We start from the raw sequence: 72089 nt of genomic DNA on the forward strand, positions 1-72089 counted from the left end.
GGGAGCCGGGCGTCTCTCGCGTCTGCGCCGCCGGGAGCCGGGCGTCTCTCGCGTCTGCGCCGCCGGGAGCCGGGCGTCTCTCGCGTCTTAGTGGGAGACTTTAATACCCAACTCACACATGTGGATAGATCAACTAAACAGAAAATTAACAAGGAAACACAAACTTTAAATGATACAATAGACCAGTTAGACCTAGTAGATCTCTATAGGACATTTCACCCCCAAAAAATGAAGTTCAACTTTTTCTCAAGTGAACACGGAACCTTTTCCAGCATAGTTCACATCCTGGGCCATAAATCTAGCCTTAGTAAATTCAGAAAAATTGAGATCATTCCAAGCATCTTTTCTGACCACAATGCAGTAAGATTAGATCTCAATTATAGGAGAAAAATGATTAAAAATGCCAACATACGGAGGCTGAACAACACGCTGCTGAATAATGAACAAATCGTAGAAGAAATCAAAAGAGAAATCAAAATATGCATAGAAGTGAATGAAAATGAAAACACAACAAACCCAAAACCTCTGGGAAACTGTAAAAGCAGTGTTAAGGGGAAGATTCATAGCAATGTAGGCACACCTCAAGAAACAAGAAAAAAGTCAACTAAATAACTTAACTCTACATCTAAAGAAACTAGAAAAAGAAGAAATGAAGAATCCCAGGGTAAGTAGAAGGAAAGAAATCTTAAAAATTAGGGCAGAAATAAATGCAAAAGAAACAAAAGAGACCATAGCAAAAATCAGCAAACCCAAAAGATGGTTCTTTGAGAAGGTAAACAAAATTGACAAACCACTAGCCAGACTCATCAAGAAACAAAGGGAGAAGAACCAAATCAATAAAATTAGAAATGAAAATGGAGAGATCAAAACTGAAAACACAGAAATACAAAGGATTATTAGAGAAAACTATCAACAATTATATGGCAATAAAATGAATAACTTGGAAGAAATGGACAAATTCTTAGAAAAGTACAACTTTCCAAAACTGAACCAGGAAGAAATAGAAAATCTTAACAGACTTATCACAAGCATGGAACTAGAGACTGTAATCAGAAATCTTCCAGCAAACAAAAGCCCAGGTCCAGACGGCTTCACAGCCGAATTCTACCAAAAATTTAGAGAAGAGCTAACACCTATTCTACTCAAACTCTTTCAGAAAACTGCTGAGGAAGGGAAACTTCCAAACTTATTCTATGAGGCCACCATCACCCTAATCCCCAAACCTGGTAAAGATCCCACAAAAAAAGAAAACTACAGGCCAATATCACTGATGAACATAGATTCAAAAATCCTTAACAAAATTCTAGCAATCAGAATCCAACAACACATTAAGAAGATTATACATCATGACCAAGTGGGCTTTATCCCAGGAATGCAAGGCTACTTCAATATCCGCAAATCAATCAACGTAATACATCACATTAACAAACTGAAAAATAAAAATCATATGATTATCTCAATAGATGCAGAGAAAACCTTCGACAAAATTCAACATCCATTTATGATAAAAATCCTCCAAAATGTGGGAATAGAAGGGACATATCTCAACATAATAAAAGCTATATATGACAAACGCACAGCAAACATTATCCTCAATGGTGAAAAACTGAAAGCATTTCCCCTAAAGTCAGGAACAAGACAAGGGTGCCCACTCTCACCACTACTATTCAACATAGTTCTGGAAGTTTTGGCTACAGTATTCAGAGCAGAAAAAGACATAAAAGGAATACAAATTGGAAAAGAAGAAATAAAACGTTCACTGTTCGCTGATGACATGCAGAAAACTAATAGAGCTAATCAATGAATACAATAAAGTTGCAGGATATAAAATCAACACACAGAAATCCCTTGCATTCCTATACACTAATAATGAGAAAATAGAAAGAGAAATTAAGGAAACTATTCCATTCACTGTTGCAACGAAAGGAATTAAATACTTGGGAATATATCTATTTAAGGAAACAAAAGACTTGTACATAGAAAACTATGAAACACTAGTGAAAGTAATCAAAGAGGACACTAATAGATGGAGAAATATACTGTGTTCGTGGATTGGAAGAATGAATATTGTAAAAATGAGTATACTACTCAAAGTAATTTATACATTCAATGCAATCCCTATCAAGCTACCAACGATATTTTTCACAGAACTAGAACAAATAATCTCACAATTTGTATGGAAATGCAAAAAACCTCGAATAGCCAAAGCAAATCTTGAGGAAGAAAAATGGAACTGGCGGAATCAACATGCTGGACTTCGGGCTCTACTACAAAGGCACAGTCATCAAGACAGTATGGTACTGGCATAAAGACAGAAATATAGATCAATGGAACAAAACAGAAAGCCCAGAGATAAACCCACGTACCTATGGACACCTTGTCTTTGACAAAGGAAGCAAGAATATAAAATGGAGAAAAGACAGTCTCTTTAACAAGTGGTGCTGGGAAAACTGGTCAGCCACTTGAAAAAGAATGAAACTAGAACACTTCCTAACACCATACATCAAAAGAAACTCAAAATGGATTAGAGAGCTAAATGTAAGACCAGAAACTATAAAACTCCTAGAGGAGAATGTAGGAAAAACACTCTCTGACATAAATCACAGCAGGATCCTCCAAGACCCACCTCTCAGAATATTGGAAATAAAAGCAAAAATAAACAAATGGGACCTAATTAAAATCAAAAGCTTCTGCACAGCAAAGGAAACTATAAGCAAGGTGAAAAGACAGCCTTCAGAATGGGAGAAAATAATAGCAAATGAAGCAACTGATAAAAGATTAATCTCCAAAATATACAAGCAGCTCCTGCAGCTCAATTCCAGAAAAATAAATGACCCAATCAAAAAATGGGCCAAAGAACTAAACAGACATTTCTCCAAAGAAGACACAAAGATGGCTAACAAACACATGAAAAAATGCTCAACATCCCTCATAATCAGAGAAATGCAAATCAAATCCAAAATGAGATACCATTTCACACCAGTCAGAGTGGCTGCTATCCAAAAGTCTACATGCAATAAATGCTGGAGAGGGTGTGGAGAGAAGGGAACCCTCTTACACTGTTGGTGGGAATGAAAACTAGTACAGCCACTATGGAGAACAGTGTGGAGGTTCCTCAAAAAACTGGAAATAGAACTGCCATATGATCCAGCCATTGCACTCCTGGGCGTACACACCGAGGAAACCAGAATTGAAAGAGATACATGTACTCCAATGTCATTGCAGCACTATTTATAATAGCCAGGACATGGTAGCAACCTAAATGTCCAACTGCAGAAGAATGGATAAGAAAGCTTTGGTACATATACACAATAGAGTATTTCACAGCCATTAAAAAGAATGCATTTGAATCAGTTCTAATGAGGTGGATGAAACTAGAGCCTATTATACAGAATGAAGTAAGCCAGAAAGAAAAACACATATATCTATGGAATTTAGAATGATGCAAATGATAACCCTGTATATGAGACAGCAAAATAGACACAGATGTATAGAACAGTCTTTGGGACTCTGTGGGAGAGGGTGAGGGTGAGATGGCTTGGGAGAATGGCCTTGAAACATGTATATTATCATATGTGAAATGAATCACCAGTTCAGGGTCGATACATGTTACAGGATGCTCAGGGCTGGAATGCGGGGATGACCCAGAGTGAGGATAAGGGGAGGAGTGAGGTGGGAGGGGGGTTCGGGGGGGAACTCATGTACACCTGGGGCGGATTCATGTCAATGTATGGCAAAACCAACCAATAAAATATCGTAAAATAATTAGCCTCCAATGGAAAAAAAAAAGCAGAGACATTATTTTGCCAACCAAGGTCCGTCTAGTCAAGGCTATGGTTTTTCCAGTGTCATGTATGGATGTGAGAGTTGGACTATGAAGAAAGCTGATCGCTGAAGAATTGATGCTTTTGAACTGTGGTGCTGGAGAAGACTCTTGAGAATCCCTTGGACTGCAAGGCGATCCAACCAGTCCATTCAAAGGAAATCAATCCTGGGTGTTCATTGGAAGGACTGATGCTAAAGCTGAAACTCCAGTACTTTGGCCACCTCATGCGACGAATTGACTCGCTGGAAATGACTGATGCTGGGAGGGATTGAGGGCGGGAGGAGAAGGGGACGACAGAGGATGAGATGGCTGGATGGCATCACCGACTCGATGGAGGTGAGTTTGCATGAACTCTGGGAGTTGGTGATGGACAGGGAGGCCTGGTGTGCTGCAATTCATGGGGTCGCAAAGAGTCGAACATGACTGAGCGACTGAACTGAACTGAGCAGATGGCTGGTCCATGTTGAGGTTTGACTGAAAAGAACAAAATTCTAGACAGCAATACCCTTCAATAAAAAAATGACATTCAAAAATTTCAAAAATAAAAGAAATGAAAACCCTACCCTAGGGAGACTATGGGAAGGTGGTGAGAACTCTGGTAGGAAGTGCAACAGGAGAAATCAGAGGGAGCGCTTGGTTTTCCATTTTCAACCAGGTGGTCAGGTTGGCTTTGTTGTGAAGCAGAGACTGATTGAAGACTTGAGGGAGGTTTGGGAGGGTGAGGAGACCAGTGTGGCTGGAGCAGAGTGGGTGAAGATGAGAGCAGCAGGACAGGGGACCGAGAGCTGTCAGGGACTGGATGTGGAGGCCTCAGGGGACATGCTGAGGGCTTGTGCTCAGAGTGAAATATGAGGTGGTAGAGGGTGGCTGTGGGTTGGGTTGTGTCCCCCCGAAAATGATGTTGAAGCCCCGTCCTGTGGAGCCTATGAATGACTTGATTTGGAAATAGGGTTTTTCAGATGTAAATAGTTCAGTTAAGATGAGGACACACTGCATTATGGTGGCTCTAATCTGATGACTGATACATTTATAAGGAAGCCATGTGAACATACACAGAGAGAGGCCATGTGAAGACACAGAAAGAGTTGGAATGAAGTGTCTACAAGGCAGAGAAGTCCAAGCACTGCAGGCCACCACCAGAACCTTTGAAAGAGGCCTGGAACAAACACTCCCTCAGTGCCATCAGAATCAGTCAGCCCTTCTCTCAGACTCCTGGACTCCTGAACTGTGAGAGAATAAATTTCTCTTGTCTGAAGGCATCTCCTGTGTGGTACTTTATGATGGAAGCCCTAGGAAATTCACACAATTATCAACAGAGTATTGATATCATCTGAATGGTAATTTTGATTGGTGAAGTCTGGGTTCATATTGTTCTTTTTGTTTTTCATGCTTATCAATAATGACTTCATACATGAAAGACTTGCCTACTGAAAGGTCACAAAGCACTCATCTGAATCATTCACTTTTTATCCTTTTAGCTTTTGCCTATAGAGCTCTGAGCATTTGAAGGTAAACTTTGTGAATGACGGAAGGTAATTACACAAGGAAATGGAGGTTTGTTTTTCCCCATATGGATATTCCACAACCATTTGTTCAACAAAAGGGTATCTTCCCTCCATTGAATTATCTAGACTCCTCTACCAAATATCCATTGAACACATACACATGTCTGGAAATATTTCTGGATTATCAGTCCCGTCCCATGGATCCACAGCTACAGTACTGGACATGTATAGTAAGCTATGAAACTAGGCTGTGATAATCTTTTTATTTGTGCATAGTCAGAATTATTCAGGCTATCATTGGGCTTCATTTATCACATAAATTTCAATATCAGCTCATCACGGAATTCTCTGGTTGTCCAGTGATTGAGAATCTACCTGCCAATGCAGGGACCATGGGTTCAATCCCTGTTCCGGGAAGATCCCACAAGCTGAAAGGCCACTAAGCCTGAGCACCACAACAGCTGAGCCTGTGCTCTAGAGCCCAGCAGCTTCAACTACTGAAGCTGAAGAGCCTACAGCCTGTGCTCTGCACCAAGAGAAGTCACCGCAATGAGAAGCTTATTTGCTGCAACTAGAGCATAACCCCCACTCACCACAACTAGAAAAAAAAACCGACGGGTGCAGCAGAAAAGACCCTGTGAAGCCAAAATTACATAAACAGACAAACAAATGAATCTTCTAAAAATGAACCTGCCTCACAATGTGGGGGACATCACTTTGTCTCTTGTCAGGGAACTAAGATCCTACATGCAGTGGAGCAACTATTGAGCCTGTGCATCACTACTAGAGTGTTCATCTGTACACTGCACAAAAGATCCCCTGTGACACAATAAAGTTTCCTCATTCCCCAAAGAACCGATGGGATGAAGTAAAGAAAGAAAGTGTTTAAGAAATCAGCTCATCAATTTCTACCAAAATCTTTGCTGGCATTTTGATGGACTCTGTGGATGAGTTTGGGGGAAATTGAGCCCTGAACAATATCAGTTCTTCTCATCAGACATGATTGATGAACATGCATGTGATACATCTCTGCATTTTTAGGTCTTATTCAATTTCTTCCATGGCAGTATGTGACAAATTTTCTTAAATGTACCCTAATGTTTCATCAAGGGCAAAGAACTCTGTGTGTCTAGATCCAACTAGGCAAAGGGGTATTGGAAAAGGAAGATAGGAAGGCAGAGAAGATGCTTGCTGGACCACGTAGGGCTTTTCAGTCAACGGAAAGGCTGTGGGTTCAACTCTGACTGAGAGGGAGCCCATTGGAGGGGTTGGAACTGAATAATTACAGGACCTGAAAGGTTTCAAAACAACCTAGCAGCTTCAGCCATCCATGTGTGGAGTCAAAGTAGCCAAATGATTCCAAGTTTGCTGGCTGAGGAAGGCAGAATCTAACGAGATTCCCATCCCCATGGTGAACTGACTTCACCTTTCGGAGCCAGGTTGGGGAGCACTGTTTAGAAGGGGTTGTACTCATTGCCCCTTCTCCAGCTTTTGCCCAGGTTTCCATCTGCCAGTTGTAAACACTCCCTCCCTCTTTGGAGATTTACCCACAAAAACTCTCATTTGTCTCCTTTTCTTCCAAATGGCTTGGCGGTTTCTTACCTTAGAGCCAATTCCTTAGCAAGAAAAGTAGGTAATAAACAAAACTGTGGTACCTCAATTCAATAATAGTGAAGACTTTGCTATTTCAAGTGAAAAAAGAAACAAATCAATACAAAATAAACACCTTGGTTTAAGCCAAGGGGAGAATTTTTGGGTCTGTGTAACTACAAGGTACAAAGGTAACTTCTGTCTTCAGGCAAGGCAAGAGAAAGGAGAGGGAGTGCTTGGAGGAGTGGTTTTCCATTTTCAACTGGGTGGTCGGGATCGGCTTCGTTGTGAAGCACAGACTGAGTGAGGACTTGAAGGTAGTTTGGCAGGGTGAGGAGACCAGTGTGGCTGGAATCGAGTGGGAGAGCAGCACAACAGGGGGCCAAAATCTGACAGGGACTGGATGTGGAGGCCTTAGGAGACATGCTGAGGGCTTGTGCTCAGAGTGAAGTGGAAGATGGTGGAGGGTGGCTGTGGGTTGGATTGTGTCCCCCCAAAAATGATGTTGAAGTCCCAACCCCTGGGGCCTGTGGATGTGACTTGATTGGGAAATAAGGTTTTGCAGATATAATTATAGTTAAGATGAGGTCACACTCTGTTATAGTGCCCCTAATCCAATGACTGGTATGTTTATAAGAAAGCCATGTGAACACACAGAGAGAGGCTGTGTGAAGACACAGGAAGAGTTGGAGTGAAGTGTCTACAAGGCAGAGAAAGCCAGGCACTGCAGGCCACCACCAGAACCTACAAGAGAGGCCTGGAACTGACTGTTCCCTCGGTGCCATCAGAGAATCAGCCCTGCCAACATCACAGTCTCAGACTCCTGGCCTCCTGAACTGTGAGAGAATAAACTTCTCTTGTCTGAAGGCATTCTCTTTTGTGGTATTTTCTGATGGAAGCCCTAGGAAACTCATACAATTTTCAACAGAGTAGTGATAATCTGACTGATATTTTTGATTGGTGAAGTCTGGGTTCATATTTTTCTTTTTGTTCTTCATGCTTATTGGTATTGACTTCATACATGAAAGATTTGCCTACTAAAACGTCACAAAGTTCTCATCTGAGGCCTTAACTTTTTGTCCTTTTAGTTTTTGCCTGTAGAACTCTGAGCATTTGAATGTAAACGTCTTTGTGAATGATGGAAGGTAAGTATATAAAGAAATGCAGGTTTGTTTTTCCCCATATGAATATTCCACAACCATTTGTTCAACAAAAGACTATCCTCCCTCCATTGAATAATCTAAACTCCTCTACTGTATATTCATTGACCACACACGTCTGGAAATGCTTCTGGATTGTCAGTCGTGTCCCATGGATCCACAGCTCCAGTACTAGAAATGTAGAGTAAGCCATGAAATTAGTCTGGGTTAGTCCTTTTATTTGTGCATAGTCACAATTCTTCAGGCTATCATTAGGTTTCTGTTCCCACATAAATTTCAATATCGGCTCATCAGGGACTTCTCTGGTTGTCCAGTGGTTGAGACTCTACCTACCAATGCAGGGAACACGGGTTCAATTCCTGCTCTGGGAATATCCCACAGCCGAACACCACAACATCGGAGCCTGTGCTATAGAGCCTTCTAGCTGCAACTACTGAAGCTGGAGAGCCTAGAGCCTGTGTTCTGCAACAAGAGAAGTCACCGCACTGAGAAGCTTATCTGCTGCAATTAGAGTGTAGCCCCCCATCACCACAACTAGAAAAACCCGAAGGGTGCAGCAGGAAGTCCTCGCCCAGCCAAAATTACATCAACAAACAAAGGAATCTTGTGAAAAAAGAATCTGCCTCACAATTCGAGGGATATTGCTCAGATCTCTGGTTGGGGAACTAAGATCCTACATGCAGTGGAGCAACTACTGAGCCTGGGCATCATGATTAGAGTGTCTGTGCACTGAAACAAAAGATCCCGAGTAACACAATGAAGTTTCAACATTCCGAAAATAAGACCCAATGGGGCAAAAGAAAGAAATAACATATTAGTTTAAGAAATCAGCTCATCAATTTCTACAAAAATATTTGCTGGCATTTTGATGGACTCCATAGATGAGTTTGGGGGAAATTGAGCCCTGAACAATATCAATTCTTCTCCTCAGACACGATTGAAGAACATGCATGTGTTATATCTCTGCACTTTTAGGTTTTCTCCAATTTCTCCCATGGTTTTCACACGCAAATTTGTGTGTGACAAATTTTCTTAAATGTACCATAATGTTTCCTAAAGGGCAAGGAACCCTGTATGTCTGGATCCAACTAGGCAAATGGGTACTGGAAAGGGAAGTTATGAAGCCACAGACGATGCAAGCTGGACCATGTAGGACTTTTCAGGTCACAGAAAGGCTGTGGCTTCAACTCTGACTGAGAGGGAGCCCATTGGAGGGTTTGAGATGGAATAATCACAGGACCTGACAGGTTTTAAAGCAACCTAGCAGCTTCCACATCCATGTATGGAGTTAAAGTAGCTGGATGATTCCAAGTTTGCTGGCTGAGGAAGGGAGAATCAGATGAGAGTCCCATCCCCCTTTAGAACTGACTTCACCTTTCAGAGCCAGGTTGGGAAGCACTATTTAGAAAGGACTTTACCCACTGCCCTTTCTCCAGCTTTTGCCCGTTCATCTGTTCATCCATCTGCCTGTTGTAAACACTCCCCTCCCTCTTTGGCGATTTTCCCACAAAAGCTCTCATTTGTCTCATTTTCTACCATATGTCTTGGTGGTTTCTTAGCTAAGAGCCAATCCCTTAGCAACAGAGTCAAGTAATACATAAAACTGTGGTACCCCAATTCAATAATAGTGAAGACTTTGCTATTGCAAGTGAAAAAAGGAACAAACCAAGAAAAAATAACCACTTTGGTTTAAGCCAAAAGGATAATTTCTGGGTCTGTGTAACTACAAGGTACAGAGGTAGTTTCTGTCTTCAGGCAAGGCTGGATCCAACATTTGGTTCCCTGACATCTGCCTTTGCACTCCAGCTCCCCGTCTGTCCCTTGCCATCCTGCCTCCCCTACAGCTCCCAAAGTGTCACCAGTTGGATGATATCACCACAGGTGGAGGAAACAAGTGCTCCCATTGTCCAGGTTGGGCCATATGCCCACTCCTGTAATCAGAGGTGAAGTCAACTCTATCATAATCATAATGGGTGAGAGAAAAGGAAAGGGGTTATTTCCCAGGGTGACAGGAGGATACCAGAACGAAGACAAGTAAAATGGATGCCAGGTGTCAAAACCCATAGATGTCCTCCATGTCGGTATAGATTTTCATCAGACTCAAAATCAATATCTAATTTTCTTTTTAAAGTGAGATAGGAAAAATTCTTCATTAATGCTAGCATGGGCCCTGCTACTGACCCTCCCATCAGCTTCCGTCCCCTGACTCTGGGGGCCCATATCCACTTCTTGGGGGTGTCCTCTTCCCAATGCTGTGTTTCTTCCAACACAATTGTGTAACTTCCCAATTAAAGTTTCTAAGGAAGTATTTTTTTTTCAATGAGGAAATGGAGCAGACTTTTATTTTCCAAAGCAACATCATTTCAAAAGTCATGATTGTTTATGAAGATAGTTAAACAACATGGAAATCTAAATGCTGAAATGTTTTTCCCTAATGTCCAGTGATAACATTGACAGTTGAAGGGGGTGGCACTTATTCTGGGTTGTTATACTCAGCATTGCCTGGCATGTTCATTGGGTTGGAAAGTCCTGAAAGACAAGAATATGCCAGACCCAGAATTCTGCAATTTGCTTTCATCTCTTTCCATGTTAGTTCCCACCTATCTGGTTTGCTCTCTGATTGCCATATGTTATTCCAGCAGGTTGGAATTACCATGATTTACTCAACTTTCCCCCCTGATTTACATTCTACCAGTTTTTCACAATGACAAACAATGCAGGATTAATACTGTGGTCGATTCTGCCTTGATCACATATACAAGAATTTTCCTATGATAGATTCCCAAAACTGGATTAAAGTAAATGAGCATTTTAAAATGTAAATAAAAGTGCCAATCAAATGTCCAGAAAGATTTTACGATCACTCTGATACTGTATAAAAATCTTTGTTTTTGCTTCCCTGGCAGTCCAGTGGTTACGAATCTGCCTGCCAATGCAGGGCACATGGGTTCCATCCTTGGGCCAGGAGGATCCCACATGCCCAGTGCAACTAAGCCCGAGTGCAACAACTAACGAGCTCACCATGATCTACTGTCCATACTCCTTGACAAGAGAAGCCTCTGCAATGAGAAGCCTGAGCACAGCAGTTAGAGAGTATCCCCAACTGGCTGCAAGCAAGAAAAACTGCACACAGTTAACAAGTCACAGCACAGCAAAAAATAAACAAATAATTTTCATAAATAAAAATTTTAAAAAGTGTGCTTTTTTCCAGCTATAGCTTTCTCAGGCATTGAAGATTTCAGTTAATTAAGTTCATCTTACACTTAGATCTGCTCTGGTCCTAAAGAGCCAATCTTAAAAAGTAAGAGCCAAAAGGATCAAACTGTTTCCAAGCATCTTAACAGGATTCTGGAAGAAAACTCAAGAATAAGTTTAAGAATAGAAAAATATCAAGCATGCAAGGGAAATTTGATAATGCTTGGCATCCAATGTAAATTTACCAGGAAGCAAAGAAGCAGGAAACTGAAATCCATTATAATAAAAATCAGTGTGTTGTTGTTCAGTCGCTCAGTCCAGTGTAACTCTTTGGGACCCCACGGAATGTTTCTCACCAGTCTTCCCTGTCCTTCACTGTCTCCCAGAACTTGCTGAAACTCATGTTCCTTAGGACGTGATGCCATCCAACCAGCTTGTATGCTGTCATTCCTTTCTTCTCCTGCCTTAAATCTCTCCCAGCTTCTGGGTCTTAGGCAAAGAGTTGGCTCTTCCATCAGGTGGCCAAAATGTTGGAGCTTTCATTTTAACATAAATCAGTTAAAATGCATCAATTGGAAAGGAAGAAATAAATGTGCATTTATTTACAGAACAAATGATTGTCTATGTAGGAAGTTCAATGGGATCTACAAAAGAGCTATTACAATTAATTAATGAGTTTAGCATGGTTTCAGGATACAAGGATACTCCTGAGAGTGCCTTGGACTGCAAGATCAAACCAGTCAATCCTAAAGGAAATCAGTCCTGAATTTACATTGGAAGGACTGATGCTGAAGCTGAAGCTTCAGCACTTTGGCCAGCAGATGAGTAAAGCTGACTCACTGGAAAAGTTCCTGAAGTTGGGAGAGATTGAAGGCCAAAGGAGAATGGGAGGACAGAGGATGAAATGGTTTGACAGCATAATCCACTCAATGGACATGAACTTCAGCAAACTCCAGGAGACAGCAGGGATACAGAGCCTCGTTTGCTACTGTCCATGGGGTTACAAAGAGTTGGACACTAGTTAAAGACTGAATGATAACAACAACATTCTGGTGTTATATCTTAATATATAAATATAACTATAAAACTGACAAAATATTCCAAAATCAATACTGAGTGGCAGTACACAACTTTCTTATTCTCCCACTTCTTACATTGTCTTCATTTACATTGTACTCCTTGAATATCTGATTCTCACAACCTCCCCTTCAACTGGAAGATGAATGCAGTATTAGGAATTGAACAAGATAAAACTAGTCAGAGACAGCAGAGTAAGTAGCTCAGTTTTATTTTCTGCAGTTAACAATCACCAAACAAACTATGTGGACCTTGAGCCCTCAAGCAGCAGCACAGGCACAAGATGAAGCCCCATCAAAGTACTGCAGAAAGCAATGCTCTCGGGAAGGACTCTTGATGCTAGGGCACATAGGCTAGGTTTAACCCCCTCTTCCATGCTGAGGCTTAGCAAAAACTGGGGGCACAGACTGCTGCAAAGGGCCACATCACCGGGGAAAGATGCTCCAGACAGAAGGCAACCAATGTCTGGAGCAGGGCATGGTCTACAGCAGTCAATCAGCTAAAAGGGAGGGAAAATGAAATTCAAGTTCCTGCTGAGGAGGAAGAGGAGCATGTCCTCCCTCTGTCCCTGCACACCGACAAGCCCAGAGCACTACACTTCTCCTCTAGCCTTAACACTCCATACCACTCACCAATCCCTCCCTCGCTCTGGCCCCCTTTAGAACTGACAGAATCAACATGCGGCCACTAACATAGAGCTCCCTCCAAACTGGCCATCGCAGTTGAGTATGTTGAGTCAGGAAGTGGCTAGCATTGTCCGTCTCCTCGTGCAATGAGAAAGGCACAGTGAGGCTGCTGGTGGAGATACGGTTAAGGCACCACTCACACTAGTCATTTTGCCTGTACGTCAGGCTCCCTGCTCAACGGGACCAGCCTTCTCCCACGAGGCCGCCGCTGGACACCCTGGAAATCACCGCCCCTGGGTCCCTTCAGGTTGCTTTGCTTCAACACCATCCTCTGGCAGCCAAACCACCCCTGACCCATACCCTCCAGGCCCCCAGAGTATCCTCCTCTTACATTTTAGGCCCCACTGCCTGCAACCCCCCAAACCTCCCCTAGCCCACACCCCCCCAGGGGCTCCTGGAATAGGGTACCACTGAAGGGGTCGGTTACTCAGAACTCTGGCTCCGGGTGAAGTGTCTCCACAAGGTCCTGGTGCTTGGGGTGCCCCCGGGATCTGCAGAATGACACAGGCTGCGCCACCTGACTTTCCTGCAGGGCTAGGGCCTCTGGGATCAGCCAGGGACTCCAGGACTGATGGCGTCACCAGAGCCATCTGCATCGCCAGGGCCATCGAGGCCACCAGCACCACCCGGCACACATTGGCCCCTACGTGCTTTGCCTGCTTCAAAGGCCACAGCACCTGTGTCTTCACCTAAGCCACCTCTCTGGCCTGATCCCTAGACACACCCCTACCCTCACCCCATATAATGGGAACAAGGTGGGAACAAGCTTACCCCGCCTTGGTGAGTGAGGAAGCAAGGGAACCTGTTCTTGCTCCCTCCTATTGCAGCAGGGGCATCAATAAAACCTTGCCTGAATTTGTCTGGCCTCTAGTCAATTTCTATTGATTAATGAGTCCAAGAACCCTGGTCAGTAACTTACATATCCACTCACTTCCACTTATAGAAATGTTGAACCTGTTTGTTTTCAGCCTTCCAATGCCAATCACTGTGGGGAAACAGAGTACAGAGGTACGATGAAATTTTCTTCTGGTCTCATCAGAAGGCAATGGCACCCCACTCCAGTACTCTTGCCTGGAAAAGCCCATGGACGGAGGAGCCTGGTGGACTGCAGTCCATGGGGTCGCTAAGAGTTGGACACGACTGAGCAAATTCACTTTCACTTTTCACCTTCACGCAATGGAGGAGGAAATGGCAACCAACTCCAGTATTCATGCCTGGAGAATCCCAGGGATGGGGGGGCCTGGTGGACTGCCGTCTATGGGATCACAAAGAGTTGGACATGACTGAAGCAACTTAGCAGCGGCAGCAGCATCACAGGTAGGCAGACTAGAATTTTCTGTTAAGATTACCCCAAATCTAAGCCCTACACTTTGTTGACCTCTTTATCAAAATTGCCTTTGGATAATTAAGAGAAAAGTTGGCCCTCATTACACAAATCTATTAAAAGCTTATGCCTTTCAATCTCAAATCTTGCCCATGAAACCTTTCCTGAGCGAATACAAACCTTTGGACTAAGACCTGTTTGCTGCCCCATCTACTTCAGCCTTTATTTGAGGTGCCTCCTTATGTCTTTCTCCACAACATTATGCCTTTGCTGAATCATAACTACAGCAAAATAATTATTATGGAGTTGATATGACGGGCCTAGAAGAAGGAGGCTGGAACAAAGCCTTTTGAAGGACTATTATTCCCCATTGTAACAGGTTTTATTGCTATTAAGAATTAGCACACAATGGTTTCTACAACTGGATGAATTACATGAATGCTAATGTCAACATCAGACATCATTTAGAAGAGATAAGGAGAAGCATTTTCTATTTCTTTTTTTTTCTTTTTTTAAACCTCTTTATTGAGGCATATTTTATATGTTATAAAATTCACCCAATCCAAGTATACAATTCAGTGGTGTTTAATATACTAAGTGGTGCAACTATCTCATGCATCAATTTTAGGACTTTTTTTTTAATGACCATGATATGATTCCTTATGCTTATTTACCTTTTTTTTTGTCCCCACTGCCAACCTCAGTTAACTACTTATCTACTTGTATCTTCTCTTTTCTTCCTGTCTCCCTAAATTCCCCTTTTCAAGACATCGTAGAAACGAAATCATACAGTATGTAGTCCTATGTGTCTGGGTTAGTGAACTCCGGGAGTTGATGATGGACAGGGAGGCCTGGCGTGCTGTGATTCTTGGGGTCTCAAAGAGTCGGGCACGACTGAGCGACTGAACTGAATGATTTTGAGATTTATTCATGTTGTTGCTTGTATCAGAACTTCATTCCTTTTTAGGATTGAATAATATTTAATTGTATGGATATGCCACATTTTATTTATTCATTTATCAACTGATGAACATTTGGGGTTGTTTCTACTTATGGGCTATTATGAATAATGCTGCTATCAACATTTCTATACAAGTTTTTACTTGGACATATGCTTCAAATGTCTTCGCTATACACCTAAGGAAGGAATGGCATAGCTGGATCATAATTCCTATGTACACTGTTTCACAAAGTAGCTGTACCTTTTTATATTCCCACTAGCAATATATGAGGGCTATTCAGTTCTTTATATCTTCACCAATATTTGTTATTGTCTGGCTTATTTATTAGGGTCATTATAGTGGCATCTTCTTGGGATTTTAATTTGTATTTCCCTAATAACTTTGGAAGGACTTATGCTAAAGCTGAAACTCCAATACTTTGGCCACCTCATGCAACGAGTTGACTCACTGGAAAAGAGTCTGATGCTAGGAGGGATTGGGGGTACGAGGAGATGGGGACGACAGAGAATGAGATGGCTGGATGGCATCACTGACTCGATGGACATGAGTTTGAGTGAACTCCGGGAGTTGGTGATGGACAGGGAGGCCTGGCGTGCTGTGGTTCATGGGGTGGCAAAGACTTGGACACGACTGAGCGACTGAACTGAACTGAACTGAACTGAATGACTTATGATAGAGAACTTTTTGTGTGCTCGTGCAACAAGTTTATGAGTCTTTCTTGAAGTTGATTAGTGTAATGGTTAAGAATTTTAATTTAAATTTAATCAAACATATTTTAAAGCTCAGTGCTTCCTCTTATCATCTGTAAATGAACATCCTGACCATCCTGAGCTGCAGACTTCTTTCCCATAAAAAGAGGAGAGCAGTATGTGGATTCTAATGCTGTGGAGGATTAAATGCTATAATATGTATAAGATGGCTAGCTGATTGGAAAAAATTACAAAAATTACATGAATGCTAATGTCAACATCAGACATAATTTAGAAGAGATATGGAGAAGCATTTTCTGTTTCTAAATGTCAAAGCCATTACTCATCCATCAGGTAATAATTTTTCAATTTTCTTTTCACAAATATAGTACCTTGTCAGGGCTACTGAAGTCATAATTGATTTCACAGCTATGAAACCATGGAAAGCCAAAGGACCTTCATTATAAGACAGGACTTGAAAATCTAAATAAGATACCACTTCTCTCAAGAACCACGAGATCAATACATGACTGCAGCAGATGGAGCTGAACCTTGCATTTACTACATAATCTTGGCTTTGGAAGAGTGCCAGATGGCAGTGAAGTAGGTCTTAAGTGACCATCAAGGGCTCAAATAGGTTGCTTAGTAAAAAAACATGGTGCTTTCAATTAAATGTCAAAGACAATTACATGGGAACCATCAGAGAGCTTCAGAAGTAAGACAGAAAGATTGCATTTCACTAACCTAACACTCCCATTACCAAACTTCCCATCTTTTGGCATTTTGGCAGAAACTTAGTTGCTTCAGGAAAGCATGATGTTCTACATTCACGGAAAGGCACAATCAAAGGGCTTTGGAGTAAACGTCAGTTTCTAAATAAATGTGGGTGATTTAAGGTCATGGAAGTGTGAAATGGCAAGCGTCTTCTTTTGATCTCTCAGCCAACACCTAGAACTCTTGACATTCTTGAACCTGGCCATCATTCTTATGGTAATAAAATAAAATATACCAACAACCATGTCCCTTTACTGCAGAACTGATGAATCCTTTCTAGTGTTTTCATTGGCTCTGTTTTTACCCTTTTCCCCAGTCCCACCAATCATCAATTATTGGTGAAATGCCTCGAAGCTATGACAAACTCAGGCTTCAGTATTTAGCCATCAGGCTGGGGTCTCCTGGTAGCTGGGAAGACCCAGCTCTTAGCCCTCTGAATTCATTCTAAAAGTATTGGACTACAGCCAACATAATCTGTACTTATAGCTAGACCAGCGAAGGAGATTTTATTTATGTGCAACCCAGAGATTGGTCCACCACCTTCAGAGAAACTAAGAAGTGGGTTCCTACCATGACCAGTCCAGGACAAACTTAAGAAGAAAGGCAAGTCTGTGTTTGGCATTCCTCTGTCCACCCTTTAGGGACTCCCATCTTTTCTGTATCCTAGGCCTAGTTACCTGAGGAAGCACCTTAGATGATTAAGCCATAGTTCCCAAACTTCCTCAAAGGAATGCTAGGTCAGGGAGATATTAATAGGCATTTGTGAACAACACACTCACTGACAAGAAAGTTTGGGAAATTAAAATGTGCTATATCCCTCCATGGGAGGTGTGTACAATGCCAATTAGCACTAAACACTTGAAGAAGACTTGCCATTACAAGTCTCTATTTATTTTATTTAACTCAGCTTTTCCTGCCTTTATTTGACCATGGAACACTTCTTTTCATGTCGTAGCTGATAATGTATTGTGGAACTACGATTCCCTGGAGTTCAGCTATAGATTAAGAAGAACATCCCAAAGGTCATGCAAGCATTTTGATACCACTTGGAAATTTTGCGGGAGTAAGGCCTTTCAAGCAGATTTATGATTTCATGTAACTCATCTGTGCAGAATTGTAGCTTTCTTTATGTCTCTGTAACAGAGGTCAACTTGCTTGTGAGTCTGCAGTTCCACTGAGGAGCAAATTACTAAACCTTGCCCCTTTAAGATGATTCAGCATCTTCTGGTTGAAAACTTCATCTCTTGTGGGTAATGAATGACTCATTTGCTTTTGCATTTCAACTCAGTCCATTCAAAGTTCAATACTAGGGCATTCCTCCACTCTCAAGAATTTTCTCCTTCATCCCTCATCATCATCTCTTCCCCTCTTCTCTTCCTCTTCTCTTCCATTTCTCTTGCTTGTCTTCCACCTCTTCTTGAGGACTGTGCTCTTTTGCCAGAAGCAACCTCCTTCTACAGATAAATGCTTTACCTGTATTGCATATTGCATGCCAGAGCAGAGTGTGTCACTGTGAGCCCACCGTACCTTCAGAAGCATGTGGAGAAATCATATTAATTAAAATTTCTTTTCCTCCTGGAAAAAGAATAACAGAGCTAAAATAGCAGAGAGTGGTTGGCTGGACACTCATTAATCCAGGTAGCTCAAAGAAATGCATAAACATCTTTTCCAAATATGCTTTAATATGGGAAATGGAGCAAAACTCAGCACATTGAATATTTTCATGACTATCAGCCATAACACCATGCCATTGCAGGGGAGTTTAGAAAAATATAATTTTTAATTATTTTTCATTTTCTCATAGGAGGCTTTGATCCAACTTATTTATAAAGTTGGTGAAAAGCCCCATACATCTAAGATGACTGCAGATTGAACAGTGTGGAAGGTAGCTGTGATTTTGCTATAAAGACAAGTAAATTAACCCACAGGAATCTGTTATTTATATGATGCACTGACTTCATTATTCTCTAAAATGCCTGTGCTTTGTGATCATATCTATTTAATGTTCCATGCAGTTGTTCACAAAGTAAGTTAACAAATGTGACGTTTAAAAAAATAACTGTTTAAGGGAACTGATTTTTTTTTAACAGGCCAACAATCTCAGCAGGCATGGAACCTATGTCTCATCACTGCCTTTCTCATAATCAGGGGAGCGAGCCAAACCTCCGTCCTCAGGTAGGGAGGAAGCAGCCGGCGCAGTTGGATGCTCTTTTTTTTTTCTTTTTCTAAAACATATTCCCTCTTTCAACAGATACATTTTATCAAGTAAAATCTAAGAGAACATAACAATAGAAAGGAATTATTAATAAACAGCTTCTATCTACAAAATTCCACAGGCTGTATGCATTTCTGGAGCAGGAATGTTTTTGCCTCGGCAAAGCTGTGCAGTTATGGGAGGATGTCCAATGGTTGAAGCAGCACATGAACTGAGGGTGTCGAGAAAGTGAGCATCACAGGGCCTCCCATCCCCCCCACCACCATCCCCGGATGGGTGTCTCACCTGCTTAACTACATATTCGAGAAGGATCACAAAGATTGGGATCTTCACTATCCATCAGAAACTCAAAGACTCAAAACTGAACTTCTGAACAACCTTCCTCCCTAGAAGAATGTTGAAATGTGTTTCTAAAAGCTCTGAAGCCTGAGCTGGGTCTGGTAAGCAGCATGGTTAATGATCCAGACTTCTGGCTCAGCGTGTGCTAGATGGATGCTCATCCCAGCTCTAGGACTGACTGTCTGTGTGAACCTGGGGGAGTGATTTCACCTCAGTTTTGTCATCTGTAAAGTAAAGATGAGAAGAGTTCATTGATTTGAGGCCATATTTAGGTAAGAAACACAATGTCTTTGGTACTTAGGAATATCTCAACGTGTTAGCTAGCGGATGGAGGTAGAGAGTAGCAAAGAAACCGTCAAATCTTATATATGAATCCTAATAAACTCGAGTTCAAGGCTGCTTTGGGATTATTTAGAACTCACAGAAATGCGAGGACCTCTGAAGACCTCTGAAGTCTGGGGCCCTTCCTGATTGAGTGGGCAGCCCGGACTTACACATGCGAGAGCATAAAGACCCCAAGTGACCGGGTAGCCTTGCTTTACTATCTCTGAGCACCTATATTCATTTTGGACCTGCAGTCCATGCATGGGTTTGCTCAGGAAGCTTAACACTTCTTGAGTTTTATTATAAAATCCATGTTGACTTTTCTCCAGAGAAGGCCTTTAGAGTTCATCATATTTCTCGACCCACAGAGGGTTGAGAAGGGCTGCCCTAATCTCTTGAAGAATCTTTTGCTTTCTCCATAAAGACTTTCTTTTGGGGCTTCCCTGATAGCTCAGTTGGTAAATAATGTGCCTGCAATACAGGAGACCCTGGTTCGATTCCTGGGTTGGGAAGATCTGCCGGAGAAGGGATAGGTTACCCACTCCAGTATTCTTGGGCTTCCCTGGTGGCTCAGCTGGTAAAGAATCAACCTGCAATGTGGACACCTGGGTTCAATCCCTGGGATGGGAAGGGCCCCTGGAGAAGGGAAAGGCTACCCCCTCCAGTATTCTGGCCTGGAGAATTCCATGGACTACAGTCCACGGGGTCGGGGTCACAGAGTCAGACTCGACCGAGTAACTTTCACTTTCACTCTAGAGACTTTCTGTGGAGATTCAGATCCCTTCGTTATTCTCTAGTTCCAGCCACAATGGTGTCTGTTGAAGCCTAGACCTATCCCCTCCTCCTTCCCCCTACTGTTTGTTCTTTTGACATCAACCTCACGCCCATTTCCATCTTGCCTCCTCACAAACCTCTCTCCAAGGCAGCATTTTATCCAGCCATGCTTACTCTGCTCCTGGGGCTCTGGCCAACTGCTCTCTGCTGCCCCCTCTTCTTCAAACTGATGGGCACCTAATAGGATTCCTTTCCTGCGGATCATGACTTGGGCAATCTCCACTGGGAAAATAGTTGGCCCTTTTGCGGTTCAAGAAGCCCTTATGGTGTTGGCTCACCCCTGTGGGCATGTAATTACATGGCCTTATTTCCAGAACTCCAGAAAAAGCTTTTGAAATGGAGGATATTCTCCCACAGCTTCATGCCTAAGATTTTGTACTCAGAGAACAATCCATTTTGACTCAAGATTTTGATCCACGTGGAAATGTACGTGGAACAAGGAGGGTTCTCACTCACCCACACTGTAGTTTAATGAAGGGTCTGAGGGTGGGCTTGGGGAGGATACCGAGCCCACAAATAGGGAAGTAGATGGATCCTCAGGGTTGTAGGGATGGGGAGTAGGGGGAGGCAACTGAACAGAAATTTCTGCTCTTCTACTTATTCACAGGGTCCATTTGGGCCTTGTTATCCTCATAAGCATGTTGTCATCACGAGTACTTCCTGCTTTGTCCCTTCAATTTATTTCTGGCAATGAAGTGTAGGGGGAGAACAAGGGGCATCTGATGAAAATGCAGCACTAGTTCCTTGGCTGAGAATGTGGGAAGAGGGGGAGGGGATGAATTCATGCCTAGTGAGCACTTGTACCTGTTACCAAGAATGTCCACAACACATCAGCATTGGTTTTTGGAGAGGGACAGAAATAAGCCACTGAGCAGAGCCATGGTATCTGTCAGAAGAAACGAGTCAGATTCAGCCAGAAGTCAAAAAGCAAGCTCACTCAGCCATGCTGTTCTCTTCACTGGTGTCTCCCTTTCAACAGATGAAGAAGATCCCACAGCTAGTTTATGGTAGAGCTGAGTTTGAGTTCTCTTCTGTCTGAGAGAAGTCACACACCCTTCCTGTGCCAACACGGCAGATGTCTGACTTCACTTGGGTACATCTATGAGGTGGAACTCAAATAAGAAATTTGGGACATACACAACGGGATAGTGTATTCTTCCTTGGAAGCTGCCAGTATAGGGGGAAAAAAATTCGGAAAAGAAAAAATCAGGAAAGAAAAAGAAAGAAACCAAGGTAGCTGAAAGGCATACTTTCTGGAGAAATCAAAAGATAATGATATTTTAGCTCGAAATTTATCTTAATGAGGAAGACTCGATCAATGGAAAGAGACAGATGGGATAGTTTAAAGTTCAACTTCCCTTCTTCTGTTTCTTTGTATAAAAGAGAACCATTTTTTTGATCATCTTTTGCTCAACTGTAATATTCCGCTGCATAAAGAAGATTGAACACCAAATACCACATTAATATGTTATTGGCATCTTTCTTTTTTCATATCTTACATGCTGATTGTAAAACCATCCAGAGAGACTGATAGCTGTAACCTATTACAGTTTCTCAACCTCAAATTAATTTCATAATGTCGCAGTGGAGCCAAATATCCTCTGCTCCAAGAAGTAGCTCAAAGTAGGCAATATTCTTTTCTTTGCTTCTTTAAAACCCTAGGTATGGTTATTTTCTTTACTGGGTGACGTATCTAGACTTTACTTCCTTATGATCCATTACCTGATTCAGTAATCACCACCTCCTTTGAAGTTTCCAATCTTCCAGCAGATGGACTGAGTACCTCTCTGCCAGTGACCCCAGGTTGAGCTGCACAAAGCATAGTGTGAGCAGGGGAACTGTGTGTGAGCTGTGAAATCCATGTCTCCAAATGGCCATTTCACATTCAGAGTTCCAGCTTGAGTCACTGGGCCTGTGTAGACACAACCTAAGCCAATGACCACATGAAGGAACAACTTAAGGTGATGTTCAATGACTACAAGAGCATGAATGCTTCTGTCCCCCCGCCCAAGCTCTTCTATCTGAGGAGAGAAGGTGAGAGCACTCTGTTGCTTCTTCTCCATCACTTGGGGGAAGGGGTTGTGAACAAAGGGACCTGGCACCTTTTCCTCTCATCTTTGAGTCTCAGGATCCCTCTGCCTGCCATAATCAAAGGATCAAAAATGGATTCCATTCTTCCATTTCTTTCCTCTAGGGCTGTACTGTCCAATATGATAGCCACTACTCACCTGTGGTCATTTAAATTACTTAAGATTAAAGTGAATAAAAATGCCTTATTATTAAGTTCAACTACAAATTAATTCCTCAGTCACAGTAGCCACATTTCAAGGGTTTGGAAGCCACAGGTAGCTAGCAGCTATGATTTGAGGGAGAGCAGATGAAGAATATCTCCATCGTTGCAGAAAGTTCTTTTTTGACAGCTCCGCTCTGGACCTTCACTGATTCTGATCTTGAAGGAAAAGCACCATACTGATCAGTTGCAGTGAGAAGGGAAGATATTTCAGGATGGAATTTGCAGGGACAAATATTTATTGTTTTGGTGTGGTAGAATGCTCTAGGAAGAGAGGATTTTTTAAATCTCTTGTTTTCTTTAATAATTTCAATTTTATAAGCATAACCAGAAAGAGTTTAGGATATTCTAAAAAAATTTCTCGATAACTGTGTAAAGTAAAATTTAAAAAGGAGGTAGAAGAATGACAAAGTAGATTCAATGGCTACAAATGAATAGTTAAATCGTTTCCCACATTTCAATGCAGAAAATACTTTCTTAAACAGTGACCTAGTTGACTTAGAAAATATGGTGACTATTACTGTAAAATAGCCTATAATGATGGATAATAATAACCTCAAGTTCATACCTTGAGTTAATACTTATGTGTTCATTTAACCAACATTTTTAAGCACCTGCTGTGTGTCAGGGAATTTTCTAGGCCTCTTGGATCTAGCAACAACCTAACAGAGATTTCCCCCACTATGAAGAAGCTCATATCCTAGTGAATAGAAATAGAAAGCAAACAATAAACATCCTAAATTAGTAAATATATGGAATACTTGGAAGTAATAAATTCTATGAAAAAAACAAAAAACAACAGAGCACAGTAAGGGGCATGCACAGTCCTTGGTGGTGATGTTAGTGGTTTGGACTGGTGGAGGGTTAGGCTTGTTCTCCTGGATCCTTAGGGTAAAATCCTTATTATACAAGCATACAAAATAAAGCTCAGATGGGTCACAATTCATTTATACACACAGGTTTCTATCATAACGTTTGTAAGTAAGGACGTGGCAAGATGCTCTTGAACAATATCCAGGGCATTGCCTTATTGGAGGGCAATATGGTAGCATCTATGACCCTCCTCTGTCCATGAAATTCTCCAGGCAAGAATACTGGAGTGGGTAGTCATTCCCCTCTCCAGGGGATCTTCCTGACCCCGGGATCGAACCTGGGTCTTCTACATTGCAGGTTGATTCTTTACTATCTGATCCATCAGGGAAGCTCTATCACCTTTGGTCATAGCAATTCCACTTTCAGACTGCTGCATCAGTCAGGATAGGCTGGATTATTTTGTGATAACAAAAAAGCCCAAAACTTTACTGTCTTAGAGCAAGAAGTGTTTAGTTCTGTATGTACACATGTTCACCAAAAGATCCGATCCTCACAATATGGGTGAACCTTACAAACATAATGTTGGGTGAAAGAAGCTGGACATCAAAAAGGACATAGTGCTCATGGTGGGCAGAATCTCCTCTAAGATGCCTGGAGCCCAGTGGGCACACATATGTCCCTAGTTATTCAAACACTAATCTAGGTACTACTCTAAAGAAATTTTTCAGATTTACAGTACCAAAGCAGTGACCCTTAAGATAGGGAGATTATCCAGGTGAGGCCCGACCTGGTCAAATGAGTTCTTCCAAATCAGAGGATGTTCTTTAACTGCTGGCAGAAGAGGAAGTCAGAGTTAAAGCACAAGGGGGCCTGACATGAAAGAAGTTCTCTGTTCCTGGCTTAAAGGTGGAAGAAGCCTTGTGACAAGGAATGTGAGTGGCTTCTTTTGCTGAGAATGACCCCCAATCGAGAGCCATCAGGAAAATGAGGACCTCAGTCCTACGACCATAAGGAAATTAGTTCTACCAAAAATTGGTAAACTTGGAAGATGAACCCAGCACCATAGGAGACCCAAGTCCTGGTGGACACCTTGATTTCATTCCTGGGAGGCCCTGAGCAGAGAATCCAGCCACACTCTGCCTGGATGTTTGGCCTAGAGAAGCTGTGAGATGATAGTTTTGTGTTGTGTTAAGCTGTGGAATTTGTGGTCATTTGTGACAGCAGCCACACAGAACTAATACACTTTTGGTTCAATTTATATAAAGTACAAAAGCAGGCAAAACTCATATACACTGATGTAAGTCACAATAGTTGCCATTTGGGGGAGTTTATTAACTAGAAAAGGGCACAAAAGAGGATTCTGGGGCAAAGATAATGTTTTTCAATATAAATGTCAATTATATGTGTGTTCAGTTTGTGAAAATTCAAGCTATGCACTTAGCCTATATTCCCTTTTCTTTATGCATATCATACTTCAATACTGAAACATGCATACAAAATACACATTTTGGTTTTTTACAAAAAACCCACATAAAACAACACTATGAATTTTCTTTATGTCTATTCTTATATCACTTGCATACCAAAAAGCCCCTTAACCTACAAAACAAACCAAAACCAGCGATTTCCCTGAGGGAAGGCAGTGGGATTGTATGCGAGTCAAGAGAAGTTTTGTTTTTTCTACAGTATTTGAACTTTCATGCAGTTTGCAGTCATGAATGACTTGGATCGTTAAAAACACGAAAGTGAAATAAAGGGAAAGGGCTTCCAAGGTGGTCCAGTGGTAAAAATCTGCCTGCCAAGGCAGGAGATGAGAGTTTGGTCCCTGCGTTGGGAAGGTCCCCTGGAGAAGGGAATGGCAACCCACTCCAGTATTTTTGCCTGGGAAATCCCATGGACAGAGGAGCCTGGCAGGCTACAGTCTATAGGGTTGCAAAGAGTCAGCTACGACCTAGTTGGGCTTCCTTGATAGTTCAGTTGGTAAAGAATGTGCCTGCAATACAGGAGACCCTGGTTCGATTCCTCGGTTGGGGAATATCCACTGAAGGGATAGGCTACACACTCCAGTATTCTTGGGCTTCCCTGGTTGCTCAGCTGGTAAAGAATCTGCCTGCAATGTGGGACACCTGGGTTCAATCCCTGGGTTGGGAAGGTCCCCTGGAGAAGGGAAAGGCTACCAACTCCAGTATTCTGGCCTGGAGAATTCCATGGACTGTATAGTCCATGGAGTCACAGAGTGGGACACAACTGAGTGACTTTCACTTTCACTAGTGACTAAACAACAACAACAAAAGAAAGAGTGAAGCATATGCAATGATCCAGTGTCTTATCTGAGGAGAGTACTTCTTGTCCACAGTGGAGGCAGACATTCACGCATGACTGGAGGACACTAAGACACACCTAGCTATCTCTCTGGCCTCTTCCATGAAAATAGCTGCCATTTGTTGGGTACTTATTATCTGCCAGGTCCTGTAAATGGTGCTTTATATACATTTTTCCTCTCTTTTCTCATGGATGCTTTACAAGATAGCTGATTAGAAGTATCCCCATCATATAGATGGGAAAAGTGAGGCCCTGCTTGCCTGAGGCGACACAGCTAGTAAGGAGCCAGATGGAGACCCAAATCCTGGTCTGAATCCAGAAAGTATATTCCTTCCACTGCTGTTGCCAGCTCCTCCAATGGCCTCATCGATTCTTCGGCTGGGATACATCACTGTATTATGATTCATTTATTCATTTAAATCTCTGAGTTCTTAATGCCTCAGTGGAGGTAACACCTGAGGTGTTCCCCAAATTATGTTCATCCCCCTTATGTGTTGAAGTGTACCTCCAGGCATGGGTGGGACGTCTGGGAGAGTGGGGTTGATATAGAAAGAGAGAAGCAGTGTCCTCGACAGGATTGACTTGAACGGGATTTCAAACTGTCAAATTTACCCCAGGTGGCTGGATGCCTAGGGTGACTCAGTCTCCTCCTGGGGGGCTTGGCTCAGTCTAGATTCAAGCTACAGACTTTATGATGTGAATTTGAGCTTGCTGTCAATATGATCCCCCTGTATAGACTGTATTAATAACCTTGGTGCAAGTGTTGTAGACATGGAAAGTGAAACCCTATCCCTGTCCAGGAGATTCCAATCTTCAAGGCATAAGGGCCAAGCCATCCATTGAATTGCAAAAGACTTACAATGAAGGCAGCTGACTCTAGCCTGGACTTGACTCTGAATTCACTGAATGCCATGTGGAGAGGGAGCCTGCTCTGCAGAGGCGCTTAAGTTACAGAGATAAAAAAGCAGCCTGCAGCACTGACCAGGGCCTTTGCAGCAGACTGTCGAGAAGGAAGGGCAGGAAAAGGATCTTCCCAGAGCACTTTGCCTTTGAGGGTCTTTTTTACATTCTTTGACATGAAGTGTGGTCTGTAAATACTTCAAGAGTGACTTCTTTATCATATCAGATCCATTTCAGGGGTCTTACAAGGAGATTCAGTTCAGCCTGAATCTCCGACTCCACATTTTTTTTTTTTAATCTAAGTATTAGGCTACAAACTCTATTGTATAATAGAGCTCAAAGAAGGTTCAGATAATAATGTGTTTAGAGTGAATAGTTTATAACATACTCATTCTCCTTCATTTGATGAAATCTGGCTATATCGGCTACACAGGTTTTCATGATATTAGTGTTAAATAAAAATTTTCGCAGTTGATATCCAACATAAAATGTCTATTTAGGATGTCATGTTGTAGAATCTAATGCAGATGATAAATCACATCTAGCCATACTTCCAGACGCATTCCATAAAGAAAACAGCTTCTCCTGCATTCTGGGTTTGCAACATCCTGGCAAATTGTTGTCATTGTCCTTATTGTTCCCTTGCTACTGTCACAGCATCTTGCATCTCAGCTGGCAGAAGAAAGCCAGGAACTTGCTCATCGAGCAATTCCTTATATGGCTGTCTTCCAGAAGACTCTGGAATACCAAAAATCAGTTTCTGCTTTGACTTGCTAACAAACCGCTGGCAAGATCTGGAACTATAGAAACGTTTAGGGTGAAACGTTTAGAGTGTGTTTTATTTCACTTGAACTGTGTCTTGTCCTGCTCACTCTTCTCCCTGCAAAAAGCACACTACAGTTTGTATCAACATCTACAGACCCATTAAGACAAATAGTACATTTTCTAGACCAAGTCAAAAAGCTGGTTTTTGCAGGGAGAAGAGTGAGCAGGACAGACGCAGTTTGAGTGAAATAAAACACACCTGCTTGTTGACTTGGTCTAAAAAATCAACTATTTGTCCTAATGGGGCTATAGATGTTGATACAAACTATAGTGTGCTTGTGCAACCACACACTGCTCACAGTGTCACACTCTTGGTGCCACAGATGGAGGGTGACATTTGTAATTGGGCAGAGCTAGGACATTTTGATTTTTTTTTTATATTCTATTGAAGCATAGTTGATTTACAATGCTGTGCTAGTTTTTGGTGTACACCAAAGTGATTCAGCTACTGATCTATCTATCTATAATAGTTTGCATTTGTTAATCCCAAATTCCCAATCCATCCTTCTCCCATTCTCATCCCCACCTTGGTAACCACAGGTCTGTTCTCTACGTCTGTGAATCTGTTTCTGTTTCATAGATATGTTCATTCGTGTCATATTTCAGATCCCATATAGGTGATATCGTATGATATTTGTCTGTCCCCACCTGGCTTACCTCACTTAGTATGACAATCTCTAGGTCCACCCATGTTGCTACAAATGGCATTATTTCATTCTTTTTTATGACTGAGTAGCATTCCATTGTATATATGTACCACATCTTCTGGAGCTAGGACACTTTTTGTACAACCTCATTGACAAGGAAGGGACTAGGTCACTGGGCACACACACGGGCTGTATTTCCTTACATCAATGGTAAGCTCTTTGAGCATGTAGACTGGTGTCTGTTGAACATATTGGGGGAACAGGTAGGATATAGTTAGTGCAAAGAAAACATTTTAAAATCATGTATTGTCAAGGAAGGGGACAACTGACATCTCTTGAGTGTCTAGTCTATGGCAGATCCTCTGTGAGGGACCTTGTGATTACCTCATGTTGGCTTGCGTGCTTGGGGGTATCAAGGGAGTGGTCAGCAGTGACAACTCCACATCAGCTGTGAGCCCTCAGCCAAGGTCCTTTGGCCCTACCAAATGCCATTTCCCCACAGATAAATTGAGGGCAAGAACAGCTGCCTTGTTGAGTTATTTTGAAGGTTCAGTCAGTGTCTATGAAAGTATTTGGTAAACTAAGAAGCCTTAGACCAAATATTGTTATTGGGAACTGAGGAGAAATTTTAAAAATGAAGAAGCCAAGGTCCCAGCCTTCCAGAATGTTATTTCATGGCAGAGTGGACCAAGTTGCGTAAGACACTTCCAAAAAATAAATAAATAAATAAATAACCGTATCAGATAGTGTGGGTGATGTCCCAAGGTTTTGTGTGCATTGAGTTACCCAGTTTGCAGTGTCTGCATCTATGTGTCCGTCTTAACTATTAACAAAGTTCAGACTCTGAGCCCCTAACCTCGATCTCCTTCAGTGTCCTCAGAGCATGTGCCACCCCCCACACCATGATCTCTCTCTTCCTAGGATGAGGACCATCTAAGTTTCTTGATATTCCATTTGTGGACAGGATGACTCACTCTCCAGCTCATGCCCAGATGTCTTGGAGCTGGATACGCATCACTGGGACACTGGACTCACTGTGAAGATTGACAGATTTGGGTTCAAGTCTCAGCTCCACTGGGCTTCCCAGGTGATGCTAGTGGTAAAGAACCTACCTGCCAATACAGGAGACATAAGAGACACAGGTTTGATACCTTGGTTGCGAAGATACCCTGGAGGAGGGCATGGCAACCCCACTCCAGTAGTCTTGCCTGGAGAATTCCATGGAGGAGGAGCCTGGTGGGATACAATCTATGGGGTCACAAAGAGTCGGGCACAACTGAGCACAACAACATGGCACAGCTCCACTACTTCCAAGCTGGGTGGCTCTAATCCTGAACTCCATTTTACTCATCTGTGAAATAAGTACAACAAAAGTAACCACCTCACTGGGCTGCCAAGTATTTTTTAAAAAATCTATTTATTTGGCCATGCCAGGTCTTAGTTCAAGCATGCAGAATCTTTTAGTTGTGGCACATAAACTCTTAGTTGCGGCGTGTGGAATCTAGTTCCCTGACCTGAGATGGAACCTGGGGCCCCCTGCACTGGGACTGCACAGTCTTAGCCACTGGGCCTCCAGGGAAGTCCCTTGCTAAGCATGTTAATTGAGAGAGGCGTCAAGCCAAGTGCTTGACACATGATAGGTATGGAGTCAGCGAGGCCTTCCTGGCATAGTCTGCTAAGAATTCTGGAGTCAGCCTACAGGTGACATCACCATGGCTAGCCATCCCTGACCATGCTGCAGAGCACTGCAGCTGGCATCCTTGACAAAATGCCACCCTCTCCTCAATTGCCTCCCATTACAATTCTAACCCTTCATTCACTCTTATCAACTCTTCTGAATGGGGACTGAAAGTTTGTCTTCTGTAGCAGCTAAATATTTCACAAGATGATACCCACTAAGGAGGCTTTCTTCAGTGTGGATGAATGTTCACCGTGTTTTTCATCAAGTTCATTTCCCTCTGCTGCTCTAAGCTTGTAGCTTTCTGCATTCTCATGCCTTTCAGTGAAATCTGGATTTTGAAAATAGGTACATGAAAAAGTAAGTCCTTTTCTAGGTTTTTCTCTCAAGCCCAGTTGAGTCTAATCTGGCTCCCTCTAGTTAAAAATTAATTTTCACTTAGGCGGTGACATGTATGATTTCTCTAAACTATTTTTTCTCTTTTCCTGGGTTGTTCTTATAAAACCTCCCTCTTCAAGCCCATTTGGGTGCCAAAGAGATCCTTTTCCTCTGAGCCACTTTGCCCCCAGAGGCTAGCTTCCTCTAAATCCTCCAGATTTCTCTGAGATATAATTTTCAGCTTTTGTACTTTATTATTCAAAACTAGAACTCCCACAGAGACCAGCCAGGAGATCAGCAGTGGGCATGCTCCTCTCTTGCGAAGATCCCACAGTAAGCAAACAAGTGGGAGGCTGTGGGCCAGGCAGGTTCATTCTTGCTTTTGTTATTATCATTATTAAAACCTACCTAGGGCTTTTGTGTCCCTGGGAGCTCAGTTCTCAACACTTTTCCCCAATCCTTCAGTTTTGACTTTACTTTCCAAGTCAGCAGAAGCCCGGGAGGTTTATTTACAAGTTTCTCTCTTACCCACATGATCTAAGAAAGTTGCCTCCTCTAAGTCCTCCTTTGGCTTTTCTGACTCAGCCCCAAGCTTGAGGTCATCTTCGGTAGAGCATTTTTGGCTGCACAAAGGCTACAGAGAGTGTGGTCCCTCCTCAGCTCTTGTTGGTAGCAGGCATAACTTAGATCACAGCAAGTTCCTTCTGGGACCAGTCTTCTGTCTTCGGAGTCATCTGATACGGCCCCTCCATTTACCAAGGTCAGGAGCTAAATCCCAGAGAGGTCAAGAGACTAGCCCAGGGTCACACAGTGAGCTGGAGGCAGAACTAAGACTCAAACATTGTTTGCTTCGTCTCCAGCTTGCGCTCTTTCTACTCAGCCACGGGGAAAGGGAGTTGCTGGCCCAGCTCTGGCTCACGCTGGATGAACACAAAACTGATCATGTTTTTCATGACCGCTGTGGTTTCTCAGCTGATCAAGTCGAAACTGCTCTGGCCAAATCAACCATTAACTTTTGAAGTGAACAGAGTCGAAAATTACTGCCAATAATTTAGAGTGGGGCTGGCCCTGTAAGTTCTGCACATACATAAAAGCCTCCAGCTCAGCTCCCCAAGCATCTCCTCCACTGCCATTATGCCTGTTTCATGGTGTCTCTTGGTGGGGATCACTTTTCCTCCTCTTTTGTGGATGTCTCCTGCCAGGGTTCACACGGACATGTCTCATTCCTCAGTGTGATTAAATGGATCATTTTATCCTTTCGTCACCCAGGGATGCCAGCCCAGGAAAGCACTGGAGAGATGTGAAGGGTGGGTGAGACAAGAATGTAGGCAAAGAAAATGTGGTGGGGGCAAAGCCAGCCCCACCCCTGTCATTAAATATATGTATGTTACTGTTGTGGGAAATATAACCAAGAGCTCAAACCAAAGGTATTCAGAGTTGAAAGTGAAGAGAAATGGACATTTATACAAGGTGTACTCTTTCCAGGAACTTGACTGAGTACCTCCCACAGATTGTTTTAGTGAACTCATATTATAACCGAGTGAGGTTGTTACAGCCCCATTTTCATGGATGAGAAAACTGAGGCACTAAGACAGCTCAGAGAGCCCTGATGAAACCCCAAGGCAAGGTGCTCTCCAAACCTGTGCCCTCTCCTTTATAGAATAAACTCATTTGAGATTGGCTTCCAGCTTCTGGAAGGTACCTGGTCAGGCTATTTTATGAGTGGAGACTGAGGCCCAAATAAGTGACATAACTGTATCAGGGGTGGAGTCTGACCTGCTTCCCCTGGTGGTTGCCAGGCTTTGGTTGGCCTGGGCTTTCAAAGCCCTGCCTGAACAGACTCCTCCAAAGACTGTCGGTGAGAAATGGGGGTGTCACTGTCGGGGAAACGGTGGGCAGTTCTCATCAAGAGAAGGGCAGCCATGGGTCTGATGTCCAGAGTTGACCATGAACCCTGGTCCGGTGCTTCTTTCTCTTGCCTTTGCAGCACATGTTCATTCAGCACACACATTACCCCTACATCCTCCTCCTCTTTTAATTCCTTTAACCCCATGTGTTTTTTTAAAGGTTAAACAAATAAATTCAGTGCTTCATAGGAGAAAAATAGACAACCATTGAGAGTGCTGTCTATAACACACTGAACCTGTTTAGAGTATTAAAGCTCAAATTTCGGAGCAGTGCTTTTATGAAGGAGGACTGCAGAGTCCTCCTCATGTTCCAAATCCTGAATCCCAAATATATACACAGACGACAACTCAGGCTGCCCTAAGGAAGAAGATGCAAAGCCACAGACTTGTCCCTCAACCCCATTTCCAAAAGAGGGCTGATTTCAGAGTATGAGCATGCATACTAAGTCGCTTCAGTTGTGTCTGACTCTTTGCAACCCCATGGACTGTAGCCTACCAGGCTCCTCTGTCCATGGGATTCACCAGGCAAGAATATTGGAGTTGGTTGCTATTCCTGACACTGAGATCTCTTATGTCTCCTGCATTGCAGGTGGATTCTTTACCACTAGCACCATCTGGGAAGCCCTTCTGGAGTATCAGGATCTTTGTTGCTCAATTCCTGAGGGGAACCAGTTCCTGCAAGATGGGCCCAGCCCAGCATTGCAAGAGGTCTTGGAATGTCCTACGAAGGTCCAGGCATGGCCTCAGGAGACACATGGGAAGAATTCCCTCTTCTTAGCAGGGAGCCTTTTCACCCCAGGAACAGTCATCTGAGACTTGTGAGTTCCCCTACTTCCCCGAAGACAGTTTCTTCCCACTTTTAGGAATCCAGATATATGAAATCCACCATGAGAGAGTAATTTCTTTATTTTTCTTACAGGATAAGAGTAGAGGAAAGTCTTAGAAATGCAGATACCCTCCAGTGAGCTGGTGTATATAGTCACACTAAAATATACTCAGGTGCCTCAATAGTAAAGAATCCACCTGCCAAGGCAGGACACTCGGGAGACATGAGTTTGACCCCTGGGTCAGGAAGATCCCCTGGAGGAGGAAATGGCAACCCCATCCAGTATTCTTGGCTGGAGACTCCCATGGACGGAGGAGCCTGGTGTGCTACAGTCCATGGGGTTGCAGAGTCAGACACGACTAAGTGAATGAGCACAGGCATCCGAATTCAGAAGCCAGACTTCACAGCCTCATCCTGTTCCTTCTTTGTGCAGAGAAAAACTACAAATCTGACTGCCCCTTTCTCTGAGAATCAGATTGACTGTGTGCATGTGTTCCTCTATATGACCTAAATGAGTAAATCCTGACTATTTCCTGCACTAGTTACCCACCCCCATTCAAGGCACCTTCCCATGTTCCAGTCCCATTGATCTCTCTTAAAGAAGGAACTCCAGAGTCCTTAGAGTCACTGGGGGCATGAATGTGTGTGACCCACTGTGTTCCAGAAGTGTTTCTCTGGGGACCCACTGAATGTACTGGTTGGTGGGAGGTGGTCCTCATATGGAACCATGAAGAGAGCCACCTACTTAAGAGACCAAAGGGGTCAAATGGGTAGCCTGGGAGCAGGTAGGGACAACTCGCAGGTTGAGTTCCTCAGCGATCCTCATGGCTCCCTTGGCTCTCCCCTCACCTGCCCTTGCAGATGTGTCCCACAAGCCTGGGAGCATCTGAGGTGCTCTCTGGGAGGCCAAGATGTCTGCCTTAAAAGGTGCTGTATCTGACTCCTTAGTCTGATGCCTTCTTCCATCAGTTGATCCCCCCACCCCTCCCCGGGATCCCCAGGTAGGTGAAATGCCTGAAATGCAGGATTCTCAAGAATCCTTCATGCTTGCCACCAGACAAAGGGACTCTCACTGTCCCCAGTAGCTTGGGGCCACGTGGAAGTCCAACCAGGACTGGGGATGTCTGGGGAGGAGGTAAGGGCAGGAGCACAACTGTGAAATCCCATGAGAAGGGTCCCTACTTTCACTGGCCCATGACTCAGTTGGCACATCTGAGCTTAAAGCAGGAGTTAAACACTGCCTCATATTTGGGATTGCCCAATCCCATCCCTGGGAAGCCCTGGTGGCTCAGTGGCAAAGAATCCACCTGCAATGCAGGAGATGTAAGAGAGCAGAATTCAGTCTCTGGGTCGGAAAGATCCCCTGGAGGAGGAAATGGCAACCCGCTCCAGTATTCTTGCCTGGAGAAATTCTGTGGACAGAAGAGTCTGGCGGGTGACAGCCCATGGGGTCGCAAAGAGTCGGATGTAGAGACTAAACATCAACATCAAAGGCCATCCTCACAGTGACCCAGATGGTCAGAAAGGAGTTAGTCCTATTTTACAGCAGAAGAAAGTGAGGCTCAGGAGGGGCAAGTCATAATCCCAAGGCTGCCCAGCAAGCAAATGACAGAATCTCAGGTCTGGAGACCAGTGCTCACTGCCTTACTGCACAGAGAGAATAGACGAGGGATGAACAGAGCTCAGCAAAGGATCAAATGTTCTGAGGGAGATCCTGGGAGTGCCTGTCTCTGGAGGGACTAACTGCCATCCCCAGGACTCAGTTCACGGGCCCCCACCTCCCCAACAACACTGTTCTGAGACACCTCTGCCAGCCCGAGCTCCTTCTGCAGAGGTGGGACTGGACACCGGTGGACACTCATTCACAGAAATACCAGTTCCCAATGCCTGATCAATCAGATGGGAAGAGTCAGAGTCCTGAGTCTTGGGGCCTTGTCCTAAAGGTACAGTCCTTCTTTCCTTGCCAATCCTTACAGTGCTGGTCCTGCAGCTGAATAGAGCCTTTCTGGACACTTGGCTTGTGGGTGCTCTGTACCTGTTTATTGAAAGAGGTGGTGGTGTTAGGAAATGGATGGCTTCCTGGGTGCAAATCCTCAGGCTCTGTCTTGGGCACATTCTTTTCCCTCTCTGGGCCTTCTTCTTCATTTGTCACATCACCTTGGATTAGATACCCCCCCATGTAGTATTTAATCCTGTGCCTTTCTTTTAACAAATCTTATGAGTGAAGCCTTCCTGTAGGCACGGGGCTTGATGCTGGGGATTGAGAAAGAAAAGGGAAGTAATGACCTGTCTCTTCTCTAAAAAGGCTCAAATTCTCATTCTGAAACTTTTTTTTTTTTGGTTATGCTTTGTCCTTCATGTTGACTTACCTTTTCAGAAAATGCCCCTTCTTCCGTTGGACAATGAAAACTGGCAAGGAGAGAGGGGAAAGGTCCAATTTGCGCCTTTGCTATTTTAGGGGAGGCTGAAATTACGAGCCCAAGTGTAGTTATGTGCTCACTAGAGTGACCTCCGTCCCCCCAAACAGGAAAAAACCCAGGTCTTCTGCTTAAGTGGTTTGAGTTCTTAGGCGGAGGCATTATCACAGAAATCCAAGGTTGCTCCTGATCCTTAGTACCCTGAGTTGCCTGAAGGCGGAAGTGGCACTGCCCGAGTCTGCAGCTGCAATCGGAGCAAGGAACGCCAGCCCTCATCAACTGTCTCCGCTGGCATTCCAGAGTAGAGGCCGAATTGGCATCAAGTCGGCCTAGATCTGTCACCGCCCCAGTCCGCGCCGGCCCTCCTAGGGGTGTGTCTCACGGGTTCAACTCCCACCCGCTCCTGGAAGAGTCCCTAAAGGTTTCTTCCTCTCTGGCGGGAGCAGCGCGTGCCCCTCTCTTCGCGCTACAGCTCCGAGGCCCCCGCAGGCGGATGCACGACCTCAGGAGACACGGGGACCTGGGCTCCCTCTGCCGGGCCTTGCTCACCTGGGACCCGGCCGCTTTGGGTCACTCTCTGAAGCACGTGCTCGGCGCCACATTCTGCAAGATTTGGAGTCCCCGAGCCAGGCACGTTTTAGGCGAAAGCGGACTCGCGCTTCTGGGCCAGGGCGAGAGGGGGAGCGGTGCGGGAAGGGCAAGCCACCGCAAGGAGAGGAAAGGGCGCCAAGTTCTGGCTGGCCCGCGGCTGCCGGGCTCGGGGGCTCTGGAGGGGAGCGGCACGCGCTTGGCTGCGCTTCAGCTCCTTCCCCGCGCTTCCGAGGGCACCCTTAGCGCAGCGTCTCTGCTAGCAGGTCGGGGTGCTCGGGGCCTCCCTTCCCCCAGGGGAACTCCAAACGCCATAATCTGAACTCCGTCAAGGCGGTTCCAGAGGTGGGCAACCCGGTGCCGGCAAGAGGAGGGATTCGGAGGCAAAAGGCCAAGCAGCCCGAGATTGGGCAGGCGAGGAGGGGGCGGTGTGTGGGCCGAGGGGACTGGGGGGCAGAAGCGCCAAGGAGAGTGGGGTGGGCGAAGCGGAATGGGGATGTGAGCCTCAGAGCCACCAAGACTGGAATGAGATGCACGGAGGCTCAGACCCGTGGTAGGAGTTGGGGAGTGAAACAACCGGGGCAGGCGGGGTCCCACGGGTAGGAAACCCGTCGAAGCCGCTCCAGAGAGCTCAGGTGTGGAGAGAGGGCAAACGGCGAGAGGTCAGGAGTCGGGAGGGGAGGGGCGGGGAGGAGGGGTGTGCGGCAGAAGCCACAGCGCTGAGCCTGCGGGAAGGAAGGAAGGGCGCAGCGAAGGGAGGGGGAGAGGGGATCAACCGTGGCACCAGCGGAGGGAGCGATGCGGGCGTGCAGCGAGCGCGGGCTGAGCTGCGGGATTGACTTAAGGAGCTTGGGTTTCCCCCAGCGTCGGGAACATGGAGGAGAAATCAAACAAGCTGCTGCTGGCTTTGGTGATGCTCTTCCTATTGGCGCTGATCGTCCTCCAGTACGTGTGCCCCAGCACAGAATGCCAGCTCCTCCGTCTTCAGGCGTTCAGCTCCCCGCTGCCGGACCCGTACCGCTCAGGGGATGAGAGCTCCGCCAGGTTCCTGCCCCGTTACACTTTCAGCCACGGCGACCTTCTGTGCAAGGTAGACTTCGACATCAAGGGCGATGACCGGATCGTGTTCCTGCACATCCAAAAGACGGAAAGCATCACTTTCGGCCGCCACCCGGTGGGCAACATCCAGCTGGAGCAGACTTATGAGTGCCGCGTGGGTCAGAAGACGTGCACTTGCCACCGGCAGGGTAAGCAGGAGATCCGGCTCTTCTCCAGGTTCTCCACGGGCTGGAGCTGCGGACTGCACGCCGACTGGACCGAACTCACCAGCTGCGTGCCCTCCGTGATGGACGGCAAACGCGATGCCAGGCAGACACCGTCCAGGTAAGTACACGCCCGCAGCCGAGCAGGGTCCCGGGAGCAGAACCGGGGAGCTCACCCGGCGCGGCGGGAGGGCAGAGGATCGGAAGGGGCGGCCGATCCGTGCGGGTAACGCAGGGAGCACCTCAGCTCCCATGTAGTGTCGCCCGGGCTTGGCTGGGCTGGCGCCTGGAGCCCTGGAGCGTGGGAGCAGTGCGCTCTGGCGGCCACAGGAAACTCTTCCATTCCTACCCCGGGACGTCTCCTTTGTTTGCACACGGGTTGGCCTGCTTGGCGGTTAGGGGTGCGCGGGGCGAAGCAGCCGGGAGGCCCTGGACGAGCGGCCCTGACAGCCGCCGGAACAGGGTACCGAATGTCAATTCCGCACTGGAGCGCCCCAAAGACCCGCACTCTTCGTATAGCTTGCCTGAGCCCCTCCAGCCTCTCTCTTTTCTCTGAGCCCAGGTTCCCAAGTTGTCTTTCTCTTCTGTGAGGATCCCGCATTCTTGCCCCTCCTCCCAGGCCTTTCCCCTGGCTTTGTTTATTCGCCTCTCTTTCTCTTGCTTGGGATCTTGTCAGCTCCTGGCTGCTTGCTCTTTCCTTCTTGCTCCGTTTCCCTTTCTCACTTTGCTTCCCGCCCTTTCTTTAACCTTTTCTGTTTTTTTTTTTTCCCCTCTTCCTTCCTTACTTTTTTTTTGCCTTGCTCCCCCTTTCTCTCCACTGGTTCTACTCTCCTTGGGCGAATGAATGTCCCTCCGCGGCTGTTTGCGGACTCCCAGAGAGAGCTCGTGGTATCCAGCTTGTGCCCCTGGCTACTGGCTGCACGCGGGCCATCCCCTACGCTTTGCAAGTGCAATGGGCACCTCGCAGGCCTAAGGGAAGGTTGGGCCGTTGCTAAGGATCCCATGTGGGGCTAAGTCTTGAGAAACCTCTCCTGATTTATAAATTCCTGAGCCCTAGAGCAGGGTGCTGCCAGTCCACTTGCTGGGAACCTAGGGCTGATGCTGAAAGAGCTGTTTTATGAAAAGCCAGTCACTTTTGAAGCGAAGGCATTTTCCTCCAGCCAGCTGCAATGCCTGGTTGCTGGACGTCAGGGAGTGCCATAAAAGGGTGGGGGGGGGGGTAGGAAGGACTCTCTTGGGTGCAATTGCCCCAGTAAGGGCTCCCATTCTGTTACTCTCTATAAAACAGAGAGGGCTGCTGCAGGGGATGCCGGGAATGGATAAGGTGAGTTTAGTTGACATGGCCATGCTCTCTGTCTCTCCACCGAGCTGACCACAGGAGGCTGCTGCTGCTACAGAGGCTGCTTCCCTGGACAGAATCCCCACTCCCTCCTCATGGAGAGGGCTGCTCTGCTCCGGATACAACAGCCAAGACAGGTTTTTCTGTCCATCCCCAGAGGAATGGAGCCCTTCGAGTTTCTGGTCATCATTGAGATTTAGAGGAAACCTCACCCTCTACTCACTTTCCCATCTCTCAGGTTACAGTGTCCTTTCTGAATGCTGGAATTCTGGGAGAATCTGTTAAACTCTCTCTTTCCCTTCCAGTACTAACTTCCCCATGTCCCAAACCTCCTACGAGAACCTTGACACTAGGAAGGTTGCCACCTCAATCCATTGTGAGAATTGTGTAAGCCATTGTCACCACAAGACTTTAGGGTTTAAGATGTTCACAAACAATTTGGAAATATTGAAAATCATTCCTCTTGCTGATGGAGCCTGTAGGTGTAGTGAGAGGTGGTGATATAAAAAAAGCTCTTGAGGGCAAGAATCAAATTCCACAGCCATGGCTGTGGCTGAGGAAGAAAAATGAAGTCTTGGCCACTATGGACTCCCCGGCCCTCTCTGGAGTTCCACAGGGCACATGTGCCTTTTAAAATCCCTTTGGACAGATGGTGTGACATAGTATGTGCTGCTGCTGCTACTGCTGCTAAGTCACTTCAGTCGTGTCTGACTCTGTGTGACCCCATAGATGGCAGCCCACCAGCTCTCCCATCCCTGAGATTCTCCAGGCAAGAACACTGGAGTGGGTTGCCATTTCCTTCTCCAATGCATGAAAGTGAAAAGTGAAAGTGAAGTCGCTCATTTGTGTCTGACTCTTTGTGACCCCATGGACTGCAGCCTACCAGGCTCCTCTGCCCAAGGGATTTTCCAGGCAAGAGTACTGGAGTGGGTTGCCATTGCCTTCTCTGGATATAGTGTGTAAACACACATTATTGCTATTGTGATCTTGTGTATTTGATGGCCTCTGTCCTCTGGCATATTCCTTAAGAAAATTTCCATAGGATAACAAGGAGCCCTCAAGGGGAGGGCTTAGCCTCTTGGACGGTCCCCAGTGGAAGCAAAATTATTTGAAATGAAATACTATTTCCTTGGTCATCAAAAGGGTGATACCATGGTGCCATCTAGTCTAATAAAGGAAGAATCACTTTCTAAAGAGTCGGAGTTACTTGGATCTTCCGATATTCACCAAAATGAAGCAAAATTTGATAGAGAAACACGTGGCTACCCCAAGGACACTCTATTTCCTTAATTCCTATCCACCTCTGGAAATTGTCATCTTAAAGAGTCGTCATAGCCGGAGGGTTCCAGAATTTCCCAGAATGTTGACTGCTTACAGGACCAGTTCTGTTAATTCTGATAATCTGTGTGAGAGAAGGTGTGCACAAGTGTGTGACAGTGAGAGTGTTTGTATGTTGAAAATTTAGAGACAGAGGCATCTGTGCCAGCAGTGATGCATGAGGCCTAGGAGCTGGTCTCAGGAGACAGAAGGTCAGCTGCGGGAAGTTCCTGTGTGCAGCAGCCTTCCATGCCAGCTGCTGGTGGGCTCTGTGGTCCGCTGAGCTCAGCGGAACAGCAGCTGTGTCTGTTTGGCCTGGGAGTTCTGACGCCTGGGCCTCAGGTCCAGGCCAGCCGTGAACCAGCTGCATGACCTTGAACCCGAGCCTGTTCCAGCCTTGTCTGTGTGGAGAGTGCATTCTGGTTCCTGATGAGCTTTGCCATCCCTTTTTTCTGCTATGTCTCTGTAAAGTTGCACTGTTGGTAGCAAGAAGGCAAAGTGGGTAGAAGTCTCCCCATTTATCAGATGAGACAGAAGCCCAAAGGGATTGAAGGACTTTCTCAAGGTCATTGGACTCTTTAGTGACACAGCAGGGATCTTGCTCCACCTTGGGCTGATCCCACAGCCCTGGCTCTATGGACTGTGACTCCATGAGCAAGGTTTTGTTTGTTTTTGCGAAAGCACAGTGAGGTATTTCCTGTGAGTCATTACCACAAAGTGAACACTCCATGGATGATCACTGGTGTTATTATCACCTACATCATTGCCGTTTCAGGTCATTTTTACACATGTGTTTGAACGAGTGATTGGACCAGGGTTGCCGCAGCCATTGGGAGAGAAATAGAATTCTACCTCCCTGAAGCTTTATGCTCTCCAGGAGACGGTCTGGTGGCCAGGTGGCAAAGGGGCGTCTCATTGCCTAGGCAGGAATCACTGCAAAGCTGAGCAGGGTGGGAGTACACTGGGGGCCTGGTGACTAAGCATCAGGAGGAGCCATCAGTGGCAACAAGGGACACCTTCTAACTCACTACATCCGTCCATGCTGGGGTGCGGGGGCAGGCATGAGAGGCCACTGAGGCTGCAAGCCAAGACCTGAATTGTGCTCCCACTGATACATTCTAGAAGTGCTCTGGTGATATATAACTGTTGAGTGCAAACAGCTGCCATCACACTGCCTGAAGAGGACAAAGAGAAAGTGCTTGGCTGGCAAAAGGCACCAGTTTCTTAAGAATCGTATTTGTTTTCAAAAAAAAGAAAAAATACATAGAAATTGTCTTTCATGCCTTTGTGTGTGAATATATTGTTTAGGGGTCAGAGTGAAATCCTGCTCATTCGAGAATTCCCAAGACTGTTTTTGAAAATGTATCAAAGTATGGTTGCTGCTCAGTTCTTCTGACTCCCAGATTCTGCAGGCTTTTTCTCAGGCCAAATTCCCTCTGTTTGTAGCCAACTCTAGTGCATCCCTGAGTCTGTGGGAGGACCTCAGAATTGGGCATTGAGAAACTGCACCAGGCTCATTCTTCCCCCAGGCGCTGTGCTGGCTGGCACACTAGGGTGGCAGCTGGTGGCAGGAGATCAGCTTCCAGGGCTACCCAAGTCAGAGAATCTGACCATCGTATTCATGGTGCATCTTAGACATTTAGTGTCTTTACATTTCACAGCAGTCATAGGAGAAGAGTAATTAATTATCACCTAGAATCCACTAGGTTATCACTGACAGGAAAGGACTATATGGCATTTCTATGAAGCAGAGCTTTCTCTCTCTCTTTCTTCTTCTTTATGGTCACTCCTTTTTAATACTTGTAGTAAAGGCTTCCTTTTCTTTTCCTTTTGTTTAAAGGTGGCTTTATTTATTTTTGGCCACCTGGCTTGTGAGATCTTAGTTCCCCAGCCAGGGATCGAACCCGGGCTCCCTCAGTGAAAGCACCAAGTCCTAACCACTGGAGTGCCAGGGAATTCCCAAGGTGGCTCTATTTTGACACAGCCATGTCTTGGTAAGAAGTCCATAGTGCATGAGCCTGCTCACGGCTCAGGTGCCATGTTCCCCTACTTCCCTCATACAGTGAAGCAGGAAGACAAGACTGGCATGTGGTACAGGGCGAGGCAGCAAGTGAATGGATCAATTTAGGCAGTGGTGTGGTCCTTCTGGTCCCTCAAGCTGTAGGCATAGCTTCAGTTAGCCGAAGATGCTAAGAGCTGTTATTGCCTCCTGCCTTGTACAGAGGTATTTTGCAGGAGAGGGGGAGAAATTCACCATGATAAATTAACATCTTTGCCTGGATGGCAAATACATTGCTGGCATCCCAGCCAAGCTTGAAGTTCTCAAGGTGGTATAAAAAGCTATTTGGAATTAGATTTTCTTAATAGTAATTTTAGATTAGTGCTGTTACGTGGCAATAAGAATGTTGCTGCTACTGCTGCTAAGTCACTTCAGTCGTGTCCAACTCTGTGTGACCCCATAGACGGCAGCCCACCAGGCTCCCCTGTCCCTGGGATTCTCCAGGCAAGAACACTGGAGTGGGTTGCCATTTCCTTCTCCAATTCATGAAAGTGAAAAGTGAAAGTGAAGTCACTCAGTCGTGTCCGACTCTTAGTGACCGCATGGACTGCAGCCCACCAGGCTCCTCCGTTCATGGGGTTTTCCAGAGTACTGGAGTGGGTTGCCATTGCCTTCTCCATAAGAATGTTAGAGCTTGTTTTTTCTAGATGTCTGTTGTCAATGTAAGTAGCATGAAATGGCATTAAAGAATAGTCACCTCTATCTGTCATTTGTGAAACGAAATTTTGAGAAGCTGCCCATTATATTCCAGGGGAGATGTGTCATCTTTGCTCTCATATAACTTGCAGTAGAACAGAATAATTTGGTGTTTTAGATATTTAATAAAGAAGATGGGTTTTGTTTGAAAATGATTTGAATATCAGTAATGTCTTTAAAATGTCATACCTTTATTGGAATACATTTTAAAAACAGAGAAAAGTTCATCTGTTTATGTAACAGTTTACATCTAATCAGCAAACTTTGTGGAGTAAGTATTATGACCTCTGCCTAGTGCTGGTATTTGGAGGAGATTAGAGCTCAGACAAATCCCCAAAAGCCGAGGTCACCATCTTCAGCCTCTAGTTCATGATGGTAAAGTGCAAAACTACGTAGTATAGACAGGTAGGGAGTGGGGAGGAACCAGTGATTTGGCAATTCCACCCCCCCTCTGTTAAATGGGAGACTTAAACAGGTTGCTTTCTAAGCCCTTTTCTTTCTAAAGGATGAGGAGCAGGCCAGAAAAAGGAGAGATCTGTTTGGAAAGGCTTCTGGGAATAGGCGGCTTGTATTGGGGAAGAAACTGGCTTCTCAGGAGACGTGGGTTTCATCCTTGGTTCGGGAAGACCCCTGGAGGAAGAAATGGAAACCCACTCCAGTATTCTTGCCTGGGAAATCTCATGGACAAAGGAGCCTGATGGGCTCCAAAGGAGCTTCATGGGGCCCAAAGAGTCGGACATGACAGGGACTAAACAATGAACAAACAAAATTTAGAAGGATGGAGGCATTGTGGGTGGATGTGGCATCCTCACTGCATCTCAAGGTTAAGTCCCCGAGAAGATTCATGCCTGGGGGAAGATTAGGGAGCCTCCTTGTAGAGGTCCTGGAATGGTAACCAGAAGGTTGAACCCCAGAGGTATGAGAAACTCTTGCCTGGCAGGAATGTAAGAAGCACAAAAGCAAATGAAGGCTGTAGTCAAGTTAAAGGTATAGCTCTGATTTCCAGTATGGAGTCAAGATGGTACCACTGACAAAACAGAGAGGTTGAGAAGGGGGTCTAATGAGTGCTGGGAGGGTACTGAGTTGTGAGTTGTGACTAGTCTAACTTGCCTAGGTTTCTACTGGCCAAGGCTTGCAAAGAAGTGAGAACTGGAGTTCTGAACAGGTTAGGGCTTAGTTATATATATAGGAGTCTGTGAACCTAGTTAATCTGAATTCACAGTTGGCAGTATTATTCAAATGATCACCACAATTTTCATGTGGGAATCTTAGCCAAGGAAAAGACTGTTTGAAGAGAGGAAAAAATCGACAGTTATGATTACATAAAAATGAGAAATGTTTTTCTGTCCAAAAATAACCAGAATGAAAAGGCATGTGTCAAACTGATGAAAATATGCACAACAAATACAACAGACAAAAGACTGACATCTTTCCTGGAAAAAGAACTGCAACGAATTGAGCAGAGAAACAAAGGCTATGACCAGAAAATTTACAACATGGAACCACAGCTAGTTTACAGAAAGGGAAAAGCTTAGTTTTTATTTTATTTATTTTAATTGGAGGCTAATTACATTATTGTATTCATTTAAGACAGTCTCTTTAACAAGTGGTGCTGGGAAAACTGGTCAACCACTTGTAAAAGAATGAAACTAGAACACTCCCTAACACCATACACAAAAATAAACTCAAAATGGATTAAAGATCTAAATGTAAGGCCAGAAACTATAAAACTCCTAGAGGAGAACATAGGCAAAACACTCTCCGACATAAATCACAGCAGGATCAGGATCCTCCATGACACACCTCCCAGAATATTGGAAATGAAAGCAAAAATAAACAAATGGGACCTAATTAAAATTAAAAGCTTCTGCACAGCAAAGGAAACTATAAGCAAGATGAAAAGACAGCCTTCAGAATGGGAAAAAATAATAGCAAATGAAGTAACTGACAAAGGATTAATCTCAAAAATATACAAGCAACTCCTGCAGCTCAATTCCAGAAAACTAAACGACCCAATCAAAAAATGGGCCAAAGAACTAAACAAACGTTTCTCCAAAGAAGACATACAAATGGCTAACAAACACATGAAAAGATGCTCAACATCACTCATTATCAGAGAAATGCAAATCAAAACTACAATGAAGTACCATTTTACGCCAGTCAGAATGGCTACTATCCAAGTCTACAAGCAATAAATGCTGGAGAGGGTGTGGAGAAAAGGGAACCCTCTTACACTGTTGGTGGGAATGCAAACTAGTACAACCACTATGGAGAAGAGTGTGGAGATTACTTAAAAAAATGGAAATAGAACTGCCAAACGACACAGCAATCATACTCCTGGGCATACACACAGAGGAAACCAGAATTGAAAGAGACACATGTATTCCAATCTTCATCGCAACACTGTTTATAATAGCCAGGACATGGAAGCATCCTAGATGTCCATCTGCAGACGAATGGATAAGAAAGCTGTGGTACATATACACAGTATTACTCAGCAATTAAATGGAGTATTACTCAGCAATTAAAAAGAATACATTTGAATCGGTTCTAATGAGGTGGATGAAACTGGAGCCTATTATACAGAGTGAAGTAAGCAAGAAGGAAAAACACCAATACAGTATAATAACGCATATATATGGAATTTAGAAAGATGATAACAATAACTCTGTATACGAGACAGCAAAAGAGACACAGATGTGTAGAACAATCTTTTGGACTCTGTGGGAAAGGGCGAGGGTGGGATGATTTGTGAGAATGGCATTGAAACATGTATATTATCATATGTGAAATGAATCACCAGTCCAGGTTCGATGCATGATACAGGATGTTCGGGGCTGGTGTACTGGGATGAACCAGAGAGATGGGATGCGGAGAGAGTTGGGAGGGGAGTTCAAGATGGGGAACACGTGTACACCCAGGGCAGACTCATGTCGATGTGGTATTTAGTTTCTAAACTAAACTAAAGAAAAAATTTTGTTTTACTAGTACTAAAGAAATGCAAATTTCAAGTAATTGTATGTAGGAAAACCTTTTTGCTTCTCTAATTAAATAATTTCTCAGATTGAAAGAAAAAAAAACTTGGTATACATCACCACCACCGCCAAACTAAAAAAGGATAGCAGTCAGTGTTGACAAAGGTGTGGTAAATACCATCATTCATATACACTGCTGATGGAAATGTAAATTGAAATGATTCTTTTGGAAATAAAATAAATAAACGGAGAACATTGACAGTATTTCTTTGACCCACGATTTCTTTTCTGGGATTTTACTGAAAAAGAGTCTTGTACATGTCTTTCTATCACTCACTCATTTATCTATTCATTCCCTGGTGGCTCAGAGGGTAAAGCGTCTGCCGGTAGTGTGGGAGACCCGGGTTCGATCCCTGGGTTTGGAAGATCCCCTGGAGAAGGAAATGGCAACCTACTCCAGTACTCTTGCCAGGAAAATTCCATGAACTGAGGAGCCTGGTGGGCTACAGTCCATGGGGTCGCAAAGAATCGGACATGACTGAGCGACTTCACTTTCACTTTCACAAATATTTATTGAATATCTCATCAATATGCTATGTGCTGGAGGAACTGTGAGGAACCAGGTGGACATGGACCCTGGCTTCATAGAGTGGGAAAGGTAGACATGAAACAAATAATTCATTACTGAAAATTGTGAGAAGTGCCATGAGGAAAAAGCAGAGGGTGACATGACAATGGCATCCTAGGAGGCTCCCACTATTTGTAAGTTATTTGGAGTTATTTGTAAGTGTAACAAATTGGAAAAATCTGATCGATGTATAGGCGAATGGTTCAAGAAATCTCAGTACATCCACTTGAGGGATTATTTCAAAACCATTTAAAAGTCCTTTTTAGAGTATGGAAAATTGGTAGTGATTTAATGCTAAGGGAAAAAGAGATAGAGAGTTATGGGTCCAGTATGACAACAATTATGTGAGAGAAAGAGCAAAGGGGTGGGGGTGGAAGAAGAGAGGCAAATCATCTTTCCATCCCTCTCAAATCTAAGCACAAAAGGCAAAGAATGGAAGAAAAATACCAAGATATAAATAGCTCAATTAGTGACTTATTTTCTTTCTCTGTTTCTTTGAAGGGTTTTAATTTTCTTTATGAGTATGCATTGCTTTCATAATAAAAATAAATATTAGCAGTTTTAAAAGTGATGCTTTATTATGGCTTTGATAAATTACACACATCTAGATTTCTAAAGACTATGGCTGGTTATTTCATTAGCCTCTTGATATTCTGGGAGTCCTTAATGAGGAAAGCAGCCTTGGCTAAATAAACTCTGAGACTGGAAGGCAGAGGTGATAAGTCAGATATCGACTGTTGATTTTTCTGATGATTGGCTGTTATCACATTCCAAAGGATCCATGGAATTCTTACACTAGTACAGTACAGAGATATTTGAGTGGATTGTCATCGCTTGTTCTCTTTTTAAAAATTAAATGACTGTGGCTTTGTAGTAGAGCCTGAAGTCTGGCAGGTTAATTCCCCCAGTTCCATTCTTCTTCCTGTGAAACGAATCGCCAGTTCAGGGTCGATGCATGTTACAGGATGCTTGGGGCTTGTGTGCGGGGATGACCCAGAGGGAGGATAAAGGGAGGAGGGAGGTGGGAGGGGGGTTCGGGAGGGGGAACTCATGTACACCCGGGGTGGATTCATGTCAATGTATGTCAAAACCAACAAATATAATATTGTAAAATAATTAGCCTCCAATTTAAAAAAATTAAATGAAACAGGAAATTAATGATGGCACAGAGAAATAAAAGGCTTACTCTTTTCAGCCAGAGCCACCCAAGATAGCCTGGACTTTGGATACTCGTGAGCCTCTTTGCAAGTGAGCTGATACGAGAGCTAATGGTCTGATTAGAAGAGCAAAGTCTTGGGGTTGGAGAAGGACTGTACCTTCTAAACATCCACAACTGAGGGCTTAGATCAGTTAGTGCATGTGCTGCCCTCATCCAGGAGAGAAGTGGAGTCCAGTATGCTGCAGCAGCCTCCCCCTAGAGCAGTTTCACTTCATAAGAGCATTGCGCCCGGTTAACTGTAAATTAAGTTGACTAGACCAGCAGTCACCAACTTCTTAGGCACTAGTGACCGGTTTCATGAAAGACAACTTTCTCATGGACTGGATGGTGTGGGGATGATTCAAGTGCAGTACCTTTATTGTGCACTTTATTTCTATTATTATTTTATCAGCTCCTCCTCAGATCATCAGGCCTTTGATCCCAGAGGTTGGGGACCCCTGGACTAGAACACTGCATTCCTCAATTGCTCTGGGTATCTGAGGGGCCACTAAATACAGTGAGGTTCAGAATCTTATTGTTGAAACTCCACAAAGACTGTATTCTAGGGACAAGCTATTCTGACAGTGTAAAGAATGTGCTTCACAGTTAGGAAGCTAATATCAACATTCTGTGCTAAATAAGATGAGATATTTAGTCACTGAGATTAGGGGGAATAAAAGGTATAGGTGGCAATATTCGGTCTTCCATTAAAGTGTAATGAAGAATCCAATTAATGGTATATGTCTTCTAATACAATGTCATTGTAAGCTTAGAGAGATATTTGTCTAAACTTTTAGTAAAATATTTATTATCAAAAAGCTTTCCTAGCTTTGCTAGATATTGGACTTCGAAAATTATTCAGTTGGTCTTATTGCGTCCCATTTATTATTTCTGCCATTTTGCCTCTAAGAACAGTGTTGAAGACTTTGACACATTTCAGAGCATTACACTAAATAAATCTGTCTTGCACATTCCACTGTGCTTTTTCTGGATTATTATAAATATTCAAATATAGGCATACATGCAAATTCAAAATAAAATTCAATAATTCAAATTTTGCATAAATTCCATATTTATGACTTAGCAATAGTTTTTTTTTTATTTTTATTGGAGGCTAATTATTTACAATATTATATTGGTTGGTTTTGCCGTACATTGACATGAATCCGCCCCGGATGCACATGAGTTCCCCCTCCTGAGCCCCCCTCCCTCCTCCCTCCTCCCCTTATCCTCCCTCTGGGTCATCCCCACATACAAGCCCCAAGCATCCTGTAACATGCATCGACCCTGAACTGGTGATTCATTTCACATATGACAACATACATGTTTCAATGCCATTCTCCCAAACCATCCCACCATCACCCTCTCCCACAGAGTCCCAAAGACTGTTCTATACATCTGTGTCTCTTTTGCTGTCTCGTATACAGGGTTATCAGTTGCATCTTTCTAAATTCCATATATATGCGTTAGTATACTGTATTGATGTTTTTCTTTCTGGCTTACTTCACTCTGTATAATAGGCTCTAGTTTCATCCACCTCATTATAACTGGTTCAAATGCATTCTTTTTAATGGCTGAGTCCATTGTGTATATGTACCAAAGCTTTCTTATCCATTCATCTGCAGATGGACATCTAGGTTGCTTCCATGTCCTGGCTATTATAAACAGTGCTGCAATGAACATTGGAGTACATGTGTCTCTTTCAATTCTGGTTTCCTCGGTGTGTACGCCCAGGAGTGAGATTGCTGGATCATATGGCAGTTCTATTTCCAGTTTTTTGAGGAATCTCCACACTGTTCTCCATAGTGGCTGTACTAGTTTGCATTCCCACCAACAGTGTAAGAGGGTTCCCTTCTCTCCACACCCTCTCCAGCATTTATTGCATGTAGACTTTTGGATAGCAGCCATTCTGACTGGTGTGAAATGGTATCTCATTATGGTTTTGATTTGCATTTCTCTGATTAGGAGGGATGTTGAGCAGTTTTTTATGTGTTTGTTAGCCATCTTTATGTCTTCTCTGGAGAAATGTCTGTTTAGTTCTTTGGCCCATTTTTTGATTGGGTCATTTATTTTTCTGGAATTGAGCTGCAGGAGTTGCTTGTATTTTGGAAATAAAAGCAAAAATAAACAAATGGGACCTAATTAAAATCAAAAGCTTCTGCACAGCAAAGGAAACTATAAGCAAGGTGAAAAGACAGCCTTCAGAATGGGAGAAAATATTAGCAGTAGTTTTGAACGTGTTAACCTATGATATAAATGTGTCAATTATGAGCTCATGGGAATTACCAAAAAGTATATTTTTTCTGATTAATCCATCAGTTCTTCTTTAGTCAGAATTTAAGCTTCAATTTTGGTATATATTATACGAGAATAATGTTCACTTCATTTACTCTGAACTGTCAAGAATCATGTTCTTTCTTGATGTAAATGTCTGCAGAGAAGGCTTCTTATTCAGTTTGATTAGTTTTTGAATTTTACCCATGGAGATGCCCTAGTGCGCCTAAGAGAATTGGTCTGTTTCTGTGAAGAGTATAGTTCTAATGAAACACTTCCATGCACATTTCTGAAGGAATACAGAGCAACTGAAATATGTGCAATGCATTGGTTTGCATCAAATGGATTAGGCTTGTGTACACTGTTCCTTGTATTAATTGGCCTTTCCTCATAAATGTATAGTATCAGCTCAGAGTCACTCATGGAGATCATTGGACTTCTGCTAACTTCTCACAAGAGAGTGAATGCAAGCAGAGTGTTTAGGAATTGACTAGAGTTACCAGGTTACAGCCAGGATACATGGAGGTACCTTTTTTAAGAGTCCTTTTGATCTTGGCAGCCAACTCCGCAGTTAGTGCAATAAATAGAAGTTGACTAAACTCACCAGTTAAAAGGCATAGATTATTTCAACTGATGAAAGTACAAAATCTAGCTATATTTTGTGTATGAGAGACAAAGCTAAAACATTAGGACACTGATAGGATTGGAGTAGATATTTTATGCAAATACTAACCAGAAGGAGGCTGATGTAGCTAAATTAACTAAGGCAAAACCTTTTGGGGGATAAACAGGATCACTAGATAATGATTAAATGTTCAGTTGTTCAGATAATAATTCTAAACCTGTAGCACTTAATACCATAGCTTTGAAATATATAAAGTGAAAATGGATAGAGATACTAGGAGAAATTGTAAAACCTACTAACCTCTTTCAGAAACTGCAAAGTGAAATGAACAAAACAGGAGTAAGGACACAGAGGATTTGAGCAACATGCTTAACAAACTCATTGTAGGAGACAAGCATCGAATTAGAAAAATATACTTTCTTCTCAAACACGTACAGAATATTTTTGAAAACAGACCAGACACTAAGCCATTAAGTTGGCCTGGAAAAGCACCAGTAGGTAAATAACTTATAGCCTATTCTATCTGATTATGCAGTATTTAGGAAGGAACAAGAGACCAGGCCATACCTGAGTGCGTGGGAAGGAGTATTAATAGTGTGATATATTTGGAAGTGGGCTTCCCTTGTGGCTCAGCTGATAAAGAATCCACCTGCAATGTGGGAGACCTGGTTTCAATCCCTGAGTTGGGAGGATCCCCTTGAAAATGGAAAGGTTACCCACTCCAGTATTCTGGCCTGGAGAATTCCATGGACTGTATAGTCCATGGGGTCACAAAGAGTCAGACACGATTGAGTAACTTCCACTTATTGTCAGTCTTTCACTGACCACAGCAAGCTTCTTAGTTCACGTGCAAGAGTAAAGAACTCCATGTTAACATCTATATAATGTATAAAAAATATTCAGCACCTAGCATATGATATGTGCTAAATAATTATGGCTATGATTATTACTCATGGGCTTCTCTGGTAGCCCAACTGATAAAGAATCTGCCTGCAGTATAGGAAACCAGTTCAATTCTTGGGTCGGGAAGATCCACTGGAGAAGGGATAGGCTACCCATTCCAGTATTCTGGCCTGGAGAATTCCGCAGACTGTATATATATATATAGTCCATGGAGTCACAAAGAGTCAGACATGACTGAGAGACTTTCACTTTCACTTATTGCTCATGTTTTGTTATCTTTACCCATGTGGGGAACCCATGTGGAGTCCTCTTCAGAGGGTTATGCAAATATTTGCATTTGACAGATTATGTAACAGTAATGGAAGAACTTATCCATTATGAAGAAATCTCCTTTATGTATAAAATACTCAGACACATTTCTTCAAAGTTCTTTTGGGTGAACATTCATAAGGCCCTTTCCCACAAACATGCAGATAGCCAACATGCTCATAAATATACACCAAATCAAACTTTAAAAAAATCATATCTAAGCTATAAATATATATGCACACACATACACAGTATTTGTACCATCTGCCTTAGATATATTATCTGTACTAAGGTTTGCAAACTTTGGGTCAAATCTTGTCTCCACCTGTTTTTGTAAGTAAAGTTTTATTGGAGTACAACCAAAGAAAAAGTGGAAAACTTCAAGACTCAGGCAAAGAGAAGTGCTGTAAACTGATGGTCTGACCCAGGTAGCTAGGCCTGACTTTCTATGAAGATGTATTTTGGGATACCAACTAAGCCAAGCCCTATGCCAAAGGCATAACATATATTTTTCTCATTTAACCTTCTAAACAACCCGCTGACATAGGTGTGTAAAAAACCCATTTGAAGACAAGAAAACAGATAATTGAATGAGATGTATAACCCGCCTAAATTAACATCCTAGTCGGAATTGGAGTTGGCATTTAAAACCAGCTGAGACTGATGCTAAAGCTGAAACTGCAATACTTCGGCCACCTCATGCGACGAGTTGACTCACTGGAAAAGACTCTAATGCTGGGAAAGGTTGGGGGCTGGAGGAGAAGGGGACGACAGAGAATGAGATGGCTGGATGGCATCACCAACTCTGTAGACATGAGTTTGAGTGAACTCCAGGAGTTGGTGATGGATAGGGAGGCCTGGCCTGCTGTGATTCATGGGGTCGCGGAGAGTCGGACACGACTGAGCGACTAAACTGAACTGAACTGAACTGAACTGAGACACATAGCCTGTCTGATATGTTTTAATGTTCATTAAATTCTCAGACAAACCTCAAAAAGCCCTTGCCATCCTTTTTTATTTATTATTTTTATTGATGTGTAGTTGATTTACAACGTGTTAGTTTCTGGTGTACAATAAAGTGATTCAGACATATATATATATATATATATATATATGTTAAGTATATGTAACATATATACATGTGTAATATATAACATATACATGTGTAATATATAACATATATATTCTTTTTCAGATTCTTTTCCATTTTAGTTTATTGTAAGACATTGAATATAGTTCCCTGTGCTATATAGTAGGTCCTTGTTGTTTATCTATTTTATATATAGTAGTGTGTGTGTCTGTTCATATCTAAACTCCTAATTCACCCCTCACCCATTTCCCCTTTGGCAACCATAAATTTGTTTTCTCTGTCTACAAGTCTGTTTCTTTCTTGTAAATAAGTTCATTTGTATTATTTTTTATGGTTCCACATATAAGTGCCATCATATGATTTTTGTCTTTGACTTACTTCACTTAGTAGATAACCTCTCTGTCCATCCATGTTGCTACAAATGGCATTATTTCATTATGTTTTATGGCTGAGTAGTATTACACTATATATATATAGCATATCTTTATCCCTTCATCTGTTGATAGACATTTAGGTTGCTTCCTTGTCTTGGCTATTGTGAATAGTGCTGCTATGAACATAGGGGTGCATGTGTCTTTTCAAATTAGAGTTTTCTCTGGATATATGCCCAGGAGTGGGATTGCAGAATTGTATTATAACTCTTTTAGTTTTTTAAAGAGCCTCCCTACTGTTCTCCATAGGGCTTCCCTGGTGGCTCAGCAGTAAAGAATCTGCTTGCAGTGCAGGAGATAGAGGAGACACGGGTTTAATCCCTGGGTCAGGAAGATCCCCTGGAAGAGGGCATGGCAAACCACTCCAGTATTTTTGCTGGAAAAAATCTCACACAGAAGAGCCTGGCAGGCTACAGTACATTGGGCCCCAAACAGTTGGACATGACTGAGCATGCACTTTTCTCCATAGTAAAAGCCTATACCCTTGTTTTTGTCTGTGTCTATACAAACTAAGTGGAATGGAGACCTGAGGTGACTATCTGCAAATAACAGATTCCAACATGTTAAGGCACCTTTAACAATGTTTAATAAAAATCACTCTCTAAAGGTAAATTTTGTAGCTCTTCTTTTCCCCTCCTAAATAAGGATTTACATATCCAAGATATTGTAAATGCTTTCAACAATGATTTAAACAAAAGAATTATGCTTTCTTTTGGGGGGAAGCAAGGATTTAGGTAAGAGGAAAGATTTTTTTCCGAGATAAGGAAAATGAAGACTTTAACGTATTTTAAATTACACTCCATGTGGACTTAAATTATGGTGCATCCACTTCAAGAGATTTGTAAGAGGCCAATGTATGCAGGTCAGGAAGCAACAGTCAGAACTGTACATGGAACAACAGACTGGTTCCAAATAGGAAAATGAGTATGTCAAGGTTGTATATTGTCACCCTGCTTATTTAACTTATATGAAGAGTACATAATGAGGAACGCTGGGCTGGAAGAAGCACAAGCTGGAATCAAGATTGCCGGGAGAAATATCAATAACCTCAAATATGCAGATGACATCACCCTTATGGCAGAAAGTGAAGAAGAACTCAAAAGCCTCTTGATGAAAGTGAAAGAGGAGAGTGAAAAGGTTGGCTTGAAGCTCAACATTCAGAAAACAAAGATCATGGCATCTGGTCCCATCACTTCATGGGAAATAGATGGGAAAACAGTGGAAACAGTGTCAGACCTTATTTTTTTGGGCTCCAAAATCACTGAGGATGCTGATTGCAGCCATGAAATTAAAAGACGCTTATTCCTTGGAAGGAAAGTTATGACCAACCTAGATAGCATATTAAAAAGCAGAGACATTACTTTGCCAACCAAGGTCTGTCTAGTCAAGGCTATGGTTTTTCCAGTGGTCATGTATGGATGTGAGAGTTGGACTGTGAAGAAAGCTGAGCCCCGAAGAATTGATGCTTTTGAACTGTGGTGCTGGAGAAGACTCTTGAGAGTCCCTGGTACTGCAAGGAGATCCAACCAGTCCATTCTAAAGGAGATCAATCCTGGGTGTTCATTGGAAGGACTGATGCTAAAGCTGAAACTCCAATACTTTGGCCACCTCATGTGACAAGTTGACTCACTGGAAAAGACTCTGATGCTGGGAAGGATTGGGGGCAGGAGGAGAAGGGGACGGCAGAGAAGGAGATGGCTGGATGGCATCACCGACTCTGTGGACATGAGTTTGAGTGAACTCCGGGAGTTGGTGATGGACAGGGAGGCCTGGCATGCTGTGATTCATGGGGTCACAAAGAGTCGGATATGATTGAGCGACTGAACTGAACTGAACTGAACCGAAGGCATTTTACTTCTTGAATGTTGGCAGTTGCCTCATTAGCCATGTCAGTTGCACTGCTCTTTCCATGGCCTGTTTCTATGAATGGACATTTTTTTTTTTGCTCATTTTGGTCTGAGTAGACACAGCCCTGGAGAAGGCAATGGCAAGCCACTCCAGTACTATTGCCTAGAAAATCCCATGGATGGAGGAGCCTGGTAGGCTGCAGTCCGTGGGGTCACTAAGGGTTGGACACAACTGAGCGACTTCCCTTTCACTTTCCACTTTCACACATTGGAGAAGGAAATGGCAACCCACTCCAGTGTTCTTGCCTGGAGAATCCCAGAGACGGGGGAGCGTGGTGGGCTTCCATCTATGGGGTCACCCAGAGTCGGACACGACTGAAGTGACTTAGCAGCAGCAGCAGCAGACACAGCCCTTGGAGGGTAGTTTGAATGAGTTCAGACAGGGCAGCTCATACAATCTTGGATCATGAGGAGCCAGTGAAATAAAGCTTTTTCTCAACTTCAAGTGAGGGGTCCCAGAGAAAATGAATCTTGAAACAATCAGTTATCCCAGGGGCTCATCATGTAGATAATAACAGTGTGTTGTATTACTGAAATAACCAAGTGAGGGTAGCACTTCCCATAGGAGTGACCATTTCCTCTCCTTTGGAGGAGGTAGCTTTAGAAAAGAGCCATTTGAGAGAATATGCCAAAGAGCATGGACCTGCCAGGCTGGCAGACAGTGCAGGCAGCAAAGAAATTAGATTGAAGTCTTGGAAGGATGGTAAAAAGATGCCCAGTACAACCAGCGGAAAATTTGACCTTGGGATGACGGCCAACTCAGCAGAAGCCTCATGGCTGAGACTTTGCTATGTAGAAGATAAACTGGCACAGCATCTTGAAAGTTGGAAAACCGTTTGAGCCTATTTGCCATGTACACTAGAGGGAAACATATTTCTTATTTCTGTGATTGGTTTGGCTGAAAGTGGTACAGTGAGTGTAATACGCCAACTAAAATTCATTAAAAACTGAAAAAAGTGAAAGTGTTAGTTGCTCAGTCGTGTCCGACTCTTTGTGCCCCTATGGATCATAGCCCACAAGCCTCCTCTGTCTATGGAATTCTCCAGGCAAGAATAAGTGGAGTGGGTAGTTCTACAGGGGATCTTCCCGACCGCGGGCTCAAACTCCTGTCTGCTGTGTCTCCTGTATTGCAGGCGGATGCTTTACCATCTGAACCACCAGGGAAGCCAAAAATTAATTAAAGCCATGCTGAAATGAATCTTATTGGGGTGAATGATGCATAGTAGGCTATTTATGAAAAATTTCTTCAATGGACATGAATCTGAGCAAACTCCAGGAGATAGTGGAGGACAGAAGAGCCTGGCATGCTGTAGTCCATGGGGTCGCAGAGTCGGGCACGACTTAGTGACTGCACAACTTCAATAAAAATTTTAATGGACATGTAGAAATCATTTTATGCATAAACTCACTGTAAGATTAATGAAAGATAATTAGACCAATAGAATACAGAGCTGAAGACGGGTATTAAAAAATACTCTGTATTACTGGACAAAAAGGTTTGTGCATATGTCCCCTTTGAGATGAGGATCCATGCTTCACATCTCTACTCGCAATTTGTTCTTTGTGACTTGGAAGCAAAGTGAAAGAAAAAAATGGTATCATTTTAGCATTAGTATAGCATTTTGCAGTCTGGCAGCGTTTGTATTTATTGCCATATGGATGTACATTAAATCTGCATCCCCCTCTCATTTATATGTTTATGAAGTTATAAAGATATACACATGTGCACACAAAATAATTAAGCACGTGATATCTGTTTGACAATGTTTGGTGACTTACTGCCAATTAGAGAGTTTTTGTTTTTTAAAAAAAGCACCCTGCTTTTCTAATCTAACTGCTTGCATGCTTTTTTGGTTTGTGCATTTAAGGACAAAATCCATTTAAAATGCCACAATTGGCATGCATGCAGATTTAGTGGGACTTCTATTTATTCCAGATGGTCTTGAAAAATTATCATTGAGAGGTTTAGAGATCTAGATGTCACAAGATCCATCAGAATGAGACTAAAATCACACTTTTTTGTTTCCAACTATTTTTCCTGTTCAGGAAGGGGGTATATTTTTGACTTGAGGGGAACTGAAGGTATGTGACTTGGCTAGACCAATGAATGCAGCCAAATTGGCTCAGCTTATCTCTCAGGGAGGGAGTCCTGTATTGCAGGCACCTTGCCTAACTCTGTTGGAGGGGAGCAGGTCATCATGTTCCAGAGTTGGGCTGAATGCTCTATTAAAGGCTGCATACAGGAATTGTGTGCATGGAAGTGAGCAGTTACACTGACAATATGGTTGGATTGGAATGAACAAGATCGTGATGCTCTTCATTGAATATCATATTTGTTTTCCTCTTCAACCATAGTTATGAAACCATTATTCATTGTAGGAAAGTTCTGGTTCCAGTATCAGAACTGGGTGTGGGGTCTCGGTTGTGAGCTTTGCCTGGGAACATCTCTAGAGGATGTCACAGAGGTCAGATTTCCATTGACACGGCAAAGAAGTCAGGGACCACAAGCATCCTGCTCTTCTGAGGTTTGCTGAGGTCTGACTCCAGGATATAACATTTTCTGGTTAACAGAGAGGAACTCTTGTATGCAAGGAGTCTGCTAAAATGGAGATATCCAAGTTTCAGAAAGCCCAAAGTCTGCACAGCTATATTGCTTGGCTTTCGGTTACATACTTTGGTGGTCTCTGAATTTCTTAGCTTAGTGCAAGAAACTTGAAGGAAGAAAACAACTGTTCTCCCAGAACTTTGAGCAGGTGGAAATAGTGAAGAAATAGGAGTTTTGATTGAAATGTCAGAAGCTAAAGTCGGGTCTGAGAAATAGGGAAAAGAAGGTAAGCTCTTGCCATAATTAAATGACAGATTGCCTCTTAGTGACTCTGACCTTGCCCTCCTAGAAAGAGCTTTGGGGACGGTGTATCCATCCACATCGTCTTCAGGGCCCTAGAGGAAGGCAGTGGTCTTGTGCAAACCGGCAGCTTTAATAGTGAGCACCTTAGGTGTCTGGGTCACTGCTGGCTTTCAGTTTGTAATTCTGGGACACCATGGTTCTGCTGGAATAGGAGTGAGAGCTAGTTTGGGGTACCTCTTATATGATTCACATAATTCACTCAAGACTCATCCGAGCTCCTGCTTGTAGCAATAGTTCTTTTTTTTTTTTGCTACAGGGTAATCCATGGTAAGTATGTACCACCGTTTGTTTCACCATTCAGCTGTTGAAGGACATCTGGACTGATTCTAGTTTTGGGCTATTTGAATAAAGCTGCTATGAACATTCATGTATAGGCTTTTGTGGGATGCTGAGTGTTCATTTCTCTAGGATAAATGTTCAGGAATGCAATAGCCGGGATGTTTGCTAAGTGCATGTTTAGTTTTGTAAGAAACTGTTGAACAGTTTTCCAGAATGACTATGTCATTTCACATTCCAACCAGCAATGTATGAGTGATCCAGTTTCTTCTAATCCTTTCCAGCATGTAGCGTTGTTGTTATTTTTAGATTTTAGCCATTCTGATAGATGTGTAGTCATATCTCATTGTGATTTTAATATCCCTTTGCCTGATGGCTAATAATGTTCAACATCTTTTCACATGCTTATTAGCCATCTGTAGGTCCTTTGTGGTAGAATGTCATTTGCCTATTTTCTGATGGGATTCTTTGTTTTTTTAACTGTTGAGCTTTGGGAGTTACATATTCTGTAATATTACTCTCTGTTAGATATGTTGTTTGCAGTATTTCCTCTTGGCTCATTGCCTGTCTTCTCAACTTTTTCGCATGGTATTTGACAGCAAAATTTCTAATTTTGATGAGGTTGAATCTATCAGTTTTTCCTCTCATGGATCATGATTTAGTGTCAAGAATTAATTGTCTAATATGAAAAGATGCTCCACAATGTTAATTATTAGATAAATGCAAATCAAAACTACAATGAGGTATCACCTCGCACCTGTCAGAATAGCCATCATCAAAAAGCCTACAAATAGTAAATGCTGGAGGGAGTGTGTAGAAAAGGGCACTTTTCTACACTGTTGGTGGGAGTATACACTGGTGTAGTCACTCTGGAGAACATCATCAGTTCAGGTCAGTCACTCAGTCATTTCCGACCCTTCGTGACCTCATGAACTAAAGCACGGCAGGCTTCCCTGTCCATCACCAACTCCTGGAACTTGCTCAAACTCAGGTCCATAGAGCCGGTGATGCCATCCAACCATTGCATCCTCTGTCATCCCCTTCTCCTCCTGCCGTCAATCTTGCCCAGCATCATGGTCTTTTCCAGTGAGTCTGTTCTTTGCATCAGGTGACCAAAGTATTGGAGATTCAGCTTCAGCATCAGTCCTTCCAATGAATATTCAGAACTGATTTCCCTTAGGATTGATTGGTTTGATCTCCTTTCATTCCAAGGGACTCTCAAGCATCTTCTCTAATAGTACAGTTCAAAAGCATCAATTCTTCAGCACTCAGCTTTCTTTATGGGAGAGAACATTATGGAGGTTTCTTCAAAAACTGAAAATAGAGGTGCCATATGATCCAGCAATTCCTGAGCATAAATCTGGAGAAAACTCTTAATTTGAAAAGACACATGCACCCTTATGTTCACTGCAGCATTATTTGCACTTGCCAAGACATGGAAGTAGCCTAAAAGTCTATCCACAGAGGAATAGATAAAGATGATATGGTACACATATACAATGGAATATAACTCAGCCATCAAAAGAATGAAATAATGCCATTTGCAGCATATGTGGGATCAAAAATATGATACAAACAATTTTATTTACAAAAGAGAAACAGACTCACAGGCATAGAAAACAAACATGGTTACTAAAGGTAAAAAGGGGTAAGGGAAGGATAAATTAGGAGTTTGGGATTAGCTAATACAAGCTACTATATATATATATATATATATTAATAAAATAGATAAAACATTGAGGTCCTACTGTATAGCACAGGGAACTATATTCAATATCTTGTAATAAACCATAATGGAAAAAATATGAAAAACATTTATGTGTGTGTGTGTTTATTTAACTGAATCACTTTGCTGTACACAGGAAGTTAGCACAATAGTATAAATCAACTACACTTTAATTTTAAAAAGGATTTAATTGAGTAGTCCTTGTTGTTCGGTTGCTAAGTCATGTCTGACTCTTTGCGACCCCATGAACTGCAGCACAGCTAGCTTCCCTCTCCTTCACTATCTCCCTGAGTTTGCTCAAACTCATGTCCATTGACTCGGTGATGCCATTCAACCATCTCATCTCCTGTCCCCGCCTTTCCTCTTGCCCTCAATCTTTCCCAGCTTCAGTATGAAAAGGTAAAAAGATATGACACTGAGTAGCCCTAGATCTTGGAATTTTTCTTCTATGTTTTATCTAAAAGTTTTACAGTTTTAACTTTTATTAAGTCTGTGATACATTTTGGGCTTCTTCAGTGCCTCAGTGTGTAAAGAATCTGCAGTGCAGGAGCACAGGAGACACAAATTCAATCCCTGAGTTGGAAAGATCCCCTGGAGGAGGAAGATGATAACCCACTCCAGTATTCTTGCCTGGGAAATCCCATGGACAGAATAGCCTGGTGGGCTACAGTTTATGAAGTCACAAAGAGTTGAACACAACTGAGTGCAGCACAGGGTTGCCCAATTGAATGTCAATTCAGATCCTTCATCATTTTTAATTATTGTTTTCTTTTTAGTATTAAGTGTTCTGTATACATTCTAGATACAAGTCCTTTATTGTACCTATGCTTTGCAAATACTTTTCTTCCATTCAATGGGTTGCCTCTTCACCTTCTTCATGATGTTAATTGAAGTTTTACATTTTCATGAAATGCAGCTTAACTAATTTTTTCTTTTGTCTCTCATAAATGTTTTATGTAACCTAAGATCACAAAGATTTAGTCCTCTATCTTCCTCTGAGAGTTTTATAATTTTATATCTTACATTAAGATTATGATTTGAGGTTGTTTTTTTTTTTTTTGTGTGTGTGTGTATTGTAAGAAGGGGGTCCAACTTCATTCTTTTTCACGTGGCTGTTGGTTGTCCCAGAATCATTTGTTAAAAGACTTTTTCCTTTATTTATATGTGTTTCTTGATCCTTAATTCTACTTTATTAATCTAGATAGCTGTCTTTATGAAACACCACATGGTCTTTGACTGCTGTTGCTTTGTAGTTAGTTTTGAAATCAGGAAGTGTGAATCTTCATTTTTTTCCTTCTTTCTCTAGGATGTTTTGGCTATTCTGGGTACCTAGATTTTCAGTGTGAATTTCAAAATTAGCTTATCAATATCTGCAAAGAAACCAGCTAAGATTTTGTTAGGGATTATGTTGAATCCACAGATCAGTTTGGTGGACTATTACCACCTGAACAATATTAAGTTTTTAAATCCGTGAACGTGGGCTGTCTTTCCATTCATTTGGATGTTCTTTAATTTCTTTCAATAATGTTTTGTCAGTTTTTGGATTATAAGTTTTATACTACTTTAAAAAATTTACTTATAATATGTTACTCTTTTTGATGATATTGTAAATATAATTGATTTTTAATTTTATTTTTGGATTGTTCATTGCTACTGTATAAAGAAAGACTGTTGAAGTTTTAAATATTGATCTTCTATACTGCAGTCTTACTGAATTAATTTTTAAAAATTTCTTACAGTGTTTTAGTGAATTCCTTAAGATTTTCTATATACAAGATTATGTCATCTGTTAATAAGCACTTTTACTTCTTCCTATCCAATGTGGATGCATTTTATTTATTTATACCTAAATTCCCTGGCAAGAATCTCCAGTACTATGCAACTGAAGCAGCTAGAATGGACTTCCTTGTTTGCAACACTGTGGGGGAAAACATTCAGCCTTTCATCATTAAACATGATGTTATGTCTGGGATTTTTCCTAGGTGCCTTTTATCAGACTGAAGATGTCCACTCTCACTCCCAGCTTGATTAAGTGTTTATTATTATCTTTGTATCTTTGTACCATTCATAACACCTGTGAATGGGTGTTAGATTTTGTCAAATGATTTTTCACTGTTGTGATAATCATGTATTTTCCCCTTTTATTTTTTTGATATGGTGTTTTATACTAGCTACCTCTTGGATGTTAAGCCAACCTTGCATTCTGGGGATAAATCCCATTTTGTCATGGTGTGCAGTCCTTTTTATATGTTTCTGGACTGGATTTTCTAGTTTTTCCTTGAGAATTTTTGCATCTCTATTTCTTAAGGATATTGGTCTGTAGTTTTATTTCTTTTCTTTTTTTTTAATATATCATTTTCTATTTAATTTATTTTTTTGTTGTGTTTAGACCAATTGCATTTATTTTTTTTAAGTAATTAATTTATTTTTTATTGGAGGCAAATTATTTTACAATATTATATTGGTTGGTTTTGCCATATATTGACATGAATTCGCCCCGGGTTTACATAAGTTCCCCCTCCTGAACCCCCCTCCCACCTCCCTCCTCCCTTTATCCTCCCTCCGGGTCATCCCCGCATGCCAGCCCCAAGCATCCTATAACATGCATCGACCCTGAACTAGTGATTCGTTTAGGGTGAGGGTGGGATGATTTGGGAGAATGGCATTGAAACACGTATGCTGTCATATGTAGTTTTATTTCTTATGATGCCTTTGTTTGATTTTGGTATCAGGGTAATATCTACCTCTAACCATCTCATCCTCTGCCTCCCCCTTCTCCTTTTGCCTTCAACCTTTCCCAGCATCAGAGGCTTTTCCAATGAGTTGGCTCTTGGATAAGATGGTTAGATAGCATCACTGTCTCAACGGACATGGGTTTGAGCAAACTCTGGGAGATAATTGAGGACAAGGAAGCCTGGTGTGCTGCAGTCCATGGGGTCACAGAGAGTCAGATGTGACTTAGTGACTAAACAACAACAGCAGCAATACCTCATAGGATGTTATATGTTCTTGTCTCTTCTGTTCTTTGAGTTTGTGAAACTGGGTATTAATATTTTGGTAGAATTCACTAGAGAACCCTTTTTGGCTTGGGATTTTCTTTGTGGTAAGTTGTTAAATTATTTATTCAATGACTTTACTTTTTTAATAGATGGATTTAGATATTCTTTTCTTTTTGAGTTAATTTTAACAGTGTGTGTCTTTCTAGGAATTTGTCAGTTTTGTCTAAATTGTTCAGTTTGTTGATGTACTGTTGTTCATGGTATTCCATTATAATCTATTTTATTTTTAAAGGATGATATTACTGTCCCTTCCTTCTTTTTTAGAAAAGAATTAATTTATTTTTTATTGAAGGATAATTGCTTTACAGAATTTTGCTGTTTTCTGTCAAGCCTCTACATGAATCAGCCATAGGTATACATATTTTCCCTCCCATTTGAAACTCCCTCCCATCTCTCTCCCCACCCCACCCCTCTAGGTTGATACAGAGCCCCTGTTTGAGTTTCCTGAGCCATACAGCAAATTCCCGTTGGCTATCTGTTTTACATATGGTAATGTAAGTTTCCATGTTACACTTTCCATACGTCTCACCCTCTCCTCCCCTCTCCCCATGTCAATAAGTCTATTCTCTATGTCCATTTCTCCATTGTTGCCCTGTAAATAATTTCTTCTGTACCATTTTTCTAGATTCCGTATATATGTGTTAGAATACGGTATTTATCTTTCACTTTCTGACTCGCTTCATTCTGTATAATAGGTTCTAGGTTCATCCACCTCATTAGAACTGACTCAAATGTGTTCCTTTTCATAGCTAAGTAATATTCCTGTGTGTGTGTGAAAACTTCTTTATCCATTCATCTGTTGATGGACATCTAGGTCGCTTCCATGTTCTAGCTATTGTAAATAGTGCTGCAGTGAACAATGGTATACATGTATCTCATTCAGTTTTGGTTTCCTCAGGGTATATGCCTAGGAGTAAGATTGCTGGGTAATATGGTGCTTTTATTCCTAGTTTTTTAAGGAATCTCCATACCTTCTTCCATAATGGCTGTATCTATTTACATTCCCACCAGCAGTGCAAGAGTGTTCCCTTTTCTCCACACCCTTCCCAGTATTTATTGTTTGCAGACTTTTTGATGAGGGCCATTCTGACTGGTGTGAGGTGATATCTCATTGTAGTTTTGATGTGCATTTCTCTAATAGTGAACAATGTTGAGCATCGTTTCATGTGTTTGTTAGCCATCTGTATGTCTTCTTTGGAGAAATGTCTGTTTAGGACTTTTTCCCACTTTTTGACTGGGTTGTTTGTTTTTCGTGTATTGCGTTGTATGAGCTGCTTGTAAATTTTGGAAATTAATCCTTTGTCAGTTGTTTCATTTACTATTATTTTCTACCATTCTGAGGGTTGCCTTTTCACCTTTTTTATAGTTTCCTTTGTTGTGCAAAAGATCCTAAGCTTAATCAGGTCCCATTTGTTTACATTCGTTTTTATTTCCGTTACTCTAGGACGTGGGTCATAGAGGATCTTGTTTTGATTTGTGTCATCAAGTGTTCTGCCTATGTATTCCTCTAAGAGTTTATAGTTTCTGGTCTTCCATTTAGGTCTTTAATCCATTTTGAGTTTATCTTTGTGTATGGTGTTACGAAGTGTTCTAATTTAATTTTTTTACATATAGCTGTCCAGTTTTCCCAGCACCATTTATTGAAGAGCTGTCTTTGCCTGTATTGTATATTCTTGCCTCCTTTGTCATAAATAAGGTACCCTTAGGTACATGAGTTTATTTCTGGGCTTTCTACCTTGTTCCATTGGTCTATAGTTCTGTTTTTGTGCCAGTACTATTCTATCTTGATGACTGTAGCTTTGTAGTATTATCTGAAGTTAGGAAGCTTGACTCCTCCCACTCCATTCTTCTTTCCCAAGAATGCTTTGGCTATCCGGGGTCTTTTGTGTTTCCATATGAATTGTGAAATTTTTTGTTCTAGTTCTGTGAAAAATGCCATAGGTAATTTGATATGAAAATGATTGTTACTCACATAATGAGTTATGCATCAAAAATAGAGTTAAGCCAAAAAAAGAGAAATAATAGTAGCTGTGAGGTAATTAGATGATTGTGATTTTTTTTCATTCTATAGATGTAGGTATGCATAGAGACAATCAAAATATCACGTTCTATACCTTAACGATATGAGATTTTAATTTGTCCATTATAACTCAGTAAAATTGAATAAACAATGGGATCAATCTCTATTACAATTTACCCATGATGTTTGTTTGGCAACTAAAGAATTGAATAGTTAATTTAATTTAGACTTGTTTATGGAAAGCATTTTGGCAACTGCAGCAGGAGACCAGTAAATCAGGTTAGTGTCCCATTGAATATCTTGTTCAAGAGTTACTATTGTATATTCTGAAGATCAAAATGAGTGCCTAGGTTTCGTTCAATGTGTAGAACTCCAAAGAGGATAAGGAGTGCCATCGTGAGACATTGTATTGTGATTTTAATATGTGTAGACAATATGTGACGTTGATTTATATTTTCAGTATAATCTCTCAGGAGGCAAGAGATTCTGTGAGTTCTTTACCCTAAGTGAGACAACCTTGGATAGGAATTGTTTGACATGGTCAGAACAGACAATCAACCCAATGGCAGTGGCCCAGAGATCTATAAAGGTGTAAAGATGAGGCCAGTTGTTGGCCTAGACATTCTGTGCTAAGATAGCTACCTGAAGTTTGGCCATTTAAGCTGACCTTTGGGACCTGTCCTTTATCAGGAACATTCTGATGAAAAGATGAAAAGTAGCCACTCTCAAGCAAGCTGCATCAAGTGTGATAGTGACGATGGCATTGCTTAAGTGAATGAACTCCCTTTAGTTTTTGCTGTGCTGATCCTAAGGGGCTCCCCATGCGTCCAAGGGTTCTAACAGGTGAAATCTTGTAGCAGTGTGACATCTGATAGGGGGCTGAGCACAGGGGAAGTTACCCTCTCCTGAAGATAGGGTATGCAGAGGGCCCAGGTTCAGCTCCATCCTGTAGCAAGGAGGCCTCACCAGCTCTGCTGAGCTTGCAGAGTGCTACTTCCATAATCAAAGGCCAAATGGGCAGTGGAATATGGAGGGTCATAGGTTCAAGACCTGAGATAGTCTATATTTCCAGGCAAGTCCAGCATGTACTTACAATTGCTACACTATGGTCATATAGCTTTGGGCCAAGGTGGGCAGTTCATTGTATCAGAAACCCATGAAACTAACAGCCACTGTTGACAGTACAGGGACTCCAAGATACGTGAGAGAAGGTTGCTAAAGCTTACACAGTGAAGGAGTTTCAGTGGACCCTAATAGGAGTACCTGTTCTATGGCAATTTAGGCAGATTCTAGAATCTTTGAAACTGGGAATCTCATTCAAGGTGGGCCTATTTGGAAGTTACTGAGCAAAAAACTGTATATGAGGAAATGTTGCCTCCAGAATGTAAGAATGTCTAAAACATGTTGGGCTTATTTTAACAGTGTGGGTACTAAGAAAACTAAAAGCTGTTTCTGGACACTGTGAAGATTGAAGCAGTCCAGCACTTACCAAAGAATTTTCAGGCACTTAACTGATGCGGTGGGATTGTGTAGTATGTGTGTCATAGGAATCTCCTCAAAGGAGAATGTCATCAGTGTGAGGTCATAATTGTGTACCTGGAAAAAGCTAGAGCTGGTGAAAATATTGCCTTCAAAGACTATGTGAGATGCAGGTGTGGACACTGGCCCCATTGATTAGACAGGTGAAGGTGTATCATTTCCCTTTGAAGGTGAAGGTTAAGTGTAGCTGAAAAGTTGTTGAAATAGGCAGTGAAAACAGCATGCTAGCAAATGTTTTGCTATGACTGAAAACTATTTACCAGTTTTTTTGGTGGAAGCAGTATTATCAACAAAATGCATGGAGCACTAGTGAGTGGGGCCATGACACCAAGGGTACAAGTTCACACTGAGGCCCTGTTCTCATTTTACAGCTTTAAGATCAAGTAAAATTTGTTAAGTGCAGCAGAAGTTGGGATAATCACACCTTGATCGGTAGGTTTCCTATAATGGATTTCAATCTGCGAAGACCCTGCTTTCATTGAGATTGAATCTTTTCAAAAATAACTGAGGTGAAAAGTGTGATTACAGCTAAGGGAAAAGGTCCATAGGGTCTCATATTTTACAGGTGGTTAGGGGAAAATACTTAATTTTTTAATTCATTGAGTTAGATTATCCACACGCACTAGAGGCTATATGGGGATAATGGAATTTTTGGCTATTGGAAATGTAGGCAAGGCAATAATTCCAGTGGTTAAGTTAGGTATATCTATTTCATGTTCCCTTCATTCCCAGGCTGTTTTTAGTAGCTTCCCCAAGTGTGGGCCAGAAGAAGAACAGAAATTGATGAGGGGTAAAACTCAATTGTCAACCATCAAAAGTGGAATCTGATTATTATACAGAGCCACCACCCCTACATCACCCCGCTCCCCAGATGGAACCTCTAAAACACACAGAAATACCAAGTCCTTTTCCTTCTCAACAGTGGGATGAAATGTTCAGGGAGAAATCTTCAGTACTCAGAAATCTTCAATCTTAAGTTCTCAGTCTTCACCCAGTCCTCATTCTCAGTGTCTGAGTAAGTGTGAACTGGCTGACCTGGACCCTAAACTGAAAGGATGCCACTTCCCTCCCTCTCACACACCTGACCCTTCCCTTCCCTCCCCATCATCAAAAAACAGATACACATCTTTTTACTGCTTGTTGATAATATATATTTTTTACATTTATGTTGATATGTAAAAAAAAATATATATATATTTTTATTTTATTGGAGGCAAATTAACTTACATTAATATATTCGTTGGTTTTGCCATACATTTACAGGAATACGCCTCTGGTGTACATGTGTTCCCTTTCTTGACCCCCCTCCCACCTCCCTCTTCCCCATATCATCCCCTCCAGGTCATCCCCGTGCACCAGCCCCAAGCATCCTGTATCATGCGTCGAACCTGGACTGGTGATTCATTTCACATATGATAATATACATGCTACAATGTCATTCTCCCAAATCATTCCACCTTCACCCTCTCCCACAGAGTCCCAAATACTGTTCTATATACCTATGTCTCTTTTGCAGTCTCGTATACAGGTTTAAGGTTACCATCTTTCTAAATTCCATATATATGCATTAGTATACTGTATTGATGTTTTTCTTCCTGGCTTACTTCACTATGTATAATAGGCGCCAATTGCATCCACCTCATTAGAACTGGTTCAAATGCATTCTTTTTGATGGCTGAAAAATAATACTTTGTACCAAAGCATTCTTTTCCATTCATCTGCAGATGGACATCTAGGTTGCTTCCATGTCCTGGCTATTCTAAACAGTGCTGCAATGAACATTGGAGTACATGTGTCTCTTTCAATTCTGGTTTCCTCGGTGTGTATGCCCAGGAGTGCGATTGCTGGATCATATGGCAGTTCTATTTCCAGTTTTTTGAGGAATCGCCACACTGTTCTCCATAGTGGCTGTAGTAGTTTGCATTCCCACCAACAGTGTAAGAGGGTTCCCTTCTCTCTACACCCTCTCCAGCATTTGTTGCATGTAGACTTTTGGATAGCAGCCATTCTGACTGGTGTGAAATGGTATCTCATTGTGGTTTTGATTTGCATTTCTCTGATTAGGAGGGATGTTGAGCATTTTTTCATGTGTTTGTTAGCCATCTGTATGTCTCCTTTGGAGAAATGTCTGTTTAGTTCTTTGGCCCATTTTTTGATTGGGTCATTTGTTTTTCTGGAATTGAGCTGCAGGATCTGCTTGTATATTTTGGAGATTAATCCTTTATCAGTTGCTTCATTTTCTATTATTTTCTCCCATTCTGAAGGCTGTCTTTTCACCTTGCTTATAGTTTCCTTTGCTGTGCAGAAGCTTTCGATTTTAATTAGGTCCCATTTGTTTATTTTGGCTTTTATTTCCAATATTCTGGGAAGTGGGTCTTGGAGGATCCTGCTGTGATTTATGTCGGAGAGTGTTTTGCCTACGTTCTCCTCTAGGAGTTTTATAGTTTCTGGTCTTACATTTAGCTCTCTAATCCGTTTTGAGTTTCTTTTGGTGTATGGTGTTAGGAAGTGTTCTAGTTTCATTCTTATACAAGTGGCTGACCAGTTTTCCCAGCACCACTTGTTAAAGAGACTCTTTTCTCCATTTTATATTCTTGCCTTCTATGTAAAAGATAAGGTGTCCATAGGTGCGAGGGTTTATCTCTGAGCTTTCTGTTTTGTTCCATTGATCTATATTTCTGTCTTTATGCCAGTGCCATACTGTCTTGATTACTGTGGCTTTGTAGTAGAGCCTGAAGTCCGGCAGGTTGATTCCCCCATTTCCATTCTTCTTCTTCAAGATTGCTTTGGCTATTCGAGGTTTTCTGTATTTCTATACAAATTGTGAGATTATTTGTTCTAATTCTGTGAAAAATATCGTTGGTAGCTTGATAGGGATTGCATTGAATGTATAAATTATTTTGGGTAGTATACTCATTTTCACAATATTTTTTCTTCCAATCCACGACCACGGTATATTTCTCCATCTATTAGTGTCCTTTTGATTACTTTCACTAGTGTTTTATAGTTTTCTATGTACAAGTCTTTTGTTTCCTTACGTAGATATATTCCTAAATATTTAATTCTTTTCGTTACAACAGTGAATGGAATATTTTCCTTAATTTCTCTTTCTATTTTCTCATTATTAGTGTATAGGAATGCAAGGGATTTCTATGTGTTGATTTTATATCCTGCAACTTTACTGTATTCATTGATTAGCTCTAGTAGTTTTCTGGTAGAGTCTTTAGGGTTTTCTGTGTAGAGGATCATGTCATCAGCGAACAATGAAAGTTTTACTTCTTCTTTTCCAATTTGTATTCCTTTTATGTCTTTCTCTGCTCTGATTGCTGTCGCCAAAACTTTCAGAACTATGTTGAATAGTAGTGGTGAGAGTAGGCACCCTTGTCTTTTTCCTGACTTTAGGGGAAATGCTTTCAGTTTTTCACCATTGAGGATAATGTTTGCTGTGCGTTTGTCATATATAGCTTTTATTATGTTGAGATATATCCCTTCTATTCCCACTTTGTGGAGGGTTTTCATCATAAATGGATGTTGAATTTTGTCGAAGGCTTTCTCTGCATCTATTGAGATAATCATATGATTTTTATTTTTCAGTTTGTTAATGTGGTGTATTACATTGATTGATTTGCGGATATTGAAGAATCCTTGCATTCCTGGGATAAAGCCCACTTGGTCATGATGTATGATCTTCTTAATGTGTTGTTGGATTCTGATTGCTAGAATTTTGTTAAGGATTTTTGCATCTATGTTCATCAGTGATATTGGCCTGTAGTTTTCTTCTTTTTGTGGGATCTTTACCAGATTTTGGGATTAGGGTATTGGTGGCCTGATAGAACGAGTTTGGAAGTTTCCCTTCCTCAACAATTTTCTGGAAGAGTTTGAGTAGAATAGGTGTTAGCTCTTCTCTAAATTTCTGGTAGAATTCAGCTGTTAAGCCGTCTGGACCTGGGCTTTTGTTTGCTGGAAGATTTCTGATTACAGCCTCTAGTTCCGTGCTTGTGATGGGTCTGTTCAGATTTTCTATCTCTTTCTGGTTCAGTTTTGGAAAGGTGTGCTTTTCTAGGAATTTGTCCATTTCTTCCAAGTTATTCATTTTATTGCCATATAATTGCTGATAGTATTCTCTAATAATCCTTTGTATTTCTGTGTTGTCTGTTGTGATCTCTCCAATTTCATTTCTAATTTTGTTGATTTGGTTCTTCTCCTTTTGTTTCTTGATGAGTCTGGCTAGTGGTTTGTCAATTTTATTTACCTTCTCAAAGAACCAGCATTTGGCTTTGTTGATTTTTGCTATGGTCTCTTTTGTTTCTTTTACATTTATCTCTGCCCTAATTTTTATGATTTCTTTCCTTCTACTAACCCTGGGGTTCTTCATTTCTTCCTTTTCTAGTTTCTTTAGATGTTCAGTTGAGTTCAGTTGCTCAGTCGTGTCTGACTCTTTGCGACCCCATGAATCACAGCACGCCAGGCCTCCCTGTCCATCACCAACTCCCGGAGTTCACTCAAACTCATGTCTACAAAGTCGGTGATGCCATCCAGCCATCTCATTCTCGGTTGTCCCCTTCTCCTCCAGTCCCCAACCTTTCCCAGCATCAGAGTCTTTTCCAGTGAGTCAACTCGTCACATGAGGTGGCCAAAGTATTGCAGTTTCAGCTTTAGCATCAGTCCTTCCAATGAACACCCAGGATCGATCTCCTTTAAAATGGACTGGTTGGATCTCCTTGCGGTACAAGGGACTCTCAAGAGTCTTCTCCAACACCACAGTTCAAAAGCATCAATTCTTCAGCGATCAGCGTTCTTCACAGTCCAACTCTCACATCCATACATGACCACGGGAAAAACCATAACCTTGACTAGATGGACCTTTGTTGGCAAAGTAATGTCTCTGCTTTTTAATATATTATCAAGGTTGGTCATAACTTTCCTTCCAAGGAGTAAGCGTCTTTTAATTTCATGGCTGCAATCAGCATCTGCAGTGATTTTGGAGCCCAAAAATATAAAGTCTGACACTGTTTCCACTGTTTTTCCATCTATTTCCCATGAAGTGATGGGACCAGATGCCATGATCTTTGTTTTCTGAATGTTGAGCTTCAAGCCAACCTTTTCACTCTCCTCTTTCACTTTTATCAAGAGGCTTTGGAGTTCCTCTTCACTTTCTGCCATAAGGGTAGTGTCATCTGCATATCTGAGATTATTGATATTTCTCCCGGCAATCTTGATTCCAGCTTGTGCTTCTTCCAGCCCAGCGTTCCTCATGATGTACTCTGCATATAAGTTAAATAAGCACGGTGACAATAGACAACCTTGATGTACTCCTTTTCCTATTTGGAACCAGTCTGTTGTTCCATGTACAGTTCTAACTGTTGCTTCCTAACCTGCATACAGGTTTCTCAAGAGGCACGTCAGGTGGTCTGGTATTCCCATCTCTTTCAGAATGTTCCACAGTTTATTGTGATC

At 42.5% G+C, this 72089-nt stretch overlaps 1 protein-coding gene across 1 annotated transcript; it reads left to right on the plus strand.

The window, feature by feature from the left end:
• The first annotated feature begins 2247 nt into the window (after positions 1-2247).
• On the plus strand, positions 2248-37478 carry LOC148773541 (heparan-sulfate 6-O-sulfotransferase 2-like). The gene is made up of 5 exons (XM_088834327.1): positions 2248-2297; positions 7130-7238; positions 8023-8066; positions 35720-36133; positions 36956-37478. Exons 1-5 carry the CDS (start codon positions 2248-2250, stop codon positions 37476-37478), a joined length of 1140 nt encoding a protein of 379 aa, XP_088690453.1.
• The last annotated feature ends 34611 nt before the right edge of the window (positions 37479-72089 follow it).

This window comes from Moschus berezovskii, chromosome X, assembly GCF_049115385.1.
Source record: "Moschus berezovskii isolate FMDL1 chromosome X, NW_MosBer_1.0, whole genome shotgun sequence".
Lineage (NCBI taxonomy): Eukaryota > Metazoa > Chordata > Mammalia > Artiodactyla > Moschidae > Moschus > Moschus berezovskii.

Excerpts from the sequence above, each read along its gene's own strand:
- LOC148773541 (XM_088834327.1), top strand. The coding sequence starts at position 2,248 with ATGCTGGACTTCGGGCTCTACTACAAAGGCACAGTCATCAAGACAGTA. Across the intron at positions 8,067-35,719 it reads GTCTTTGTGAATGATGGAAG|GCGGAAGTGGCACTGCCCGA; the intron begins GTAAGTATATAA and ends AGTTGCCTGAAG. Across the intron at positions 36,134-36,955 it reads ATTTGGAGTCCCCGAGCCAG|CGTCGGGAACATGGAGGAGA; the intron begins GCACGTTTTAGG and ends GGTTTCCCCCAG.